This window comes from Triticum dicoccoides, chromosome 4A (genome assembly GCF_002162155.2).
Source record: "Triticum dicoccoides isolate Atlit2015 ecotype Zavitan chromosome 4A, WEW_v2.0, whole genome shotgun sequence".
Classification (NCBI taxonomy): domain Eukaryota; kingdom Viridiplantae; phylum Streptophyta; class Magnoliopsida; order Poales; family Poaceae; genus Triticum; species Triticum dicoccoides.
The window spans coordinates 156,389,499-156,461,587 of NC_041386.1; positions in this window are offsets into that span (position 1 = coordinate 156,389,499).

Consider the following 72,089-nt stretch of genomic DNA (forward strand, 5'->3'; position numbering starts at 1 on the left):
TGCATCTTTGATAGCTCTCAAATTTTCAGATATTAATATCATTTTGGGTATGGACTGGATGTCAGCTCATCATGCCAAAATTGATTGCTTCTCTAGGACTGTTCAACTCACTCATCCTTCGGGGAAGATAGTCAATGTCTTGACCCGATTAGCCAAGCGACAATTATATTCTCTTAACGCCAGCCCTTTGCCAGACCTTGAGGACGTTCCGGTAGTCCGTGACTTCCCGGATGTCTTCCCAGAGGAATTGTCAGGTGTTCCACCTGACAGGGATGTTGAGTTCGTAATAGACCTCATTCCAAGAACCGTTCCGATTGCTAGAAGACCCTATAAGATGGCACCACTAGAACTAGCCGAGCTTAAGAAACAACTCGATGAGTCCTTGAAAAAGGGTTTCATCCGACCTAGTTCATCTCCATGGGCTTGCCCCGTCCTCTTCGTCAAGAAGAAGGATGGTACGGACCGGATGGTTGTAGATTACCGACCGGTCAATTTGGTCACAATCAAGAACAAATATCCGCTCCCTAGGATCAGCGACCTGTATGATCAGCTCGCTGGATCCTCAGTCTTCTCCAAAATGGATTTGAGGTTGGGCTACCATCAAATCAAAATCAGAAATGGGGACATTCCTAAAACGGCCTTTGTTACTCGTTATGGCCAATACGAGTACACCGTCATGTCCTTCGGTTTAACCAACGCTCCAGCCACCTTTTCTCGGTTAATGAACTCAATCTTCATGGAGTATTTGGATAAATTCGTCGTAGTTTATCTCGATGATATACTCATCTACTCCAAGAACGAGGAAGAACATGCCGAACATCTAAGGCTAGTGTTGAAGAAACTTCGAGAGCACCGCCTTTATGCCAAGTTTTCCAAATGTGAATTTTGGTTATCAGAAGTGACCTATCTGGGTCATGTAATATCTGGTAAAGGTATTGCTGTTAACCCTGAGCGAGTTCAAGCCGTCCTTAATTGGACTCCACCTGAATCGGTCAAGCAAGTTCGGAGTTTTCTGGGCTTAGCGAGCTATTGCCGTCGCTTTGTCGAAAACTTCTCCAAAGTTGCTAAACCTCTAACCGAACTCCTCAAGAAAGATAAGAAGTTCGAATGGACTTCACAATGTGAGCACAGCTTTCAGGAACTGAAAAGACGCCTGACTTCTGCTCCCGTACTGGTACCACCAGACTTCTCCAAGGACTTTGTTATCTACTGCGACGCCTCGCGACAAGGACTAGGTTGCATTCTCATGCAAGATCGACACGTAATTGCTTACGCTTCACGGCAATTGCACCCACATGAGGAGAATTATCCTACTCATGATCTAGAGCTTGCAGCCGTAGTCTATGCACTTAAGACCTGGCGACATTACCTCCTCGGTAACCATTGTGAAATATTCACTGATCACCAAAGTCTGAAGTACATTTTCACCCAACCGGATTTGAATCTCAGGCAAAGACGTTGGGTTGACTTGATCACAGATTTTGACTTAGGAATAACTTACACCCCAGGGAAAGCCAACGTCATGGCTGATGCGCTAAGTCGTAAATCTTATTGTAACAACCTAATGTTACAACAAAGTCAACCGCTTCTCCATGAGGAATTTCAGAAGCTTAACCTTCACATTGTTCCTCAAGGTTTTCTTTCCACCTTGGTGGCGAAACCTACCCTTACGGACCAGATCGTCAAGACACAGAAGGTAGATCCGGGAATCTCCCGCATCAAGAGAAACATCAAGAAAGGAATTGCGAATTGTTTCTCCATTAATGATCAAGGGGTCGTATACTTCGGGAATCGACTAGTGGTTCCCAAAGTGCGAAACCTGAGGCGATTGATCCTTAAGGAGGCTCATGAATCTCCTCTCACCATTCATCCCGGTAGTACTAAGATGTATCAGGACCTATGCCAGAGGTTCTGGTGGACTAGGATGAAGAGAGAAATTGCTCAGTATATTGCTAATTGCGACGTCTGTCGTCGTGTAAAAGAAGAGCATCAACGGCCTGCTGGCACCCTTCAACCCTTAGCTATTCCTGAATGGAAATGGGATAAAATTGGTATGGATTTCATTACCGGTTTTCCCAGGACCAAGAGAGGGAATAATGCTATTTTCGTCGTTGTCGATCGTCTTTCCAAAGTAGCCCATTTGCTACCTGTTCGTGAGAGTATAACCGCTAGTCAGCTGGCAGACTTATACATCTCCCGAATAGTGTCTCTCCATGGTGTTCCTTTGGAAATTAACTCGGATCGAGGAAGTATTTTCACCTCTCGATTTTGGGAAAGTTTCCAAAATGCTATGGGAACCCGTCTCTCCTTTAGCACCGCTTTCCACCCTCAGTCGAGTGGTCAAGTGGAACGCGTCAACCAGATTCTAGAAGACATGCTTCGAGCCTCTGTTATCTCATTCGGAATGGATTGGGAGAAGTGCCTTCCATTTGCCGAATTCGCTTACAACAACAGCTATCAATCTAGCTTGGGTAAAGCCCCTTTTGAATTTCTCTATGGACGACGGTGTCGAACACCCCTTAACTGGTCAGAGACCGGGGAAAGACAATTCTTTGGCCCGGATATGATTCAGGAAGCAGAAGAACAAGTTCGCATCGTCCGTGAAAAGTTGAAAACCGCCCAATCTCGTCAAAAGAGTCAATATGACCGAAAACATAAGGCTATGACTTTCGAGGTTGACGAGAAGGCTTATCTTCGGGTTACCCCTCTGAAGGGAACCCATCGTTTCGGTATCAAAGGCAAATTGGCTCCTCGTTACATTGGACCTTTTCGCATTCTCGCTAAACGAGGAGAAGTTGCCTACCAGTTGGAAATACCTCCGCACCTCTCCAGAGTCCACGATGTCTTCCACGTTTCTCAACTCAGGTGTTGCTTCTCGGATCCTATCCGTGGAGTGGACCACGAAACGCTTGATCTCGAAGATAATCTTACATATCGAGAGTACCCCATTCGTATCCTTGATCAGGCCGAGCGTACCACTCGACGTCATAATATCAAGTTTCTCAAAGTACAATGGTCGCACCATTCTGAGGATGAAGCAACTTGGGAAAGGGAGGATCGTCTTCGACTTGAGTATCCTGCCTTCTTTCCGGAGGAACCCAAATCTCGGGACGAGATTCTTTTGAGTGGGGGTGAGTTGTCACATCCTAGTTAGCCATGCATTAGAGTGTTGCGTCATGTTTACTCTTTCATCAGAAACCTGAAATGGGGATGACAGAACCCCCAGTCCCCTCTGAAACCAATTAGGGTTTACTAAAAACTTTTTGAATGAACCTGAAATGCCCTTCTAAAATGCCCATCATTTTTGTCTTGGTTCAGAACCTCTGCCAAAAGTGGTGCACATTTTCCTAGGCCAGCTTAGGGTTTTTGAATTAAATCATAAATATTTGAATTTGGGCATTTAAAATTATATAGAATATTTAAATGCTCAAATATCTCCAAACTAAAATGTTTCATGTTGGAAATAATCCAACTATGGACTAGGAGTAGTTTGGTGATTTTAGGAGTAGCCTAAGTATTTTATTTAATTCAACAAAGTTGCAGAAGTATTAAAAAAACAGAAAACAGAAAGAAATGGAAAAAACTTACCTGGCGCCTGCTCCCGGCCCACCTGCCGGCCCAGCCCAGCGCCGCTCCAGCGAGCTGCTTGCCGGCCAGGCAGGCAGGCAGGTGCCCGACGGCGACCGCAGCGCGCGCCACGCACCTGCTCGCCGCCTCCCCGCTCCCCGCGCCCGGTGACGTCGTGGATCGGCCTCCCTCGCTCCCCCGAACCCCCCAGACACCCCCTCCTCTCTCCAGCTCCTCCCCCTCGCGCTCCCCCGCCATGACCGACGCCACCATCGCCGTGCCTTCGTCGTAGCCGTGCTCCCCGCCGCCCGTGCGTCCTCTCATCGTGTCATGGAGCTCCGCCGCTGTCCACTCCATCGAGCAAGCCGAGCCCCGAGCGCTCGCAACGCCCGAGTCCACCGCAACGACCTCGCCCGAACCGCCGTCGCCGGAGATCCCCTTCAACGCCGTCGCCGCTCCGGTCCATCTCCGGCGCACCAAGGGCTTCGTCGCACTCACTGTGAGCTTAGCCATCTTCCCCTTCCTTCCGTTCTTGCTCCCGAGCCGTGTAGCGACCTCCCGGAGCTCAACCGCACCCACCGCCGTGGAGCTCGTCGCCGACGTGCTCCCGGTCATCCTCCGGCCACTCCCCGGTGTCCATCATGCTCACCGTGTCACTTAGCACCTAGCTAGCCACTCCCCGAGCCTCACCGACCCCTCTAGCGTCAAGTTCGTCTTCGGCCGAACCCCGGTGGCCGCCAAAGTCGTCGCCGACGCCAACTCCGGCCACCCCAACTCCAACGGACTCCACCAAGAGCTGCGGCTTGTCCTCAGCTCCACTCCGGTGGTCTCCGCGACCCATTTGGTGGCCGAAACGGCCAAAACCACTTCCGCCGCCGCGTCGGGCTCGCCGGCGGCTAAACGCCGGTGCAGCCGACCCGGGTTTGACCATGGGTGGGCCCTGGTTGACTCCCCTGAGTCAATGACAGGTGGGGCCCAGCCCTGTTAATTAAACAGGTTTAGTTTTAATTAAACTTTAATTAATTTAATCACCCTGACATGCGGGACCCACTGTCAGGTTTGACCCGGACGTGTTCCGTTGACCTGCTGACGTCACACTGACGTCAGGCTGACGCAATAATTGATTTTCTGGAATTAATCTAATATAGGAAATTCCAGAATATAGTTTAAACTTCAAAAATTCATAACTTTTATTCTGTAACTCCAAATCAGACAAATTATATATGAAAAATGATCAGAAAAATCCAATCTATCCATCTGTACTATCTTCATGCATGATTAAACAAGTTAACTTGATGTTTAATGCAGAACAAGGAAAACACTTTAAAGGGCCATGTTTGAGTTTGAAATTTGAATCTTTGATTCAAATTGGTTCAAACCCTTCTGGTCTTAGCTGCATTAGCCCAACACACTCATATTGCTATGTTTCATGCATACATCATATTGTTGCACATTGTTTGGTGATGGTTGTGTATCGGTGTTCTTTGCGGCAGGATCTGCCTCCGAGGAGTATCGTGATTACCCTAACGAAGAACCGTATCAGTGCACCGAACCATCAGGCAAGCAACCAACCATTTGATCATATCGATACAATCCCATGTTCTCGCTCCTGCTCTCTTTTACTGCATTAAGACAACGCGTTTCAAACTGCTGTGTGCTACGGTAGTTGAACCCACTTCCTCTGCATGACCTGTCATTGCCACAGTAACTAGATGAAACCCACTAGCATGTGTAGGAGTTGATTGAGCCATATGTATGTGTTGTTCCTACCTTGCTATGCCTGCTATGCTTAGAGTCATGTCAGGTCTGGTTCATCTGGGTGATGGGCTAGAGTGAAATGATTATGTCGGTAATAAGAGTGGTGTGGTGAACACGATTTGGTAAAGGTATCGATGAGAGGCCATGTAGGAGTACATGGTGGGCTGTTTCATTGAAGCCGACCTTAAGCACTGAGATCTGTATGTGTGATTTAAGAATCAGCTACTACCATGCATTGGGCCCGAAACCAATGGACCCTCTCGGCTTCTTATTCACCCTAGTTCTCCGTCCAGGAGTTGCAAGTAGTTTATGGTGTTTGTAGCCTACTGGAGGCCGTGGACAGCGCTGACCGTAGGGGTGGGCTGTGATGCGGTAGGTACGTGGCCGGGTGTACCGAATACCCGTTAGGTATCTCGGGAACCCTGTTCACATCGTTCGGGGCCGTATGGGAAACCTCGGCCGGACTCCCTGCGGATGGAACCTGGATAGGCGATAAACCTGGACTGGAGGCTTAGGTGGTTAGGTAGGTCGTGGCCGACACCCACGTTGGGCTTCCGCTTGAAGGTTGCCGAGTACATGTCGTGTAAACGACGGTAAGTGGTGAGAGCGTGTATGAAGAAGTACACCCCTGCAGGGTTATCATGATCTATTCGAATAGCCGCGTCCGCGGTAAAGGACTACTTGGTTGCCTATACAGTTCATAGACAAGTAAATGGAAACTACTAAAAACCTCAAGATAAGGGTGAGTGCCGAGGATGGCCCTTCCGTAGGAAGACGGAGGTGGATCCTCGGTAGTGTATTGAATTGGTGAGTAGTGGACTCGTGTGCGCAAAGCCATTTCGAGTTGGAGTCTCGTAGGTTAGCCTAGCCAAGAGTCAAAGCTGGCTTGCTGCAACAACTCCACCAACCCTTCTTGATAATATGCATGTATGTAAGATCTGATGTAAGTCTTGCTGAGTACCTTTGTACTCATGTTGCTATAATTTACATTTTTACAGAAGACGCTGCAACCCCTTCTGATGGGTTCTACATAGACGTTGACATCAATGAGTAGGCTAAGGCCCAGGTGGTGATCCTGAGCTTGTGAAGGACCTCGTAGTATAGCTAGGCTTTCCAAGCCTCTTTTATTTTACTAGTTGTCCGTACTCAGACAAGTTACTTCCGCTGCTGGTTTGTATGACTGTATGACTTGAATGCTGGGTCGTGTGACCCGTACCTTTGTGTATGTTATGAATGGCTCTCTGAGCCTTAAATAAAGTACTTGTGTCATAGAGTCATGTTGTGATGCCTTGTTGTATTTGCACATATCGAGCATATTGTGTGTATGTTTGAAATGCTTGGTATGTGTGGGATCTGACTATCTAGTTGTTTATCCTTAGTAGCCTCTCTTACCGGGAAATGTCTCCTAGTGTTACCACTGAGCCATGGTAGCTTGCTACTGCTCGGGAACACTTAGGCTGGCCGGCATGTGTCCTTCTTCGTTCCTGTGTCTGTCCCTTCGGGGAAATGTCACGCATTGAGTACCGGAGTCCTGTTAGCCCGCTACAGCCCGGTTTACCAGAGTCCTGCTAGCCCAGTGCTACAGCCCGGACCCACTTGCTGATGACCGACACGTTCGTTGCTGGGTCATGGATGCCTGTCCCTGTAAGTCTGTGCCACTTTGGGTTTACGACTAGTCATGTCAGCCCGGGCTCTTTATCATATGGATGCCAGCGACATTATCATATACGTGAGCCAAAAGGCGCAAACGGTCCCGGGCAAAGGTAAGGCGACACCCGTGGGGATACCGTGCGTGAGGCCGCAAAGTGATATGAGGTGTTACAAGCTAGATCGATGTGACATCGAGTCGGGGTCCTGACAGGTTGGATGAACAGGACCCTGTGGAGGGCTGGATGAACAGGACCACCCCGTGGAGGGCAGGATGAACAGTAGATGGTGGAGGGCAGGATGAACGGTAGCTGTGGAGGGGTGGTTGAAAAAGAGCCCGTGGAGAGGGCTGGTTGAACAGTAGCCGGTGGAGTAGCGCGCGGTGGAGACTGGATGAACAGGAGCCCGTGGATGAACAGTCGCAGGTGGAGGCTGGAGGAGGTCGACGGTGGATGAACAGTAGCTCGTGGAGGCTGGAGGGGGTCGATGGTGGAGATGAACAGTATCCCGTGGATTCCTGTTTTGCGGTACGCCACACCCCTCCTGATGAACAGGACCCCTGTTTCGACCGTAGCGCTCCAACACAAGTCCGTTTTGTCCGTTTTGCGGTATGCCACACCCCTCCCGATCAACAGGACCCCCGTTTCGACCGTAGGAGGTCCGTTTCCTCTATTTTGCGGTATGCTAGACCCCTCCTGATGAATAGGATCCCGTTTCGAACATGGCCGGTCGAACACAAGGCAGTTTCCTCCGTTTTGCGGTACGCCAGGCCTCGTTTCCATCGCCTATTCCGTCCAAGCCCTCCCGATGAACACGACCACGCATTCCGTTCCGACCCAATCGGTTGGCTCCCACGCGTTCGGTTGCCTCCCCATGAACACGACGCATTTTGTTGCCTCCCCATGAACACGCCGATGACGCTATTTCTCCGTTCTGACCCAGCCATGTACACGAGCCCTGGCCATACGTATGCGCGAGTAGGCGTTCGAGACCCCGCCCGTATGTACATATACGTGGCCGTATTTTCTTTCTTGCACCCTGGCCGCTGTACGTACATGTACATGCTACCTGCGCGCCTCTACTACGACACATGCGCGCCTCTACTACGACACGTGTGCGCCTCTACATCGACCAGTATGTACGTACACGTTCGCGACCAGAATGACAACGCTACGTACGCTTCGACCAGGTGGGTCCCGACTGTTAGGCACTTCCTTGCCTGCGAAGATGTAGCTGGTGGGTCCCAGCAGTCAGGGGGCGAATCGTTTTTTTTGCTCGGACGCACTTCCTTGCATGCAAAGATGTAGCTGGTGGGTCCCAGCAGTCAGGGGGAAATGTTTTTTCGTGAAATACAGTGGCCCGTCCGGTGGGTCCCAGCTGTCAGGTGGAGGAATCATTATTTTCTGCGTAATAAGGAGGCACTTCCTTGCTGCGGCCATGGACCCAGCTGTCAGCCTCTCCATGTACAATCCACGTCCGATGGAAGTCGTTCCTTGACCACGTTGACCACGCCACGCCGAGAGCACCAGGGCGGTGGACGACGGCGAGGCCTAGGAAGGTGACGACACGGAGGCAGGGAAGACTCGGCAGTTGTTTCCCACGCGGAGGGGAGTACGACTGTACGAGGGTTTACTAGTTCGTCTGCCATCGCCGGAGAATAACAACAGGTGTGGGTGAGTAGAGGGATGGCTAGGCCAGCGATGGGAGTACGGTCGGGCGGTGAGGCCTGCGCGGCAGCACAACCGGCCGCGAGGAGGAGGGAGCAGGCAGTCCCGCCGGCGCTTGTTTGAGCCGCTGGAGCAGGAAGAGCAGAGATTGAAGAAGCACGACGGCCGTTGGATGGACATCCAACAGTCAGTGCTTGTGCATCAACGTTTTTTTTAGGAAAGCCTCAAATCTGTGGAAAACAGCATACAACCCATCTGCCATTATTTCTAATAATTTACAGCCCATTTGCTAATTCTTAAGGTTTTTTTGGAGCCCATATTCTTTTTGTTAGCATTACACCCCATATTGTGGAAACAGTTAAAAAATTATACGAAATTTTGCATATTTCGGTGCGGTCCGAACTGTTTTTAATCCCGAAATTTCGACTCACATTCAAACTGATTTTAAAAATAAATGTATATCAATATAAAATCCAACAAATTCTCCACGCATAAAAATTAATGTATTTTAAAATCTTGAAATGAAAAAAAAGATATTTGAAACTAATTGCCGGTTTGATGTGTTTTTAAAATGTACAACCCATTTCTCATTACTGATGGGCCATTTTCTCGGCCAGCCGAATGAAAGCTCTCCTCGTCTTGAAAGATTTGCAGCCCAACAGGCCTGACAAAGCGACTTACTTGGCAAATCACAAAAAAACTGGGATGTGGCCGTGGACCCAGCTGTCAGCCTCTCCACGTACAATACTCTTCCGATGGAAGTCGTTCCTTGACCATGTTGACCACGCCGCGCGGAGAGCACCACGGCGGTGGACGACGGCGAGGCCTAGGAAGGGGACGACGCGGCAGTGGAAGCGCGCGGAGAGGACTATGAGGGTTCACTGGTTCGGTTGCAGTGTGAGGCTGCCATCGCCGCAGGGCCTGGCCAACGGTGGGAATAGTAGGGGGCGGTGAGGCCTCTGCGGCAGCACAGCCGGCCAAGGGAGGCAGGAGCATGCGGCACGACCGGCGCTGCTTTGGGCGGCTAGAGCAAGAAGACCAGAGGTTGAAGAAGCACTATGGCCATTGGATGGACATCGTACGATCACTGGAGCTAGAATCGTTCATATTGACTAAGTTGACAAAGCCCTTCGTCCCCCTCAACTTAGTAGGCCCACAAGTCAGCCTCCCAGCAAGGTGGGTCCCAGCTAGCCGGGGGAGTATTCATGTTTTTTGTGCGTAATAAGGAGGAACTTCCGGTGGGTCCGAGCTGACAGCGGGGGGAACGTTTTTTCGCGAAATACGGTGGCCCGTCCGATGGGTCCCAGCAGTCAGGGGGAAATGATTTTTTTCACAAAATACTGGTGGCCCGTCCGGTGGGTCCCTGCTGTCAGGTGGAGGAATCATTATTTTCCGCGTAATAAGGAGGCACTTCCTTGCTGCCGCCATGGACCCAGCTGTCAGCCTGTCCACGTACAGTCCACATCCGATGGAAGTCGTTCCTTGACCACGTTGACCACGCCGCGCCGAGAGCACCAGGGCGGTGGACGACGGCGAGGCCTAGGAAGGGGACGACGTGGAGCCGGTGAAGACGCGGCAATGGATGCCCACGCGGAGAGGAGTATGAGGGTTCACTCGTTTGGCTGCGGTGTGAGGCTGCCGTCGCCGCAGGGCCTGGCCAACGGTGGGAATAGTAGGGGGCGGTGAGGCCTCCGCGGCAGCACAGTCGGCCACGAGAGGCAGGAGCAGGCGGCACGACCGGCGCTGCTTTGGGCGGCTAGAGCAAGAAGACCAGAGGTTGAAGAAGCACTACAGCTGTTGGATGGACATCTTACGGTCACTACAGCTAGAATCGTTTATATTGACTAAGTTGACAAAGCCCTTGGTACGTCAACTTAGTAGGCCCATAGGTCAGCTTCCGAAACGGTGCGCCCCAGATGTCAGGGGGAGGAATCATATTTTGGGCGGGTGAAGCTAGAATATTCGAGATTGAAGAAGAAGCACGGCATCTGTTGGATGGACATCCAACGGCCACTGCTGCTAGAACCGTGTGTTGACTATATGTTGACAAAGCCTTGCATACGTGTCAACTCTGTTTTTTTAGGGGACGCGTCAACTTAGTATGGCCAGAAGTGTGTGGCAGAGAACTGATAGCCCATTTGAGATTTGTAAGAACGTGTAGCCCATTTTTGAATTCTAATGGAATTTACTACAGGCCATTTACAGTTTGTTAAAAGTACAACCCATTTCAACCAACCGTTCAAACAGAATTCAACAAAATTTCCCACATTTTGACGGGATCCGACATATTTTTATCCCGAAATTTCTGGTCAGATTAAATACAATTTCAATATAAATTTATATTACTTAAAAATCCAACGAAACATTACGCTCACAACAATTAATGAAATTAAAATTTTCAATATCCAAAAATAATATTTTATAAAGTAATCACGTGTTTGGTGCATTTTTTATAGTTACTGCCCAATTTTTATAATTACATCCCATCTATTATTTCTTAAAGCCCATTTTCTTGTTAAGCCTAATGCATCCCTCCTAGGAAAGATTTGCAACCCAGCGGGGCGGAGAATAACAACTTGACCTTGCCTGGGTATTCCTAAAAAAAGTATAGCTGGGCTAGCCATTTTCAGCTTGAAAAAAATTAATATCTGGGCTGGATATCTAGCCTGGGCTAGACGGGCCACGGCCCGCCCAGTTAATACCTGCAGCGATGTTTTCGTTGTTGTTCAGAGGAGAAAAATTAATATCTGGGCTAAACATCAAAAAACTCTGCAGTGCTCACACCTCAAAAACACAAATACTACTCGAGCTGCTTGGTCCCAGCTGTCGGCCGCTTCTTGTGCAATTCTCTCATTTATTTACTACTACATAGGTTGACAATGGTGTGGGACCATAATGTCAGGAAACCAGGGGGAAGCAAAATAAATTACTCCAGCGAGCGCTTCCACCTCTGCCTCGTTGTCTCCCGTGGAAACCCCTTTCCTCCCTTTTTTTTGCTCGGGCAAGGACCAATGCATGCAGCACGTCCATGCAGTTATTAGGCAAGAAATAAAAGCGCTTTGCATGCTATGAATTACGATGGCCTGCATGGGTAGCTAATAAGGCATCCTCTTAACTATTGCGATTAAATGTTGTGTTTAGAAGAGAGAAATATTCTTCTTTTCCACAAATCTGCTTGCACCTAGGTCGTGATGCACCTTCTAATACGACTTATTCACCTAGACGGAGGGAGTATAGTTTTATACACATATATATATAATAAGGAGGCACTTGCGTACGTGAGGCTATGGACCTGGTGGGTCCCCATTGTCATCCTCTCCAAGTAAAGTCATCTCCTCGCCCACGCGCGCTTTCCGCCCGAAACAGTCAGCGCCGCCCGCCCCGCTTCTTGATGCAGGCGATTGCTCCGCCTTCAAACGACACAAGTGCCGTCCGTCCATCCATCTGGCGCCCATATTAATGATACGCAGTTGCCGAGGCGGCTACTCTGGCGCCACACGTCCGTCCCTCCGCTCGCCCACCATTGTTATATAAACTGTTGCGCCGGCCATAGCCGCAGTCATCCGCATTCGTTCCCTTTCTCCTGTCCACACCACTACTGCCCACCATGGCTTCCTCGCGCTCCTGCGCTCTTCGGGACGGGCGGACGACGGACCACAAGGAGATGGAAGCCATTGCTGCCGACCGGCTAGCCGGTAGGCAGACGGAGGACGACGACGTCCCAATGGAGAACATGGTAGTCGACGATCCGGCGCCAACCCCCTCCTCCACGCCATCCTCTCCGGTGCATTGCACCATGACCATCGGCGAGGCCCGTGCCCAATATATGGACAGTGTGAGGCAGATGCGTCATGAGCAGTTCCGGGAGGCGTAGGCCGACACCACCTACAACCACCATCTCCTCCAGGAGCACCTGCAGGCTAGGCGGAGTAGGAGTCGCTGCTTGACTCGTACCGCTCCGCCCGCAAGGGCCGCCTCGAGCGCTGGCGGTACCGCATGCGGGTGGCGGAGGCTGCGGCCGCCTACAAAGAGGCTAGCAAAGAGGGCGATGAAGCGGGCGAGGCACTGTTTGGCGAGACCGAAGATGAGGCAGAGGACAATGCCAGCTCCGATGAGTCCCCGCTCCGCTGGCGTCGACGAGGCCCTGCTCCGCCGAGGCCCCGCGGTGCCAACAACGAGGCAGAGGACACCACCAGCTCCGCCGAGGCCCCGCCCCGCCAACAATGAGGCAGAGGACATCGCCGGCTCAGCCGAGGCCCCACCCTGCCAGCAACGCGGGGGAGGATTTCCACCGCTCCGCTGAGGCGCCGCCCGCCGGCAACGAGATAGAGGACATCGCCGGCTCCGCCGAGGCCCCGCCCCGCTGCCAACAAGGCCGCGCCACATAGAAAACGAGGAAGAGTAGAACACGGTAGGTTGCTGCCACTCGGGTCCAAGTAAGGCCACCGCTGCTACCCTCCTGTTGATGCCAAGCTAGGCAGGTTGACCATTGACGGCCGATTAGCTTCTTGGCGGCGACGTGGAGTCAGGGAGTTCTGCTGGAGAATAATGTTGCTTCTACTTAACTACTGGTGTAGTTGGCTGACTGACACGTGGGCCCAACATGCCACATGTCAGTTATGCAACTGCACCTGCAGTTAAGTCACTGAAGCTTCTGTTCGGCTCAGCGGGACACAGGTGGGTAGATTCGGTTAATTAATTATACCTCCAGCGCACCCCTTTTTAGTTGAAGAATGTATGAAATGTAATGAAATCTGGCATGTTTATACCGTGTATGAATGAATTTATTTTGATTAGTTCGAATTCCTGTATCACTAGCATTGGATGAACATGCAAAACAATATGTACTAGCATTATTCCCAGGGTGATCACCTCGTTTGCAGCAGTTTCACATGTACTCCCTCCAGTCCTTTCTAGTCTACATACAAGTTTTTTCTACAGTCAAAGTATCTCTACTTTGACCAATCTTATACACAAAAGTATGCACTTTCACAATGTGCGAAGTAAAAAGGAACAGAAGGAGTACAAAGAGTTTGAGCAGCTTTTTAGCGTTTCTGTACATTGCAATCAAACACACAGGCCTGGCAATTCATAGAGAACATTCAAAACAATCGATGATTATGCATCTCAGCGACTCACATGTCAGAGGCAATATTTACTTCACAACTAAAGAATAAATTAAAAATTGATCGACGCTGCTGACAGCAAAGGGCGTCCCATTCGAAAATATCAAACGCATTTCTTGCTAAAATCAATGAGCAAAATTTGATAAGGTTGTCCCATTCCAAAATATCAAATGCCTACGATTGTGGAATGGGCAGGGTTTGCCATCAGTTCGGACATTGACATGGCACCTCGTGCTAAATAAACCAGCTGTTCTTTTTGTGCAGTTCCACCAAAATCAACCAAATTCGCGCGTAGCTTGTATGATTTCGCCCTTATATGTTGCAACGCCATGAACTTATCGGCACCTCCTTTCTTGTGGTGGAAATGAATGATTTGATGTATTCATGAACATTTTGTGCAGTTCCCATTGAAATCAAGCTGAGCACCCCTGTTTGCACAAATACAAAAAAGTGATTAGTATAGAGCAAACTGTACTATGAATTGACAGTTTCAACAGGCACATACATGGTCCATGTAGAGCACACTTTTAGAAAAATGGAACTCACCAGAAAGAATCCTAGAACAACATTATACTCGCACATCACAGCAAAAAAATGGAGATTTTATCAGTCCTTCTGAGCTGAAGTTAGTTTGGTACGTGGGGAGTAATGTAACCATCCTTCAACTGCTCCTTCTGATGATAAGATAGACAGGGCTTCTTCAACCTGGCATAATCGGAACTAGTCACTTCACGTACTCCATATTCTTCTTCAAAGGAAGATGATCCTGTTGTGCAAAGACAAGAGGACTACTAAATGCTAGCATCACTGTTTGCTCGAAAAAAGGAAAGGAAATATTTAAAACAACACAGATGAAGCACTTCTCAAGGACAATACCACTTTTTCATGACAGTATCTAAACAGTAGCACAACACCAATAGAGATGACAAAGCTCAATCATATGGATGAAATATGTGGGCAAGTACCAACCTTTGTCAGGAGGCTTATTGTGTAGAGCATACAGATGAAGCAATTCTCCGAAACCATCTGTTGCTATCTACGGTGGTGGCCATGCTTACTATATACTGCTCGATTAGTTTAATGTCTCCAACATCTTCTTGTGCAATTCCATTAAAATATATGGTATCTTCAAAGAAGACCCCAGTTTGCACAAGTAGAGATAATTACATATTACATTAAGAGTGGAATCAAATCAGTGGAAAAACAATTCCTCGTTCCAGCCATAGCAATAAATTAAGATGCAAAACTATATCATTACTTGTGTCATCACAGTTCCGGTGCTTCATTACAGCACCGGGAGTTGATTTTTGTTTTTCTTCCCCTTGTTCTCCCCCTTCATCACTTGGTTCAATACCAAAAAAGCTTCGCCTTCAATGTAAGATTTGGCATGTCAATTACAGAGCACAAGTATAGTACTAAACTTAATTTTCTGATGAAAGTGGAAAAATACAGGCCAGCAGTTGTGAAATATCCTTATCTTACCTCAATGGGATATTACGGTGCACATACAGATTGGAAGTCTTGTCTCCATTTGTGCAGTTCACTAAAATCAAGCAACATTATCGTACAAGTAGCACAACATATGAATGCACACTCCAGAACCATGTGAAAGAAGGCTAGTACTGACCTCTCATGATGCGGAATTCAAACAACTCACAAGAAGATCTGAACCAAATTCGCCTTAACGGATAGGAAGTAAGATATCCTCTTGTGCAGTTCCACTAAGATCAAGCAATCAAGCAAGGTTGTCGGTGTGACATTTTGGTTGAACTGCACAAAACACTCTTAAAACAAAAGTGTTTTGGGCAGTGCAACAAAAGGTCACAATGGCAACAAGGTGAAGCAGATAACCCTGTTTACACAGAGGTGCAAAGGCAACAATTAGTGGTCAATAACGGTGGATGACACAGAAGCCAACTAAAAGAAGCATCTACCTTATCTAAATGGGAAAGAAAGCAAGACAGTAGCATTTCTCAAACGGTGGCATTGATTAATATTAACATAGAGATTATATTAACAATAAAATTCGTTAAACATGTAATTTGCTTTTAACTGTGGCATTGCATCAATTTTCCAGCGGCATTATTAGAGGGTGTTTGTTTACAGGGACATTTTGGTGTAGGGACTAAAAAAACTCCGTGTCAGTCCCATATAAACCAAAGAGGAGGGACTTTTAGGGACTAAAAGTGGGCATTTGGGACTAAAGAAAGAAGACCCCGAGAGAGTCTTTTTGGGACTTTTTCCAACAGTTGCCCCTGCCATGCATCGCACCTTGTCTCTATTAGTTCATTACTAGGAGTAACATGGTCTTTTAGCATGTCATTTAATAACCTCTAGTCCATGTTTAGTCCATGGAACCCAGCAGGTAGGGACTAGGGAGTTTTTAGCCAAACAGGGCCTTAGATTAACAACAACTAATGAGTTGCACGGGACAGTGGACGCACCAGCACCATGTGCATCTACCGATGTACTGTGGTCATGCACAGTCTGTTGCAACAAAGAACAAACAACCAAGGAGCATATTTGTGTTGGTCCCAGTTTTGTTATCTTTAGACGCCTTTCCCTATGTGAGCGCAGCAAATCTAGTCCTGCTCAAACTCTACAGCCTTGTCCCTTCCTTTCCTTTTTGAACTAGTACTTTCGCCCCTTCCTTTCCTCTTTGAACCACGTCCTAGATTTATGCGATACAACTTTCCCCACTACTTTCCCCCATTCCTTTCCTCTTTGAACCACGTCCTAGATTTATGCGATACAACGTTCCCCACTACTTTCCCCCATTCCTTTCCTCTTTGAACCACGTCCTAGATTAATGCTATACAACTTTCCCCCTTCATTTCCTCTTTGAACCATGTCCTAGATTCATGTTATATACAACTTTTCCCACTACTTTCCCCCACTCCTTTCCTCTTTGAACCACGTCCTAGATTCATGGTATACATGCAGCTAGAGCAATGCATGTGGAGTAAGTAAATTATACCTTAAGGTTCTTGGGGCGTGGTTCGGTGGGCGACGGGACGGCGGCGAAGAAGAAGGGGTCGGAGGCCCTCCCGCGCCGCCGCTAGGTGGAAAGTGAACAGCTGCGCTGGTAGTCCCTCGCTGACGGCGACAACATTAAGCCTCCTTCCCTTCCCGGTGGACGGATCCTGCCGGCTCTTTGAGCAGCAGTGAGGGGAGAGAGAGGCCAACGAAGTCTTGTTTAGATCTGGATAGGGCGAGAGAGTGTGAAGAGAGCAACTACAAGCGCTGAGTCTCTAGCGGGGGAGGGCGACAGAGTGTGAAGAGAGCAACTACAAGCGCTGAGGCTCCAGCGTGTATATATACTGGAGAGAGTGTGTGTGAAGCGTGCAAACCCTAGAAAACATTTTGACCAGTCAAAGAATCCTCCTGGCACAAATTATGCTCAAGTGTAGTTATCGAACCCGAGACCTCAAGTTTGATGAGCGAACAGGCTAACCAGCTACACAACCCTCCCGTTATGTTCAACAAGAGGGAAATAACCTTTTATACATTCCTGCATTCGTGTGACAAGCATGCCATGTTTTTTTTGTGTGTGTGGGAGTCATTGGGATTTCAATCATAATCGTGTCATGTGGCTTTGGTGGTAAGACTATCCATAGTGATGCAGAAATAATGCAGCCTTAGTCACCTTACCTCTCTCCACGTAGTATGTTGGGTCCCACCAGTCAGAGGGTGAAACAAACAAATTAATAAGAAAAATTAAAAGCGCCAGCAGTGTATCTTACCTCACACATCTTGCTACTGCTCGGGAACACTGTCCAATTGATCCCTCTGTTCACTCACGTACTATTTTAAGTGAATCCTTATTATAACATGCACACAAATTTTGGGCACTTGTATTCGACTTAAGTCAGTGTGCCACCGTATCTCGTATACTTACTACTCCCTCCGTCTAGGTGTAATAAGTCACATTAGAAGGTGCAACGGGACCAAGGTACGTGTGTGTGTGTGTGTGTGTGTGTTTAACACCATGTGTGTGTTAGAGAGAGTGATAGATCGACCTACTCCTACAGAGTGATGTTGTGTAGTGTACGATTTTAGCTGCGAGAGTCGGTGCATCCTCTCGTTTTCCGGGTGTGTCCGGTAGGGACATGCAGACAGCTGCCACGCCCGCTCCTGACCAGCATGGCCCACCCAAAGCCCCTCCATCGCCCCCGCGCGCTTCCTGCCCGAAACGACCAGTGCCGCTCCAAAGAATCGGTGCCGCATTCATGCCCGGGCAGAGCGAACGCGACCTCTCACTGGCGCAAGAGTGATGGTTGCTTCATCCGTCCAACTTACTGCTGGGTCTATGTGATTTGATGGCTCATTGGTCTTTATTACTGAGGTGGTAGGACTCCTGGATGTCCCACGCTTTCGGCGAAAGGAGGTATACTACTAGTAGATTACAATTTTCTCCATTCTTACAGCGGAGGCATGCAAGAGCAGTGAAAACACGCAGGCTCAGTGATTACATGGCCCACCTCACACTATCACCGTGCGACACCTAACTCTTTACATAGTACTCCCTCCGTTCCTAAATATTACTAGATGAGTCCCCATGCGTTCGCGCGGAACAACGGTATATCTCTCTGCGCAAAATTATCGATTTCATAGAACAAAAGAACTCTATAACCGCATGACAAATGTGGTAGCCAAACTAAATAAACTCCCATCATCATTTAGATCATCCCACGTAAGGAAAAAGATCAGCCAACTCCTACTGCATAATGGGATTATATTTTTCTTTTTGACATGTTAATGGAACTTAAAAGCTCACTTACATGCATGCTACCGGTGCATGCTTGCATGCAGACATGTTGATGTGATTTAAAACCCAGTCACATGCATGTGGCTTAGTGCGGAGCCTCTCAACGTCAAGATCAGACGGCTATTATGGACTGATTTATTTCATCTAACGGCTACATCAATTTTGATGACGTGGCTCAAGGAGAGGATAGAGAATTCCTAGTGGTGGGGGCTAGCTATTACTAGTAGATATAAGTCTTTGTAGAGATTCCACTACATACGGAACAAAATGAATGAATCTACACTTAAAATGCATCTTTATACATCCGCATGTGGTTCATGGTGAAATCTCTACAAAGACTTATATTTAGGAACGGAGGAAGTACTAGTATAGTACGTACTGTAATTTATCAGCGAGATAAATTTGTACAATGCTATGAAGCTTCCAGCTTCTGTTACATGTATCTTGCGTCCAAGGTTGCCCGTTGCAACATTTCATCAAATACAAAGGAGACTAACATGCATGCTATTGCATCTCAATGATTGACAGATCATAGCAAATATGTACTCCCTCCGTTCCAAAATAAGTTTCTCAACTTTGTGCAAACTTTAGTACAAAGTTGTACTACTACTAAAGTTGACACTTATTTTGGAACAGAGGCAGCTAAAGAAAAAAACGATCCATGTAGTCCCTATCCCTTGAACTGTGAACCCTGACCAGGCTTCAATTTGCTGGCAATATTCGAGCTTCCTAATAGATGAAGTTTGCAACCTTTTGACCATCAGATCATTTTGTGCAGTTTCACCAAAATCGAGATGAGCATCCCTGTGGCAAAGAAATTGAACAAGCGTGATTAGAATAAGATTACTAGGACTAGTTGATGAGACATAAACTCATCACAAATACAGTATGTAGAAGCCAGTAGAGGTATGTGCGGGGCAAATAAGTAGAGAAATATCCACAGGGAGTGATGTGGGCAGCTGGAGCAGTGGTGCAAGCCGGCTGTAAAGGGAGTTGTACCTAAGGGACATAGCTCAACCTTGAGAAGGGCGGCGGGAGGCGGCAACTGCCCATGTCGCGGCAGTGAGCAAGGGACGAAGGAAACCTCACCGGCTTTGTGAGAGAGAACGGCAGGGACCCCTGATCGGGTCGTGCCGACAGTGGGTTTTCGCCGTCGGCGACGGCCACCGCATCTACACTAAGCATCCACCCCTTCCCCAAGCGGACGTGATCCGCCGGGATGTTAGAGATGTGGCCACAGTCATTTTGTGCGAGAGAGTGTGAAGAGAGCAACCCCAGCAAGCAACCGTGTAGGTTGGCCCGTCCTGACTATGTATATAGTGGAGTGGTTTCCTTTTCTCTCCATATGAACCTATCATATTGCGTACGTGCCACTGAAGAAAAAAACCTTTATTTATAAATGACGCGGCACCTACTACTCGTTCTCCTATAACCTTGCGCTTGGCATCTCCAAAATATTAACCTTGCGATTGGCTCTTCGCCTCTTCGGGAAGTCAAGCAATAATAGTAGTGCAGTATATATCGTTCTGGCTATATGAGACTGAATGAATTGCTGCATGTCCACCACGTGGGCGAGGGTCGAGGGGCGAGGGAGAGTGCTACATACGGAGCAAAATGAGTGAATCTACACTCTAAAATACGTCTATATACATCAGTGTTTGGAGTATGTACTAGTAGAGTTCATATTGAAATCTACTAAAGGACATATATATTCCAAACAATATGATATAATCTCTATAACCAAGGTAGTAGGGACGAGGAGTAAACGGAGGGAGTAGTAAATTTTTCTCCTCGTCCTGCGAGCCACCGCGTGCATGGGCGAGGGAGCGGGCGTAAGGCATAGTAAGCAAGCTTCACCTCATCCTGCGAGCCACTGCGCCCGTGGGCGGGGGAGACGGCGTACTAAGCAAGCTTCTCCTCGTTTTGCGAGTTGACGGGACACATCAAAAGTACTCCAGTGTATAGAGCCTTGCCTCTAAGGTAGGCCCCACATGATTTGCCTCTTTTTTAACATAACACGTCAAGTCGCAATTTGTTTGTTCACCCGTGGTAGACGATCCTCCCTCCACCAAGTGGACAACCAGTACACGTGCCAAATTACCACGTGGGCTGCCTTTTTCATACAGAAATGAGCTCCACCGTGTACCCGTGCGGGTGTGGTTGGGAAAGAGACGGTAGTACGTGCGCCGCGCATGCACCTCTTCTCTTCATGCACGTCCCCCACCTATGTGGGTGTGTGTGAGAGATACAAACCGCGTTCGTGAGTGTTTTTTCTTTTGTGGTGGGGGGTGGGGTGGGGGGTTGATTTCGTGAATTATTTGTGGGAATATGTGTCGATGACATCTCAAAAAAAATTTGCATGCAATGTGTGTGAAATGGAGGCCTATCCATATCATACATAGAGGGTCGGGCAATCCACGAGAAGAGAGGGAGGGGTCATAGCTATCGATAGAGTCGAATGGAGGATCAAGTGGGTGGGTGCGAGATCGATGAAGAGAGCCATCGAAATTGTGTGTGTGTACAAGTCAAAGATATTGGGCGACTGGCCTACCGGAACGTTAGAGGGCACACGTCAAGTTTGTGTGTGGCAGGGAGACATGACTATCGGAACCATACTATACATCAAACAATCTCACATTTTATTTGAATTTGTGATAATGTGTGGCGTTTGCAGCTTACAACTAAATATCAAACAATCAAAACAATACTATATATCGAACATTCTCACATTTTATTTGAATTTGTGGTAATGTGTGGTGTTTGCGACTCACATCTAAGTACTTGTAGGCGTAGGGGGCGGGGCACCATACATAATGTGATAAACACATTATACATATGAGACATGGTTTAGATTATGAAGATCGAGCTAGAGCTAGAAATGTAATGTGATTTGAAATCAAAATAAAGTGGATTCAAAAAATCTAGTTCGAGTTCATATAGTACACATAGTTCATATGTAACTCGAGACTAATCATGTGGTGTGCTGTGAAGATAATACACAAACGGTGGTTTAACTTGACAATAATGATGATTGTAGATCTTATTAAAATAGAGAAACGAATTCAAATGCTTTGACTTCACAACAATCATTACTGTAGATCTTATTCAAATAGAGAAACGAATTCAAATTTAGTTCATATTGAAGCGGTAGTATATACATTTGGAATGCACTAAAACATTCATTTGAGTAGTAGGTTGCATGCATTATACACGTAGTGAAATATTTTAATTGAACATAACATGAATTCAAAGTTTTGAATGACATTTGTAGGGTGCATTGATTTGGTACAGTACACGTTAGGCTTGTCCTGAAATTTCAACCCGCGCCTTATTAGCCCAAAATATTTAAGATATATCTTTGTCTCGTTGTGCTCCGACAACTCCCTCCATCTCAACCCGTACCTTGCTATTCCGAAATTACAACGCGCGTGAAAACTCCCACCTCCTGTGAAATCCCGACACACGAAATGCCCGTGGTACCCCTGAATCGAAAGAACCGCCTCAAATCGGTGGGGGTACTTTCGTAACTTACCCCACATTTCGGACAAGCGCGTCTCTAAGCCATGGTTCCCCACTGCCATCCCATCCGCCCACCCATTCGTACACAAAGGCTGCGAAAACCTACGACGAAACCCCACACCCTGCTCCGTCTGCCACCCAGCCGGAGCCTCTTCCCCGACGATGTCGTCCATAGCAACACCTCGACGTCCCTCATCCACCATACCAGATGAGGATCCGTCGTCAATCTCATCGTCCCGCCGGTTCAGCCACCCCATCCTCCACCTCCAAGGAACTGCCCCGACGTTCCCCTTGTCTTTCGCGCCACCTCCATTCCCACACCGCCGTCTTCACCTGCACCACCGGAAGAGCATCATCATCACCATTTCCTCGGATGAAGCTGCGGCCTAATCGGCGCCACCAAAGAGGTTGTACAGTAATCACCGCATTTTCTTCTTGATCCGATCTCTCGGTGCTGCCGGCGCTCGGTCTCGAGTCGACACAGCGTGGCTCCATCCACGGCGGCGTCGCCGGCCACTTCCTCCACAGCGTCGCTCCCTCGGTGGTGACGTCCACATTAGTAGGACCTGCTGCTGCTTTAGCTCTCGCTCGCGCTGCTGCTCTGCTCTTGCTCTCGGTCCCCTGCCTGGTCTGCTCTTGCTATTGCTCTTGCTCGCGCTTCTGCTCTTGCTCTTGCTCTTGCTTGTGATGCTGCTCCGATTTAGCTACACTTCACTCCGATGCCGTCGGGGTGAAGGAAGAACCAGCCGCAGCGGGGAGGGGGGCTCGCCGGAGAGGTACCCCACTATCTATCTTAGGGTTCAGGATGGGGGCGGTGGTCGCCGGTGGGGCGTTGGCGGGGCGGTGGCGTGGGGATCGCTGGAGAAAAAGCTCGGCACGGGGGGGCCTAGAGGGATGGCCGGGGCAGCGGCGGACCAGCAGTGGAGAGTGTTTTCGGGCGGGCGGGGCGGCACACCGCCGGCCGTGGGCGGTGGGGGGATGCTGTTTGGCCGGCTCAAGGGGTGGAGGTTGAAGATGAACCGCGGGCCCTTGATTTCGTATCCAACGGCTGCAAAATCGACTGACCAGAGATGAAAAAGTCAGTCGATCGACGTGTAGCCTCACCTTGCTAGCGCGTTCAGTTTCGACAGCAAAATTCAGTTTTGACAGTTAAGTTCAGTTTCGATAGTTAAGTTCAGTTTCGACAGTTAAATTCAGTTTCGACAGTTAAGTTCAGAGATGAGCGGCTGATGTATTTTACATCTAGCACTTTGTGTTTATGTATTTTACATCATGTATTGGAGATGCTATTAGAATTCCACTCAGGTTAACGTTGTTCGTTGTCTCTCTTGTCCTGCTTCAGCCTCGGTGTCGTACAACTCACAGGAGCTGCTCCAACGACAAAACCCTCCATCACAACGGAGCAGTACCTCGGGCTCCATCTCCAGACGCCTAAGATATTCTTCCCCTCCTCCGACAGCCAAGTCAGCCGGAGCATCCTCACCGGCCAACCCAATCACGCTGAGATCGACATGGCTTCGCCAAAGAGGTTGTACACTTGTTGCATCTCTTTTTTACTCTACATGTTATATATATTGTCCACTGAGCACACGGATTTGTTCCTTTAGTGTCTCCTTGAAAGAAAAAACGTAGGAATTTTAATTTTCACTTGTCCTCCTTTTCAAATTCCTATTCATGAAGCACAAGACAATGAGATAGTAGCATAATAGCATTATAACCGTACATTTTCTTGTGGTTTGACTTAATCTCACCATGCTTCTTTGCATCCTGTGATCTTCCAATTGTTGTGAATCAAACACCCAGATTGGCAGAAATCATGTGTTTTTAAATTCTCTGTTTTGCACGTGCATTCCTATCCTATTCCTATCTATTTCCTATCCCTACATTGTTGGAATCCTCCAATTCAAACAAGCCCTTACAGAATTACTTCTCTTACAGATAGTTGTCAAAGAAAACCTTGCATGGCTTGTCCCGCTCCTGCTGCGCCGTCGTCCACCCCAACTCAGCTGCTCCAACGACAGAAGGGTCCAGCACAGCAGGGATCCGGCCTCCAGACTGTCTTTCGCCGCCTCAGATCTTCTTCCCCGCCGCTGGCAGCCATGAAAATTGCACTACCTTCATCAACCGAGCAGATGACCTCGAGGACTACACGGGTCCGCAAGAGAGGTCGCACTCTTTCGTGTCTGCTTACGTTATGCATCGCTTAATATTACATGCTACTTTATCATCATGTTCACCAATTAGACTCTGAGTCAGCTCCAAACTAATGGTCAAACTTGAGTTTTTAAATGGTTGTGGGGCACATATCGGGGCCGCTATCAATAGTATCTATCTACTATCTGGTTAATCTTCGGTGTCTACTATGAGTTTCATGTTGGGTGGGAAACAAACAGTAAAGAAGCCATTATCTGTATTTTTTAACTGAAGCCATTATTTGCCTGCTATTATTGGTTTTGGGTCTATCCACAGGTTGCTACCGTCACTCTGAATTTTGCATGCACTCCTTACATAATCTCACTATGTTTTATTCCTATGCATGACAGTTATTGTAAACAATGGAACTGAACATGTAGAGCAAAAGAGACGAGTCTTGTGTGGCAATAAAATTTCATGCAGACGTTGCTCCATGGTAGGCGCAAAGGCAGCCCCCCCTCCACGCATTTCGGATTGTAATCGAGAGGAAGATATTTGTTCTGAGGGGGATTCAGAAGGAGAAGACAACTCCTATTTACCCCCTGAGGTCTTCGCTCTAACTTGGCATCCTAATGTTGGTTATATCATGCATATGGTGTCTTGCATTGCTTACTTTATACATCAAATATGTCATCTGCTTAGTTTAGACATCCTTTGTGCGAATGCCATCTGTTTAGTTTATTCATCGTTTATGTGAATTATGCAACACCATCTTGTTTAACCAGGCATCATATATGTGAATTTTGCAATGCCATCCTGCTTAGCCAATCATCTTATATGTAAATTATATCAGGCCATCCTTTTTTTCGTTACATATTACATTTGTCAACAATGTTATTACATTCAACTGCTCTTCGTGTGCATCAGCCATTTGACACGGTGATGGCAAGTGAAAACAAGGTCTTCAGAGCAGACTATGCTATCTGACGAAGCACATATCTCGCTGGTTACGGATAGCTCCTTAGAGGAGGATTCAGAGACAGATGACCAGTCCTATTCCCCCCCGAGGTGTATGCTCTAACTTGGCAGGGTTATGTTGCTCATATCGTGCGTATGGTGTCTCGCATTGCTATGTCATTTGATTAGTTTAGACATGCTTTGTGTGAATGCCACCTGTTCAGTGTCTAACTACCATATATGTGAATTATGCATTGCCATCTTGCTGCAAGACATTATATATGTGAATTATACAATGCTATCTTGTTACGAAGGCATTATATATGTGAATTATGCAATGCCATGTTGTTTAGCCAATCATCATGTATGTGAATTATATCATGCTATCATTTTTTTGTGTTATGTGTTCCATTTGTCGACAAGGTTTGTATATTCAACTACTCTTCCTGTGCATCAGCCATTTGAAGCGGTGATGGAAGTATCTGGAGTGAAAACAAGGTATTCAGAGCAGACAATGCTACCTACTGAAGCAGACATCTTGCTGGTTACAAAGAGCTCCTCAGAGGAGGATTCAGAGACTGATGACCAGTCCTATTTTTCCCCTGAGGTCTATGCTCAAACTTGGCAGGATTATATTACCCATGTCATGCATGTTGTCTTGCATTGCTTAGTTTTTACATCATATATGGATTTCCATCTGCTTACTTGCTTACTATATAAATCATATATTTGAATTATATCATGCCATCATGTTTACATAGTACATACACATCATCTATCTGAATTATGGCATGGCAACCCATTTAATAAAGACATCATATAGTTATATCATCTCATCTTGTTTAGTGTTTACAGTCATCATATTTTGAATGATGGCATTCTATCCGTGAATGTATGTGAATTATGGCATGCCAACCTATTTAATAAACACATTATATAGTTATGTCATGTCATCCTGTTTACATAATCTCATATTTTGAAATATGTCTTTCCATATTTTTAGTTAGCCATCATAATGTGAAATTGTGTCATGCTATCCTGTTTAGTTAGCCATCATATATGTGAAATTGTGTCATGCTATCCTGTTTGGTTAGACAACATAAATATGAATTATTTCATGCCCTCTTTTATTCCCCACTATCCATTGCACCTGTCTATCATACAATGTCTACACTTTCAATTACTTTTCTTGTTTACCAGCCATATGAATTGGAGAGCGTGATGGCAGTATCTAAGGGAGTAACAACACGGTCTTCAGAAAAGATAGTGCTACCAGTTGACGCAGATAGAACCACTGTTGTACTTGCCCAAGGACCAGATCCACCACACATAACCCGGACTCTCGCAGATTGTACCCCTACCCAATTGGACAGAGAACCAGCTACACCCCTTCTAACCCCAACCCCGACAGATAGTAACCCGGTTCCAGTTGACACAGCACCGTCTCCACCACAGAGCACCCAAACACGAGCAGTTAGTAAGGGAACTGCAGTGCCCAAAGCACGAGGACCACCACTCTGAATCCCAACTCAACGCTTAAAGGAGAAGAATATTTGTTCTCAGGTCAGGTTATGTAGCTATGGTTCATACTCCTTTGCTCTTGCATTACTGTATTTACTCATACCAACTATTTTCAAATTTGAAGGATGGAATTGAAACTCCAATGGTGCAACAGGTATGTTTTAAACCTGTTTCTTTAACTGGTTTGTTGTTGTAACATGCTCTATGTTGATTTCAGTTTCAATTGAATAAATAGTTATGTTCTCATGTCATGCACATTACAAGTGTTGTTATTGCTCTATAGTTACCCACACTTATATTCTGTCTATTCTGCTTTGTCTTGAACAAATATTATTTGAACTGTGTCTCTATCTTGATTTGGCAACAAAAACTAGAATGATATAGACCATAAAGTGACCAAGGTACATAGATATATGTTTGTTTCATGTTGTTATCCTGTCCACTTTACTACTGAACTCATTTACCAAAATGAGTTTCATATACAACATGGTAAACATATGATGTGTCTGCTTGTTTCTCTTTTAGAATGCGGACAAAATATTGCAGAACAGTACCACATTATCCAATGGTAAAGGAAGTAATGCAGATAAGGTTCAAGATAGTGAGACATCCTTGTTGGTCTCCAAGAAAGCTAATAAAAACTATCTTGATGACAGTGAGGGAACCCAAAAGTACTATCTTGATGTAGTGTTCGAGTTACTGGCCACTACTGCTGGCACAAGCTCTTCGAACTCGCTGCCTAAATCAGTTCGTCTTCTTGACTCTCAACTTCAAGTTGAAAGACATCGATCAGATGTGCTGCGGCAGGAAGCTGAAGGACTGAGGAAGTCCCTGCAGAATTCAGATGCATATTTTCTGATGCAACAACAAGCGTTGGAGGATTTAAGCGCCAAACTAGAGAAAGTTAATAAGATTGCTAAGCATCTTGCCTGCATTATGGGTACCCAGGATATTGTTTCTTGAGATCTTCTGAAGTGGTTTCAGTTCTGGATTTTTTTTTGCTGCGGCGTTTATTTGCGCTGGTCGCCAACTTTGACAACCAGTGTATATGATATGCTGCTTTGTTCCCTATATTTGCACTGGTGGCGAACTTTGATGCCCAGTGGATGTAATATGTGTAATAGCCGTCATAGCCTAGCGTTAGTTGCTTGCTTATTTATTTCCTTGTTGTCTTGTTTATTCGTTTGCTTGTAGTCATTGTAGTTCTTTTTCCGCGGTTAGCTAGTGGCTGCAATAACCTATTTTTTTAAACTAGGCCACAATAACCATGGGCTAATATTTACTGTAGTGACACTGGGCCTCCTACTGGCCGTAGAAATAGTGGGCCTTCTACGGGCCGTAGAAACAATGGGCCTTCTATGGGCCGTAGAAATAATGGGCCTTCTGCGGGCCATATTATCAATGGGCCTTATATGGGTCGTATAATCGATTGGCCAAACATGGGCCAAACAGACCGCATTATGGCCGTAAACGGGCTAGAGTTGGAATCGTACATTCATGGGCCGACCATAACTGGCCATCGTTAATAGGTCGTATTTGATGACGCTATGAAATCGGCCCAACGTATTAATGGACCACAAACGGGCCGACTGTAACCACGGGCTGAATTTGGCCCACAGGCAGAAAATGACAGTAACGGGCCGTAAGTAAACGAATGCTGGAAATGAGCCCAAGAATAAATGGGCTCTGAGAAGGCCGAAAGATAACATGGGCTAGAAACGGCCCAACGGAATAACGGGCCATTAATGGGTATAAAGTGATACACTGTTCATTACGGGCCAGTTTCACCACGGGCCGTTAATGGGTGTAAAGTGATACAATGTTCATTATGGGCTAGTTTCACCACGGGCCGTTAGTAGGCCAAGAGTTACATAGGGCCTCATATGGGCCGAAAGGCGTCATGGGCCATACATGGGCCAGAAGTGAAAACGGGCTGAAATCATATTGGATGGCCCAGATGATGCTACCGGGCCTAATTCGGATAGGGCTTAATGGGCCTTGGGTTAGCGGGCTGTAAATGGACTATAATCGAACAGGCCGTTAACAGGCTTTCCATGGGCCGGCCCGCCAGCTTTTGACCAAGTCAAATGGGCCGGCCTTTTCACAGGAATGCGCCTCTATTGGGCCGTGCCACATGTCGACATATCATAGGCGCCTTCCGTCCAATGAGTGGTTGACATCTGTCCCAACGATGAGCCGACACATGTTTCCTCCAGCCAATGATGATTTTACACGTGGAAAATCCCCATTAGTCAGGGCTGTTAACGGGTTATCGGATCCAAAACCCGACCCGATAGCTTAACGGTGTTCCGTTACGGTGGATGCCATGTGTCGGTCACCCTTGATGAAAGCACTTCTATGACGCGCGATTTACCGTCATGGAAGTGGACACTTCCGTGATGATAATTTTGGTAATGTCATGGAACACTTCTACGACAGCACAGGTATGACTATCTTGATTCTGTCATAAATTTGTCATGGATGTACATGCATGACAGAAAACACGACCTACTGTGACAAACATGTATCATCACGGAAGTGTATTTTTTTGTAGTGTTGCTCCTCTACTACCGCTACTTGATGGGTGATCGGCGGAGTTTTAATTTCTCTCTGGTCGGGTTTAAGCCCAATCGATCATAGTCCATGGCGACCCCCAAGGCGGCGATGCGATCTAGGAGCTTGTTTAAAGATAGCAGCTCCGCTAGATCCATCTGCTTGGAGTACTTAGAGTCAATCTGACGAGGATTTTTGATGACTCGAGAAGTCATCGTCGGCTTAATGGCCGAATGGGCGGTCATAATGAAGCCGCCCAGCCGAAGGGTTTGGCCTGGGGGCAATGCTCCTCTGCAGGTGACGTTGTCCTTGAGAACAAGGCGAGCCATCGATCCTATCTTTTGACGGAACAATGGAACTCTCAATGAAAGCACCAATGTCGGTGTCAAAACCGGCGGATCTCGGGTAGGGGGTCCCAAACTATGCATCTAGGATCGATGGTAACAGGAGCGGGGGACACAATGTTTACCCAGGTTCGGGCCCTCTCTATGGAGGTAATACCCTACTTCCTGCTTGATTGATCTTGATTAATATGAGTATTACAAGAGTTGATCTACCACGAGATCGTAATGGCTAAACCCTATCAGTCTAGTCAGGCTATGATTATTCGGAGGGTGTCTACAGACCTAGCCCTCCGGTTTATATAGACACGGGAGGGATCTAGGGTTACACAAGGTCGGTTACACAGAAAGGAATCTTCATATTTGGTCGCCAAGCTTGCCCTCCACACCAAGAAGAGTCCCATCCGGACACGGGCAGGGTCTTCGGTCTTCGTATCTTCACAGCCCATTAGTCTGGCCCATATCCAATAGGTCGGACGCCCGAGGACCCCTTAGTCCAGGACTCCCTCAATGGGCTCCACAGGGACTCTGACGACGAGTCCGAGTGGGAGAGCGTCGAGTCCACAGCCGAAGTCCGTATGTCTGGCACCGAGCCGCATGGCCCCCTAGGGTAGATCGGCCCCCGTGATGGGCACGTGGGCATTTTGCAGAGACACAACAACGACGACCAGGGGGTTGATCGCTCTCCCCACCATGAGCCTTACATTCCCTAGGCTCTCACTCAGGAGCAGCATGACGAGCTCCATTGAAAGAACGAGCAGGCCCTACACACTTCCATTACTAGGACGACTCCCGAGGTCCTGGCCATGGATTCGTCGCACTTGGCCACTTTGGCCGAGCGAGACCACCTAGAGCAGTTGCAGAAGGATCTGGATGACCTTGCTCTCCATCAGCCCAGTTCCAGTCGGCATAAGCGTCGGTTGTTCCTGAGTGATCAACCTCGAAGGTACCAGGTGCTCAACATCCCATTGCAAAACCTGGCAGTGGCTACCAGGATCGCTGATTCTATTCAGCCCTCCAGCTCAGCGGCCGGGGAGGTGATCCACCAAATCCAAGTTCTCCTGAAGACAACTTTGTTGCAGAACATGACAGTGTCACGGTCCCGTGACCGCATCCATAGCGCATCGGTTCATGCCAAGACTGTTCAATTGGCCCATAGTCCACTCGGCTCAGGGAGGCTCTGGGCGTCACCCCCCTCGAAGATCAGTACGAAGATTGAAGGCGTGACCGAGTCACTTCTTCCCGGTGACACGACGATTATGACCGCACTCAGATGCCCCCCTCTGTGGAACATCTCATATGGGTGCCAGCCCTATGATGATAGTCATTTGCGCGGGGACGATCAAAGGCCGAGTCCACTACACCATCCAGAAGACCTTCAAGACCCACGGTTCAATGCGAGATCCATTCTTGCTCAGAATCTGGTCGACAGGGGTCGGGCCCTATGGGAAGGTCTCGACACGGACGTTCCGAGTGGTTCTGCACCTTCCGGCAAAGAGTGCTTCAACCTATACATTCGGGCTGACACATCCCCAACAACTTCAGGCTGGCGACGGGTATCAGCAAGTTCACTGGCGAGTCGAAGCCAAAAATTTGGCTGGAAGATTACCAAGTGGGGGTTAACACGATGGAGAATCTCACTGAGCACCAGGCAATATGCGCCTTCAAGGCCGGCGTCAGGTATCGAGAGCTGACCCTAAAGTTCGGCCGAACTAAGATCCTGACTCTCAATCGGGCAATGGAAATAGCCAGTCAGTACGCCAATGGCAAGGAGGAAGATCGGCTGAGGAGCAGCAAAGGCCGAGCTAGAGACGCTCATCAGTCGGACAACAACAAGAGGAAGAAGCCGAAGCGGAAGGCCTAGGCAGCTAGCAATGCCAAGGTCGTAGCTTTGGCCGGCCAAAGCAAAGGCGAAGGCTAGCCAAAGCAGAAAAAGGAGTGGGCAAGCAAGAAGAAATCTGCCCCGAAAAGTGATATTCTTGGTCAGCCCTGCCAGATTCATACGAAGAAAGACGGAAGACGACAATCTGATTCTGCCGAAGCACACCACTCGGGAGTGTCAGCTGCTCAAGCCAGAGATGCGACAGGATTCCTTAGGCAACAAGGATGAGGACGACGATGATGATGGGGGCAAGAACGCCTCCGGGTACCCCAACATCGAGAAGGTCCTAATGATCTTTGTTGTCATCGAAAGCAAGAGCTGACTAAAGGTTATTAACCGGAAAGTCGGTATGGCATTTCCAATTGTCACTAAATACCTTGACCAGGACAAGACGCCCATCACCTTCGATCAGTCAGATCACTCGGCCCACATACCGACCCCTGGGCGGCAGGCTCTAGAGGCCCACCCAGCTGTAGGAGGCGTCTGACCGCGTAAGGTCCTCATGGACAGCGGCAGCGGGCTGAATATCATTTACGCCGATACCTTGGAGGTGATGGGCATCCTGATGCCCGACTGAGCAAGAGCAGTGATACGTCTCCAATGTTTCTATAATTTATGAAGTATTCATGCCATGTTTATTATAATTTTGTATATTTTTGTGCACTTTTATATTATTTTTATGGACTAACTTATTAATCTAGTGCCAAGTGTCAGTTCTTGTTTTTTGCATGTTTATTGTTTCATGGAAATACCATACCAAATGAAGTCCAAACGCGATAAAAATTTACGAAGATTTTTTATGGAATATATGTGATATTTGGGAGGAAGAATGAATGCAAGAGGGTGCTCGAGGACCCCACAAGGCGCCAGCGTGCGGCCTACCCCCTGGTCGCACCCTACCGCCTTGTGGGCACCTTGTAGGTTGATTGATGCCCTTTTTTCGCCGCAAAAAATATAATTTCCAGATAAAAATCCCCTCAAAATTTCAAGCCAATCAGAGTTACCGATCTTTGGGAATATAAGAAATGGTTTTTGGCCAGAAGCAGAAGCGCTGAAACAGAAGGAAACAGAGAGAGAGAGAGAGAGAGAGAGAGAGAGAGAGAGAGAGAGAGAGATCCAATATCGGAGGGTCTCTTGCCCCTCCGGGTACCATGGAGGCCAAGGACCAGAGGGAGAAACTCTCCCCATCTAGGGGGGAGGCCATGGAGGAGCATGCTGGAGGAGGAGCCTCTCTTTCCCTATCTCTCCGTGGTGCCGGACTGCCGCCGAGGGAACCATCGCCGTGGTGATCGTCTTCATCAACATCACCTCCCTCATCTCTTTTCAGTGGTCCACTCTCCCACACCCTACTGTACTCTCCTACTTGAACATGGTGGTTTATGCCACGTATTATTATCCAATGATGTGTTGCCATCCTATGATGTTTGAGTAGATTTCTTTTGTCCTTTGGGTTGTTCGATGATCTTAATTGGTTTGAGTTGTATGTTTTATTTTGGTGCTTTACTATGGTGCCTTCCATGCCGCGCACATGTGGGGGGTTCCCGCTGTAGGGTGTTGTAATACGTTCGTGATTCGCTTATAGTGGGTGGCTAGAGTGACAAAAGCTTACACCCGAGTAAGGGGGTTGTTGTGTATGGGAGTAAAGGGGACTTGATACTTAATGCTATGGTTGGGTTTACCTTAATGATTTCTAGTAGTTCCGGATGCTTACTAGAGGTCCAACCATAAGTTCATATGATCCAAGTACGGAAAGCATGTTAGGTCATGCCTCTCCCTCAAATAAAATTGCGATAATGATTACCGGTATTGTTATCAATTGCCTAGGACAATTCCGCACACCATACCATCATTATTCCACACTCGCTACTTGTAATATAATCTAATATATTCCAACTTGATTTAGTCAACACCTGTATTTATATTTTAGCTCTCCGATATCATGCAAAGTTATCCTCTTTATACCCACAACGTAGTTTTATTTCTCGTTTCTAGATGAAAGCAAACGCTCGGTGTACGTAGGGTTGTATCAGTGGCAGATAGGACATGAGATAATATTGATATTACCTTTAGCTCCTTCTGGGTTTGACATTCCATACTTATCACTTCCATCTTTGGAAATTGCTACGATGATTCCTTGCACTTAGGGATTATCAAGCTCTTTTCTGGTGCCGTTACCGGGGAGCAATAGCGTGGGGTTAATATTTTTGTGTATGCTCACTACTATAGGATGCTGCTAACACGACACTACGATCAGAGACCCTTTGACGAAACTGTGTGCGATGCATTAATTGGAAATGGTGATGTAAAAAACCGTCAAAAAAGGTGCAAAACATTTGCGATGGATGATGCATCAAACACGGTTCAGATTTTAGTTGCGTGTGCGATGAGGGGCATATAGTTGATCTTTACGAACTGTTTGCGATGAGATAGAACAATAGAAACGGGCGGCCAAATCAAGGTGTGTGCGATGTTACGACATACAGTTCACTCTGATGAACCATTTGCGATGATTGAGATGAACACAAACAATTCGGCGTAACAAGATGTGTGTGATACCGAGCAAACAAGTCGGTAATCAGAATTGTGTGCGATCATTATAGACAGCCCATACGGTCTTTTTTTATGAATTGTGTGCTCATTAGGGCACACAGTTCACCAAACCAACCTATGGGCGATAATGTAGAAGATCTCTGTCGAATACATATTACTAACTGTCTGTGATGAGATTGACAAGATAAACAGAGATATATACAGTCTGCTTAATTTAGTCCTTGTTGTTGTTGTTGTTGTTGTTGGATGGCCCCGCGACATCGTCTTGGCGAGGACGCTTCTTGCTGCTGATCGTTGGCTTATCATCATCGCCGTCGTCGTCATCGTCATTGCTGTCGTCGTCCTCCTCCCCCTCGTTCGACCATTCCTCCTCATCATCATTGACGTCCTCTTCTTCGTCCTCCAATGGCTCCTTGTCCGTCTGGTTGTCGTCTGACGACTCTGGAGGCGGCGGCCCTTCCATGAACCGGATATAATCGAGGTCTGGGCTCGACGCCGGACTCATGGAAGACGAGCGGGATGATTCCAATGTTGACCTATCATCGGGCGCCAGACTGCTGGCCGAACTATCATCCTCGCTGTCGCTCGAAATGGCTGCAGAGTGTGTGCCAATGTGTAGCGCGGCCTGCCGGGGACGATGAAGATGGTGGACACTTAAGTGTGCGGGGTATGCAGAGAAGAGGAACTGCCAATTGAAGTGGGGTTTTTTTCTTGCATGGGGGGGGGGGAATTGAAGCGGTGGTTGACGCATTATCTAACCGCTGATATAATCAACCACAATTATTTGTACCCAGTCGCTCCAAATTCCCGGGGTTGTGCGGGACTCCTATTGGCTATTTGGTTGGTTTCCTTTTTCAGGACAAAAACAAGGAACGAGTTTTGGGATTATGCATCGGTACCGGTACGAACAGAGTAGGACAATTGGCAAGCAATACATTGAGCTCTTCTTATTGATAAAGCCAGTAATAATCAAACTAGAAAGGAAAAGAAAAATTTCTGCATGAATCTCCGCATAATATCAATGACATAGGACCTAGATGTGCATTACTTAGAGCGCATCTAGATGTGCTTTAGCAATACTGTCAAACAAAACCCCTAATCATCATTGCAAACAGCGATAGAACATGGCTAATGCGACAACCACAACTACACATGCTAGTTCCTTCTTGTCTCTTTCTTTCATCTGTTGCCTGTGATTCATTCTTTCTTGCTTCATTGTACTGATTGTACTTTCCAGATCAGTCAGTTTCTTCTTCAGCTTTAAGCTATCTTCTTTGAGCTTGGTAATAGCACTCCGAGCCTTGCCATGCTATTCTTCATCCAGCCAGTTAACAAAGGCACAAGCCGCATATCCCTGCCAACGTTAAATAGTATTGGATGAGCGGTGGCATTAACTAAAGTGAAATGATGAACTTAATTAGCACTAACCTCTAAGGGGCAACTGAGAAACTGCCTGCCAATATCAAATCCCTCTATGCATACACATCGAGTGGGAGTGTACCCGTGCACACAACTCAGCTTTTGGTACTTCTCGGTGGCGCAAAACTCGGAGTCGAATTCGTGTTGCGGGAGTCTGGAGTCATGCTCCGGATCCAGTGGTAGATCGCTTTCCTTGGGGGTCATTCAAGACGGATTCAGCAAGGAGCTATACTTTGGACATGCTAAAATAGATCGGGATAGATTGGAACCTGACACGATGATTCTGATCCGTAGTACACCTGTCTTCTGATGACCTTAGGAAAGTGCTCGGCAGCGACAGCCGTCGTGGCAGTGATACGAGCAGGAGCAGCCGCACCGAAACCATCAGCACCACTCGTCCACATTCCCCCAATGTTAGCGTCACGCGAGGGAATTTGGAGGCTATGTAGGGATTTGGGGGAAATGGGGAAACTGTGGAGATAAGCTGACGGTCGGGAACTACTTATGGCACTATATGTTGTATATGGCACACTGTTTATAAATGTCGTTTGTGTGTTAGGTATTACAACGTCACACACGATTTCCGCACCAAATCGTGTGAGAAGACAACGTAGGTTAGACACGGTTGCTGTTACATAACTGTATGTGATGTACTATCATGTCCATATAATTGAGTTACAGTGAGATATCGTGTAAACAGCCGCTCTGCGGATATATCCGTCGAAAGAAACAGCCACTCTGCGTATAGAGATGGTGGCGACAGCCTAGGCAGCGGCTACCAGAGAAGAGGTCAATCCTCGGTCAATGGGTGATGGTGGCGTCATAGGAGGTCAATCCTCGGTCTGCGGGGGGAGATTGGAGGATCTCAACCATCGAGGTTGGCGGCGGCGTGATTCAAGCACATCCATCATGGTCGATGGCGGGATAGTGGAGGTCGAACTTCAGGCGGCAGCCGCACTAAGCTTTGCTCCTCGACCCTGCTGTCTTGGCGTGCCGCCGCATCGCGCTTGTCTGTCTGCTGGGTGGAGGTCGCCGCGTGGCTAATTAATTAAGGTATTCTTTTCATGAGTGGCTTAATTAAGGTATTCAATTCCTAAAGGTAGTGTTGTACTAGTACTATGCGTGTAAATTGACTGGCCATTAATTTTTGTCATTGCACGTCTGCATAACAACATGGAGCACCCTCAGTAATTATTAGAATAAAACCTTGTGATTTATGCACGCATCTTTGGCCAGTAGTTAATCCGTGTATTAATGTTGTTGTTTTATTTTTAATTACCATTCGTGTGCTACAGATGGCATGATCTTGATGGATGAAGAATTAGAAAACCGCAGATTTTATCAGTGGCGTGATAGAGTTCATGAATTTGGCTGAAAGTACAAAGAGGAGAATTGGTGATGAGGATTACATCCTATGTCCATGTACTGATTGTGCCAATACAGAGTCACATGAAGTTGCAGATGTCCAGATGCACTTAGTCTCTAGGGGATTCATGGATGGATATACACGTTGGACCAGACACGGTGAAGAGGAGGTCATGGATGAAGATACCCAGGGCAGCGGGATGCCAAACCCCGATCAGTGTCACATGGATGTTGAATCTAACATCGGGGCAGATGCGTCCAGCTACCAATGGAACACCGAAAAGCCGAAAAGCCCACTGGAAAACCAAGATGTCAATGCAAATGACGATGATCTTGATATGCCAGATTTTTCTGCTATGATTGCAGATTTCGAGGGCCCAAAAAAGGATATGATTGGGTACAAGGATCTACCAACCATTGATGCAGACTCCAAGAAAGAATTGTATCCATGTTGCAAAAAGAAATATTCTAGGTTGAGTTCCACCCTAGCGCTTCTCAGATTTAAAGCAGCAAACGGTCTATCAAACAAGGGCTTCACAGAGATGTTAGGTCCTTTCAAAGAAATTCTTTCGAAAGATAATGTGCTCCCCATAAGGACTAATGAAGCGAAGAAAATTGTTTGCCCATTGGAACTTGAAGTACAAAAGATACACGCTTGTGTGAATGATTGTATATTGTACCGTGGTGAGTACAAAGATTAGCGTGCATGTCCCACATCCAAGCATCTATGATACAAGCGCAGGAGATCAAAGGACAAGTACAAATTGGATGACAAGATCAAGACAGGAATCCCGTTCAAGGTTGTTTGGTACTTGCCTTTAATTCCAAGGTTGAGGCGTTTGTTTGCAAACCCTAGAGAGGCAAAGAGGTTGCGGTGGCATGATGATGAGAAAATTGTGGATAGGTTTATGAGGCACCCGAAAGATGGGGATTAGACAAAAAAAAGTTTGAAATTTTTTCCAAGGATCCTAGAAGTATAAGGCTCGGGGAGTGTACTGATGGGATGAATCCTTTTGGCGATATGAGCACCAATCACAGCACATGGCTGGTGCTTCTGTGCATATACAACCTAGCTCCTTTGTTGTGTATGAAGAAAAAATACATTATGATGTCAATGATTATCCAAGGACCGAAGAAACCTGGAAATGACATCGACATTTACTTTCAGCTACTGGTAGAAGAACTGCTAACAGTGTGGATAGATGCGCCTGCTATAAAATGTTATGATGCCTACAGAAAGGAGATTTTTGATCTACATGCGATGCTAGTGCACACCATTCAAGATATGCCGGCATTAGGCAACACATCGGGGCAGAAAAAAGGAGATGTAGGGTGTGTCACATGCATGGATAGGACAGCCAGTAGAAGACTTCCCAACTCGCGCAAAACAATGTATTTGCGTCATCGTAGGTTCTTGTAGAAAAATCACCCATACCGAAATATGAAAGCTGAATTTGATGGTATGGCAGAGGCAGGTGCGGGCCCAAGACCCTATGACGGGGAGGTGGTCCACAACATGGCTAAAAAAATTAATGTTGTGCTTGGCAAGAACCACCCTTTGACGGTGAAACAAACACCCAAGGATCAAGTGTTTAAGAAGAAATCGGTGTTCTAGAAATTACCTTACCGGGAGATTCTACGTGTACGCCACTGCATCGATGTCATGCACGTAGAGAAGAATGTATGTGAAAGCATCCTTGGTACTCTGCTCAAGATTAAAGGTAAAAGGAAGGATGGTGACGGTTCACGACTCGATATGCTTGCTGGTCAATCAAAACGCAAGAGTGAAGCAGAAGATGATGAAAAATTCATCAAAGCTCGCCAGAGTTACAATTTCAGTACAAAAGAAGCAACACAATTCTTCACCTATTTGTTTTCAGTTAAGACACCCTCTTCCTACTGCGCAAACATCAGAAGTCTCGTGGATGTGAGCTCAGGTAAAATGAAGTTGGGACACATGAAGTCACATGATTGCCACGTAATTTGACACAAATCCTCCCGGTGGCCATCAGGAATCTGATGGACAAAGATATAAGAAACAGACTCATTGACCTCTATGATTTCTTCAACCAACTATGGCAGAAAGTTGTAAATCCTGAAGAGTTGGATCATATGCAAGATGATATTGCAAGAATATTGTCCAACCTAGAGATGTTTTTCCCACCGTCATTCTTTGATGTCATGGTCCATCTCACTGTGCACTTTGTCGATGAGATAAAGTATTGTGGTCCTGTGTTTCTTCGCAACATGTATCCCTTCGAGCGGTTCATGGGAATACTGAAGCGCTTTTGTCAGAACCGAAACCATCTAGAGGCAAGCATCCTACAAGGTTATACCGCGGAGGAGGTGGTTGGGGTTTGCACGGAATACATGAAACAAATACCTATAGGTTTGCCCCTCTCTCGCCACGAGGGAAGGCTGGAAGGTAAGCCGGTCCTTGCTGGCACGCAAATGGCTGCACCTAGAGAGTTGGCAGAGAAAGCCCATTTGACGGTATTGCTTAACAACCCAGTTCTCATCGCTTATGCCAAAGAACACTTGGCGGAGATACGCCAAAGATTCCTACCAATGGTGCCTTCATCAGATGTGGAGATGAAGGAGCACACTAAGAGCTATGCCGAATGGCTGAAGAATTGTTTGGCACAAGGATCCATCAATGACATTGCTACGTGGTTGGCACAAAAGCCATCACCTACGGTGTTGACGTACCAAGCATATGACATAAATGGATACACGTTCTACACTGAGGAACATGATCAGAAGACCTCATATCAGAACAACTCTGTTCGAATAGAATGCATGACTGTAAATGAAGCTGGTAAAAGGGTATACTGTGGAACCATCAAAGAGATTTGGGAGCTTGACTATGTGAAAGTTAAGGTGGCATTATTCAAGTGCGCATGGATCCCTCTTGGTCAGGTAAGGATTGATGAGTACAGCAAGACCTGAGTTAACAGGACAATGATGGCATATCACGCGGACCCATTCATTCTTGCCAGCGATGCTACCCAAATTTTCTTTGTGGAAGACCCCTTGCATTAGAACGGCCATTTAGCGATGCATGGGAAGAGAAGGGTACTGGGTGTCAACGATGTTGCCGATGAGGAAGATACGATGAATTTGACGAGTTGCTAGCCAAGGGATCATGCACCCGTGTAAGAGAGCAGCGTAAAATCATCAAAAACCCAAGTTCATTCGGGGTCAACTTAATGATCCCAGTTCCCCCATGTACATAGGAATTAAGCCGCAAGACTAGTCTTTATGCCTATCCTGCAACTTAATTCGTTCAATTTAGAACTGTCGCGTGTATTGAATTTGTGAGTTATGCCTGGTTTTCTGTTGATGTAAGAACCGTTAATATGTTGACCTTGATATGCTGTCAGCTCAGGCAATGAATATGAACTGTTTTTTTGTTGTTGTTGTTATTATTATTATATCTGTAACATCCCAAATTTTCAATTTGGAATGTTATACACAAGATCATCATTGCATATCATATTTATTGCATTTTGGTAGATCCTAGAAATTTCATGCAACTCAAGGACCCTCGGAGAGAGTTGGGGATTTCGTTATTTTCATATTTGAGTTATCTCAAATTTGGAAAATAGGATCATTCGATTTTATTTATTTTATCTTCAATTATTTCTATTATAAAAATTATGAGAGAGGGAATAAAATGACTTTCCCAAAATAAAGAAATATTGAGGATTTAATAATAAAAAAATCAAATAAGATTTTATTTGGTTTATTTGCTATTTTATTTGAATTTAGGAAAAATGTGCGTTTTTCAAAGTTGCATTTAGGCCCCAAATAAATGTTCATCCTGTGCGGATTGATTTTAGAAGCCGGGGAAAATTTATTTCGGGATTTTTGGAGTCCGTTTAGTATTTCTTTCGTTAGTTTTTCTGCGCGGAATTATTTAAAAAAAATCCGAACCGACTCCGGGCCGTACCCAAGCGGGACTCCACCCGAGGGGCCTTTTTAAGCCGACCCCGCCAAGCCGCCGAAGCCCACCAGCCGAAACCCTAGCGCCTCGCCGCCGCCCCGCGCCGCCTCGCCGCCGCCGCCTCGCCCCGCACCGCCCCTCCCTGCCCCGCCCCGCACAGCGCCGCCGCGCCGCCGCCTCGCCACCACGCCGCCGCCCCACTGCCCGAGGTAGCCACCTCGCCACCACGTTTTTTAGATCCGCTTTTTTATTAGAACAGTTTTTTTACGGTTTAGTTATTTAGCGAGCGTTCGCTCGTTCGTTCGTTTTAACGAATGTGTTCGTCGGTTAGATCCAGATAACGAACGTTCGTTCGTTAATATGTTCGTCGTTTTTCTTTTTCTCGGATTTTCCGCGATTATTTCTGATCGCGATTTCTGATCCGATTTTCGTTTTAGTATAACTTTTCGCTCGTATATCGGAATCATGCGATTCAAGCGCTTGGAGTTTCGTCTCGAAATCCTCTTTCCGATTAACCAACTTAAACAAGTTTTTGCTTTTGTAAAAATTGCCTTAGATCCAGAATAGTAAATGAAGCATGTTTCTTTTGTTGTTTGTCTTTCGTTGCTTCATTCGATTTGATTCTTTTTGCCAACCGGAGTTCTTAATTTGAACTTTCTGGTTAGATCTCTTATTTGAGTTTTACCTGTGCATTAGTTGAGTACTTATTGTGTGTTTGTTTGTTTGCGATAGAGTACCCGGAATGCGCCGCTTGTTACTTCGAATCATTAGGTTTCCAGGATCATCAGCAAGGCAAGTAACACTTTGATCATACCTCCTACTACCCAGTTTTATTGCATTAGATCAATCCTCACACAGTGCATGATTAGGATCTAATTAAATTGTGGGTTTGGGAAGTAGTTGAGGTAGAACCTATTACCTGTTTATTATCAAACCTTTGGGAGTTACTCTACGTTTGCTTATTATTGCTATGCTATGCTAGTAGACGTGGATTGGGTGAGTGTATCCATGACAGATGTGAGCTTTGTTAATTAATGGTTTATTTAAGGTGGCAACCTAAACACACATCTGGGTGGATTGAGGCACCTGGGTATTCCAGCGATTGCCTGTTTTCTTTTGGACCGCCACCCAGGCTCAAAGGGATCATGAGATTATTCATACTAGAAACTTCCGTGTGCAGCCACAAGCTATTATGGGCTCTAGCATAGTTGACTAAGTCATGCAAACTCTTACAGTGGTAGACTAGCAGATGTAGGGGATGTAGGTTGGTACGGTCTACCCGTTCGTAAGGTGCTAGCACTTCTGAAAGACTATGTCTCGGTCATCCGTTTCTCAAACACCATGTAGTGCGAGAAAACCAACGGAGGAGATCGAGTCTTGTGGGGAAAAGTGCGCAAACCTCTGCAGAGTGTATAAACTAATCATGGTTAGTCGTGTCCCCAGTTATGGACATCTTGAGTATCTAGTACCTGGATTATCATGTGAATCTCAACATGTTACTATAAAATTAATTTTGATGGGTTTGTTTAATGATGGTGCTTAATTGGGATTGAGAATGCTGTCAACCATTCTCAATGTTTAACAACCACCATGATAGTTAAACAAATTTATTCCTTTGCAGTAGGGAAAAATTGGCTTTACGCAAAACTTTAACCATAGAGCTTTCCACCAGCCAAATATGCATATAAAATAGCCGTTTCATTCCATTACTCTCTATGTGTTACATTGCCAGCATACTCCATGTGCTGACCCGTTTTCGGGCTGCAACATTAATGTTGCAGACTTTTCAGACGACGATTAAGGAGTTTTAGGTCGTGGTTCTATACTCAGTGATGCCGTTGGAGTTGATGGACTCACTTATCTTCCAAGCCTTCCGTTGTTATCGTTATTAAATGGCCTTAAGCCATATTTATTGTAATAAGTTCTCTTTTGAGACACTCGATGTAATAAGTGTGTGATTGCTACTCTGCTATAAATCCTTCAAGTACTGTGTGGTGCCAGCATTACTGATCCAGGGATGACACCGGAGCACAGAGATTGGACCGTTTGAGGTCTGGTCGCTACAAGATGGTATCAGAACACACGCTGACTGTAGGACACGACCACTAAGCTAAAAACCTAGATCACTACTCACTCTCTTCTCTTTTGACCTCTCATCTTTTCTACTCTTTTAGGACGGCGGATGCAAGGAACAAGTTCACTCAACCGGATGAAGATACACCCTTTGGACGTCACTTGAAGGAAGTCACTAGATACCTGAACATAGGATTACCAAGCTTCACTGGAACCTACAACGCCACTCTACCTGAAGAAGAGCGCTGGATGATTCAAGTTCAAGTTCCAGGAAGGATGTTCATGCCAGTCACTGAGCCCATAGAGTTTTCTTTCGATGCACCAACTTGGAATCTAGGAAAGAGCATGGCAGCTCACATCGCCATGGGACGCATTGGAGAAGTCTACCACAATGATCTCAAGGATACTATCTACCAGATTTGTGAGCGCCGAGATGAGCACTGGGAGATGATCAGCACCAGAAAGGATAGATCAATTGCAGCTTTTATCCAGGAGTTAAACCAGCACATTCGACGTCAGTAGAACCAGATGTGCGCCGACATGATAGACCTGAAGAAGGCAAAGACAAGAATCAAGGAACTGGAGGAAGAACTCAAGGCTACACGTGAAGATTTTGAAGAAGAAATTGAAGTATTAGTGGAAAAGAATGACGATCTGATCAAGAAGATTGGAATATTCATGGGAGACCCTACACCGGTAGAAGAAGACGAAGAACCCAAGGAGATTTGCCTGAAAGACTACATCATCATCAACGACACTGACTCGGATCCAGATGATAGCGATGACGACTATGTTGATGAAGCTGGAGCAGATATCATGGAGTCTGCAACCGAAGAATATTTCTAGTAGACCACCCCAACAGTAGAAGTAGTCCACCATGTAAATATAGTAGTCCGAGCACTTTTGCGATAGTTAGATCGATTGTATGCCCTTGTTTGATTGATTGAATGAAGTGAATTGTTTGCTTTTGCCTCATATGCATATGGATAGTGTTTTCTCTTTAGGCCCCCTCTATTCTTAAATCTCATCTTTTCTAAACCCTCGGATGCCTCCGAGACGTGACCCCGGATTTACCTTTCCATCGGAGCTCACTCAGTTGATCCAGCAGCAGAACACATTGATGCAGTTGCTAGTCCAGAATCAGAACCAGGGGAACAACAACAACAACAACCCACCACCACCACCACCACCTGTTGATCACTTAGCCCGTTTTCTTAGGCTGAATCGGCCGGTGTTTTCCAGTAGCACCGAGCCGATAGTAGCAGATGATTGGCTCCGCAAGACAGCTAGAGAGTTGACCACAGCAGGATGCACGGATGCAGAAAAGGTGAAGTTTGCCGCACATCAGCTTGAAGGACCCGCAGCATCATGGTGGGAGAATTTCACAGCCACTTTCCCTGTCGACACTGTCACGTGGGACCAGTTTCAGCAGGCTTTTCGTACTGCCCATGTTTCAGCAGGAGCTATGGCCATGAAGAAGTGAGAGTTTCGCAACTTGCGCCAATGAGGATGGACAGTTGGCCAGTATGTGGAGGACTTTAGTAAATTAGCATGTTATGCCCCAGATGACGTTGCTACGGATGCAGCAAAGCAGGAGAAGTTTCTGGAAGGACTGAATGATGAGTTGAGCATGCAGTTGATGGTAGAAACCTTCAACAACTACCAGGAGTTGGTAGATCGTGCTCTTATGATTGAAGGGAAGCAGCAACAAATTGAGAATCGCAAGAGGAAGTATGCACAAGGAAAGTACAATTCAGGAGCTCAACAGAAGCCACAATTTACCCCTAGGTCGGAAGGACATTTTCAACATACCCATGGAGGAGGAAGCTCGCACAATCACAATGGCCCCAAGAATGGTAATGGGAATGGAGGAAGCAACGGCCAGAACCGCACCAACCCATCAACCCCAGCCAAGAAAGACCTAAGCCAAGTCACTTGTTTTAAGTGCCAGAAGACCGGACATTATGCCAATGAATGTCTTGAATCCCAGAATGGAAATGGCAATGGAAGCTCTGGGAAGAAGCTGAACCCTTTCAATAGGAGACAGGTGAACCACGTTAACATGGAGGAGGTTGAAGAGCAGCCGGATGCAGTAATCGGTAAGTTTTTGGTTAAGTCATTTACTGCACTCGTTCTTTTTGATACTGGTGCATCGCATTCATACATATCAAGGGGATTTGTGGATAAGTATAAACTGCCAACCCAAGCCCTTAGGTCACCCATGTTAGTAACCTCGCCTGGAGCAGAATATATGGCTAGTCTATGGTGTGATCGGTTACCATTAAGGATTGGTAACTATGTTTTTCCCTCAGACCTAATAGTGTTGGAATCCCAAGGATTGGATGTGATATTAGGCATGGATTGGTTGTCAAAGTATGAAGGGAATATTGAATGTGCCAGTAAGTCAATTTTACTTACCACCCCGGAAGAGAGAAGGATCAAGTATGTATCCCAACATGTGCCAAAGAGGACTCAAGTAAATTGTTTAACCGGAGTTGTGCAGGAGGAAGTACCAATAGTGAAGGATTCCCCTGATGTATTTCTAGAAGAGTTGCCAGGCATGCCACCGGATAGAGATATTGAGTTTTTGATTGAGCTTTTGCCAGGCACAGGGCCAATATCAAAGAGATCATATAGGATGCCTGCAAAGGATTTGGTGGAAATTAAGAAGCAAATTAAGGAGTTACTGGATAAAGAATACATTCACCCAAGTTCTTCACCTTGGGGATCGCCAGTACTTCTAGTGGAGAAGAAGGATGGATCGTTAAGGATGGTTGTCGATTATCGAGGATTGAATGAAGTAACCATCAAGAACAAGTACCCACTACCGATGATCAATGATTTGTTTGATCGATTGCAAGGAGCTAAGGTATTTTCCAAGATCGATCTACGATCAGGATACCACCAGTTGAAGATTCGGGAACAGGATATACCCAAGACGGCTTTTACCACCAGGTATGGGTTGTACGAGTATACTGTTATGTCATTTGGTCTGACTAACGCACCTGCATATTTTATGAACATGATGAACAAAGTGTTTATGGAGTTCTTGGATAAGTTCGTCGTAGTGTTCACTGATGATATCCTGGTTTACTCGAAGAATGAAGAGGAGCATAAGGAACATTTGCGTTTGGTTCTTGGAAAGCTCAGAGAACATCAATTATATGCCAAGTTTAGCAAATGTGAGTTTTGGTTGAAGGAAGTTGGATTTCTCGGACACGTTATATCCGGAGAAGGTATAGCAGTAGATCCCACTAAAATTGATACCGTGACCAAGTGGGAAGCACCAACCACCGTGGGAGAGATCCGGAGTTTTCTTGGACTCGCAGGATACTACCAAAGGTTTATTGAGAATTTCTCAAAGATTGCGAAGCCTATGACGGAGTTGTTGAAGAAGGATACCAAGTTCATATGGACTGAGGAATGTGAGGCTAGTTTTCAGGAGTTGAAGAAACGTTTGGTTACCTCACCAGTGTTAATTTTACCGGATCACACCAAGGATTATGAGGTGTATTGTGATGCTTCACATCGAGGACTTGGAGCAGTGCTTATGCAGGAAGGAAGAGTTGTTTCATATGCCTCACGACAGCTTAAGCCTCATGAGTTGAATTATGCTACGCATGATTTGGAGTTAGCAGCCGTAGTGCATGCATTGAAGACTTGGAGACATTTTTTGATTGGAAACCATTGCGAGGTGTACACGGATCATAAGAGTTTGAAGTATATTTTCACACAGAAGGAGTTGAACCTCAGACAAAGGAGATGGTTGGAGCTCATCAAAGATTATGATATGAAATTGCATTATCACCCCGGAAAGGCTAACGTAGCAGCTGACGCATTAAGCTGTAAGAGCCATGTCAACACCCTAATGACGGGAGATTTACCAAGGGAGTTAGCCAAAAATCTTCGAGAGCTATGTTTGGAAATAGTTCCAAGAGGCTATGTAGCAGCATTGGAGATTCAGTCTACTTTGATGGATAAGATCAGAGAAGCTCAAAGGACTGACAAGGAGATTGCTTCTATTAAGGAGAAAATGAGCAAAGGAAAAGCCAAGGGATTTCGTGAGGATGAGCACGATACCCTATGGTTTGAAGACCGTGTTTATGTGCCAAATGATCCGGAGATCAGGAAGTTAATTTTACAAGAGGCCCATGATTCACCATATTCGATTCACCCAGGAAATACCAAGATGTATTTGGATTTGAAGGATATTTTCTGGTGGACCGGAATGAAGAAGGATATTGCGGAGTATGTAGCAGTTTGTGATGTATGTTAGAGAGTGAAGGCAGAGCATCAGAAGCCAGCATGATTGCTACAACCATTGCCGATACCCGAATGGAAGTGGGATAAGCTAGGCATGGATTTTATTACAGGATTGCCCAGAACACGTTCAGGCTATGACTCGATATGGGTTGTAGTCGATCGTTTGACAAAGGTAGCTCATTTCATTCCAGTGAAGACTACCTATACCAGTGCAAAGTTGGCAAAGATATAGATGAACAGGATCGTATGTCTGCATGGAGTTCCAAGGAGCATTGTATCAGACAAAGGAACCCAGTTTACCTCAAAGTTCTGGAATCAGTTGCATGAGACTTTGGGAACCAGACTGGAGTTTAGCACAGCTTTCCACCCGCAGACAGATGGATAGACCGAGAGAGTCAATCAGATTTTGGAGGATATGCTAAGAGCTTGTGCGCTAGATTATGGATCTAGTTGGGATGAGAATTTGCCATATGCAGAGTTCTCTTACAACAACAGCTATCAAACCAGTTTGAAGATGGCCCCTTTCGAAGCCTTGTACGGAAGGAGGTGCAGGACTCCTTTGTCTTGGGATGAAGTTGGAGACCGCCAGTTGTTTGGACCGGATCTGATATAAAGGAGTCTGAATAGCAAGTGAAATTGATTCGCGATAGACTCAAGGTAGCTCAGTCCAGGCAGAAGAGTTATGCAGACTCTAAACGCAAGGAGACAGTTTACAAAGTCGGAGACCGAGTTTATCTTCGAGTATCTCCAATTCGAGGAGTTAAGCGCTTTGGAGTTAAGGGAAAACTAGCGCCACGTTTTGTAGGCCCATACAAAGTTTTGGAACATATGGGAGAAGTAGCCTACAAGTTGGAATTACCCGAAGGACTGTCAGGAGTTCACGACGTGTTTCATGTATCCCAGTTGAAGAAGTGCCATGCTGAGATGGTTGACATACTGCTAAGAGATACGGTACCACTGGAAGCAATTCAGTTGGATAGTGATTTGACCTATGAGGAGAAACCTGTTAAGATTCTAGAGTATGTCAGTCGAGTCACCCGCAGCAAGGTTATCAAGTTTTGTAAGGTTCAGTGGAGCCACCACACGGAGGATGAAGCCACCTGGGAACGAGAGGAAGATTTGCTGAAAGACCACCCTCACCTATTTTCTAGCCAACCCGAATCTCGACGGCGAGATTCATCTTAAGGGGGGTAGGTTCGTAACATCCCAAAATTTCAATTTGGAATGTTATACACTAGATCATCATTGCATATCATATTTATTGCATTTTGGTTGATCCTAGAAATTTCACGCCACTCAAGGACCCTCGAAGAGAGTTGGGGATTTCGTTATTTTCATATTTGAGTTATCTCTAATTTTGAAAATAGGATCATTTGATTTTATTTATTTTATCTTCAATTATTTCTATTATAAAAATTATGAGAGAGGGAATAAAATAACTTTCCCAAAATAAAGAAATATTGAGGATTTAATAAAAAATCAAATAAGATTTTATTTGGTTTATTTGCTATTTTATTTGAATTTAGGAAAAATATGAGTTTTTCAAAATTGCATTTAGGCCCCCAAATAAATGTTCATCCTGTGCGGCTTCATTTTAGAAGCCGGGGAAAATTTATTTCAGGATTTTTGGAGTCCGTTTAGTATTTCTTTCGTTAGTTTTTCTGCGCGGAATTATTTAAAAAAATCCGAACCGACTCCGGGCCGTACCCGAGTGGGACTCCGCCCGGGGGGCCTTTTTAAGCCGACCCCGCCGAGCCGCCGAAGCCCACTAGCCCGCCCGCCGAAACCCTAGCACCTCGCCACCGCCCCGCGCCGCGCCGCCCCGCCCCGCCCCGCCTTGCGTCGCGTCGCGCCGCCCCTCCCCACCCCGCCCCGCGCCGCGCCGCCCCGCCGCCACCTCGCCGCCGCCCCGCTACCCGAGGTAGCCGCCGTCGCCGTCGGTTTTCCTCAGAAAACCGCCTGGTTTTTTTAGATCCGCTTTTCTTTTTTATTAGAACGGTTTTTTTACGGTTTAGTTATTTAGCGAGCGTTTGCTCGTTCGTTCATTTTAACGAATGTGTTCGTCGGTTAGATCCAGATAACGAACGTTCGTTCGTTAATCTGTTCGTCGTTTTTCTTTTTCTCGGATTTTCCGCGATTATTTCTGATCGTGATTTCTGATCCGATTTTTGTTTTAGTATAATTTTTCGCTCGTTTATCGGAATCAGGCGATTCAAGAGCCTAGAGTTTCATCTCGAAACCCTCTTTTCGATTAACCAACTTAAACAAGTTTTTGCTTCTACAGAAATTTCCTTAGATCCAGAATAGTAAACGAAGCCTGTTTCTTTTGTTGTTTGTCTTTCGTTGCTTCGTTCGATTTGATTCTTTTTGCCAACCGGAGTTCTTAAGTTGAACTTTCTGGTTAGATCTCTTATTTGAGTTTTACCTGTGCATTAGTTGAGTACTTATTGTGTGTTTGTTTGTTTGTGATAGAGTACCCGGAGTGCGCCGCTTGTTACTTCGAATCGTTAGGTTTCCCGGATCATCAGCAAGGCAAGTAACACTTTGATCATACCTCCTACTACCCAGTTTTATTGCATTAGATCAATTCTCACACAGTGCATGGTGAGGATCTAATTAAATTGTGGGTTTGGGAAGTAGTTGAGGTAGAACCTATTACCTGTTTATTATCAAACCTTTGGGAGTTACTCTACGTTTGCTTATTATTGCTATGCTATGCTAGTAGACGTGGATTGGGTGAGTGTATACATGACAGGTGTGAGCTTTGTTAATTAATGGTTTATTTAAGGTGGCAACCTAAACACACATCTGGGTGGATTAAGGCACCTGGGTATTCTAGCAATTGCATGTTTTCTTTTGGACCGCCACCCAGGCTCAAAGGGATCATGAGATTATTCATACTAGAAACTTCCGTGTGCAGCCACAAGCTATTATGGGCTCTAGCATAGTTGACTAAGTCGTGCGAACTCTTATAGTGGTAGACTAGCAGATGTAGGGGATGTAGGTTGGCACGGTCTACCCGTTCGTAAGGTGCTAGCGCTTCTGAAAGACTATCTCTCGGACATCCATTTCTCAAACACCATGCAGTGCGAGAAAACCAACGGAGGAGATCGAGTCTTGTGGGAAAAAGTGTGCAAACCTCTGCAGAGTGTATAAACTAATCATGGTTAGCCGTGTCCCCGACTATGGACATCTTGAGTATCTAGTACCTGGATTATCATGTGAATCTCAACATGTTCCTATAAAATTAATTTTGATGGGTTTGTTTAATGATGATGCTTAATTGGGATTGAGAATGCTGTCAACCATTCTCAGTGTTTAACAACCACCATGATAGTTAAACAAATTTATTCCTTTGCAGGGAAAAATTGGCTTTACACAAAACTGTAACCATAGAGCTTTCCACCAGCCAAATATGCATATAGAATAGCCGTTTCATTCCATTACTCTATATGTGTTACATTGCCAGCATATTCCATGTGTTGTCCCGTTTTCGGGCTGCAACATTAATGTCGTAGACTTTTCAGACGATGATTAAGGAGTTTTAGGTTGTGGTTCTATACTCGGTGATGCCGTTGGAGTTGATGGACTCACTTATCTTCCAAGCCTTCCGCTGTTATCGTTATTAGATGGCCTTAAGCCATATTTATTGTAATAAGTTCTCTTTTGAGACACTCGATGTAATAAGTGTGTGATTGCTACTCTGCTATAAATCCTTCAAGTACTGTGTGGTGTGAGCATTACTGATCCAGGGATGACACCGGAGCACAGAGATTGGACCGTTTGAGGTTTGGTCGCTACAATATCATAGAGGTAGCACACTCAATCGATCTCGCTACAGTATGTGTGAACAAAGATATGCAATATGGTTTGCGAATAGCACATGGTTCGTTGATGAAAGTCGTGTGCCGACCAAACCCCGCCACCCTGCCCATGATCTGAGTCGTGCTTTTTGATTAGCCAGAACCCAAACCCCACGGATCGTACGTCCGCACCGTTGGATGCTCCCAGATCGAACGACGATCCTCATCCCTTTCGGCAACACATGTAGTTCCGATTGTAATTTTATTTTTATGCACAAAATGCACGTTAATCTCAAAAAATGTCTTAAACATAGCAAACGATACCTGAAATGCGTTAGAAAATCAAACCCATGGTATAATGGTGATTGCGTACCGTGGAAATTTTTATGAGGCCAAACGATGAAGTCACCGGCCACAGGAGTTTGAATTGACACATCTCCTTTTGGAAAACCATGATCCTTCATGTGAGATGCTCCGGTTTGGAAGGAGCGGTCATCAAAACTTGTGCCAAACTTTACCAATTTTTTTCCACGGGATCACGAGAGCACGCCACGGGCACCCGTCGATTTTGATGATGTCCGAACTCCATCTGAATTTCCTGTAATTGAAATACCAACTGCACCTAGGCCAGTGGCCGCACCTCGCGACTGAAATGTTTGAAACTTCTCCCCGCTTCTCGAACAAACGCATGCAAACTCACAAAGTGACGCACAAATTATATGTACACCTTCTTTGCTAGGCTGATAGTAAGGTGGTATCATAGCTAGTATCATGCATGCCAACTGGGCAATTTTGATGAGCTGTCATAGAATTAATTAAATGAAGAAAGAGAGGGTTAAGTATCATATCATGAAACCGTATCATAATAAATGCTATGCTACTATGTGTCATGCATGACAATATAAATAAAGTACTACATATGATACTAGCTACTCTATGATACTATGCATTAGAGCAAGTACACAATAGAGTGACATAAGACTAGCCACAATGGGTAGTAACATAGAATGTTACTAGCTAGTCTATGTTACTACCTCTATAGTGGGGAGTAACATATGTGTAGTAACATGCAACACTTCATTTATTAGGCTGTAGACTCATCTTGCCTTGAGATGTGTGATGTTACTCATACTACTAGTAACTAGCTATGTTACCACTTTCCTCTCTTTCTTCATTTATTGCTTGCCATATCATCTATTTTATCTAGATACGTGTGATGTTACTACCTATGTTACTCCCGCCGTGGGTAGTCTAAGCAGGCTATAAGGAATAGAATAATATATATATGTGTGCTTATTAGTTGGAGGAAAGAGAAGAGAAGCAGGCTCTTGGTTAGTAGAGCCAGCTGCAACACGAGACCCAAGACACTTTGTGAGGATGTAAGGTGGGCCAACTATTGATAAACTAGTATGTATTTAAAACTTATTATTGTACATGCCTGCTAAGAGGTTGGCTGTATATGACATGGCAACTTCTTATAGCCAACCCTTGGCTGTATTATTAACCATGCTCTTAGCGAGGTAGCTAGTATATCATAGACGACTAGCTAGTATCAGACTAGCCACAGTGGGAGTAATACTTCAGCAGTAACATCGACTCCAACTCAGCAAACTTGCTTATGTGGCAATAAGTTAATGAGGAGAGAGATAGTTTCAGTAACTTAGCTAGTTAATGTAACATCACATGTCCCAATGCAATATGAGTCTATAACCTAATAAATGAAGCTTTGCATGACACTAACACTTATGTTACTACCCACTATGAAGGTAGTAACACAGTCTAAGGATATGTGTATGTTACTAGTGTATGTTACTCTCCATTGTGGCTAGTCTCATACTCCCTCCTTTCCGGTTTAGGCTGGTTGTAATGGTAGTATCATAAGCGGTATCATGCATGCCAACTAGACTTTCTGGATGATGTGGCACACAATTAAATGAGGAAAGAGAGGATGTGGTATCATATCATGATACTGATACGTCTCCAACGTATCTATAATTTTTGATTGTTCCATGCTATTATATTATCTGTTTTGGATGTTAATGGGCTTTATTTTACACTTTTATATTATTTTTGGGACTAACCTATTAACCGGAGGCCCAACCCAAATTGTTGTTTTTTTTTTGCCTATTTCAGTGTTTCGTAGAAAAGGAATATCAAACGGAGTCCAAACGGAATGAAACCTTCGGGAGCGTGATTTTTGGAACAAACGTGATCCAGAGGACTTGGAGTGGACGTCAAGAAACTAACGAGGCGGCCATGAGGCAGGGGGCGCGCCTACCCCCTGGACACGCCCTCCCCCCTCGTGGGCCCCTCGTGGCTCAACCGACCTACTTCTTCTTCCTATATATGTTCACATACCCCGAAAACATCCAGGAGCACCACGAAACCCTATTTCCACCGCCGCAACCTTTGTACCCAAGAGATCCCATCTTGGGGCCTTTTCCGGAGCTCCGCCGGAGGGGGCATTGATCACGAAGGGCCTCTACATCAACTCCATGGCCCCTCCGATGATGTGTGAGTAGTTTACCTTAGACCTTCGGGTCCATATAGTTATTAGCTAGATGGCTTCTTCTCTCTCTTTGGATCTCAATACAAAGTTCTCCTCGATTCTCTTGGAGATCTATTCAATGTAATCTTCTTTTGCGGTGTGTTTGTCGAGATCCGATGAATTGTGGGTTTATGATCAAGTCTATCTATGAACAATATGTGAATCTTCTCTAAATTATTTTATGTATGATTGGTTATCTTTTCAAGTCTCTTTGAATTATCAGTTTGGTTTGGCATACTAGATTGATCTTTCTTGCAATGGGAGAAGTGCTTAGCTTTGGGTTCAATCTTGCGGTGCTCGATCCCAGTGACAGAAAGGGAAACAACACGTATTGTATTGTTGCCACCGAGGATAAAAAGATGGGGTTTATATCATATTGCATGATTTTATCCCTCTACATCATGTCATCTTGCTTAAGGCGTTACTCTATTCTTATGAACTTAACTAGCAAAAGAGCCCATGCGTTGCAACGGGAGAGAAAACATAATACACGCTCTTAACTCAACAACCATCACTCAAGACCACAATAGGTCCATCTCCTTTATTTTTGTGAAGCATCATATTTTTGTTGCTGCTTATCCTTCTTCTCACCCTCGCCGGAGATGGTCTCGGTGTTCACACAAAACAACAAAAAATGTGTGTTGAATATGGTTAATCCTAAGGCGTCTCTCTCTCCCTCTCTCCTCCATCTCCCTCTATCTCTCCCTCTCTCTCTCACTCGCTTTCTCTCACTCTCGCGATGAGAAATCTGTTGTTTTCCCCTGCGACATTTTTCAGAGGTATGCATGTGTAGTTATCGATGTTTTCTTTTTCGTATATGGTGTTTATTTGCAATATGGATCGCCGCCGGTATGAAAAAAAATGAATCTTACACTATAAATTATAAATTTGCTTCCATAATAATATTTTAAAAATATTTGAAAGGTGAAATTAACATCATATTTAGATTCCACAAATTTTTCTAATAAAATTTCGTATATAATATGTTAAAATCGAAGTTACGGTTTAAAAGATACATATAATTTAGAAAATCATTTGGTTTGACTCAAATATATTCTGAAATAATATTTAAAATACTTAACAAGTAAAATTAATCTCATATTCATATTCTACATATTTTTCTAATCAAATTTTATGTTCAAATCGGAGTTACGGTTTAAAAGATATGGATGATTTTAAAAAGCATTTGTTTGACTTAAATATCACGTAAAACATCAGGAGGGTTTTGAAAAATGTAAAATAACGGTTCGGGTGTGACTTAAATCTGGACGGCGGGTTGATTTCAAAAAAAACATGGACTTTTGTGTAAAATACGAAAATAATGATTCGTTTTAACTTAAAACAGGACTGCAGGTTGAATTCTCTGAAATAGAGGGACTTTTCTAAAAAAATCCATGACGGACGAAAGAAACCCAATTTGCTTCATTATTAGGTAAAGATACTCTAGATGCATGCTGGATAGCGGTCGATGTGTGGAGTAATAGTAGTAGATGCAGGCATGAGTCGGTCTACTTGTCACGGACGTGATGCCTATATACATGATCATACCTAGATATTCTCATAACTATGCTCAATTCTATCAATTGCTCGACAGTAATTTGTTCACCCACCGTAATACTTAAGCTATCTTGAGAGAAGCCACTAGTGAAACCTATGGCCCCCGGGTCTATTTTCCATCTTACAAGTTTCCAATCTATTTTATTTTGCAATATTTACTTTCAATATATATCATAAAAATACCAAAAATATTTAACTTATTATTATTATCTCTACCAGATCTCACTCTCGCAAGTGGCCGTGAAGGGATTGATAACCCTTTATCGCGTTGGTTGCAAGGTTCTTATTTATTTGTGTAGGTACGAGGTGACTCCCGCGTGGTCTCCTACTGGATTGATACCTTGGTTCTCAAAAACTAAGGGAAATACTTACCCTGCTTTGCTGCATCACCCTTTCCTCTTCAAGGGAAAACCAACGCATGCTCAAGAGGTAGCAAGAAGGATTTCTGGCGCCGTTGCCGGGGAGATCTACGCCAAGTCAAGACATACCAAGTACCCATCACAACTCTTATCCTTCGCATTACATTATTTGCCATTTGCCTCTCGTTTTCCTCTCCCCCACTTCACCCTTGCCATTTTATTTGCCTCTTTGCCATTTTCCCTTCTTCCCATATGTATCTTTGTTTGTGTTTCCATGTGCCTTCTATTTGCTTGCATCTTTGCTTGCTAAAAACCTATTGATATGGATCCACTTAAAGTGTTCTACTTGGATCATCTTCGATCCTTATGCGCTCGTGCTGAAACCCCAACTAGCCTAGTTGATGGGAAATCTTTAGATGAGCATGCTCATTTTGTGCGTCACTGTTTGTCTGAAAAAGGGAGACTCTTATGGGATCAAATAAATAGATTGCTATGTTATGCTTGGAATCTTTGTGAAAGTTGTGATCTTACTTGTTTCTCTAAGAACCCTAAAAAACACCTCCCCTATCTATGTGAGTTTAATGATAATGAAATCTTATCTTATTATGCAAAGGGTGTTTATAGTTACTACGATATCGAACAAATTGAAGAATTTGTTGCTTTTAAGGGTGCTTATAAAGTTGCTTCTTTGATTTAAAAGTATGATATTACTCTCTATGAATCTGAAAATTTTGACATACCTAAATATTGCTATGAAAACTATGCTCATAATGTCTATGTCAAAGAATTTATTGAAAGAATGACCGTTGCTTCGGAAGAAAATAATGATATGCATGAATCTATAGATAATTATGATTCTGATGATTTGGTTGAAATATCCCTTGATGAACATGATGCTTGCTATTATTGTGGCCATGATACCAATATTTATGAAGATGAGTTTTCTATAGTTCCTTATGTTAAACATGAGATCGTTGCTATTGCACCCATACTTGATAGTTCCTTCGATGAAAATCATGATTGCAATGATATTATTATAAATTCTATTAATGTCAATTGTGTTAATGATATGCAAAACCCTAAGCTTGGGGATGCTAGTTTTGCTATGTCCACTACTTGTTGCAATGATCATGATTGGGGTGATTCTTCTTACGATCTTGAAAATTTATTTACTCTCCATGATGAATATGAGATTGATAATATTGTTTGCAATATTAATGAAAGTGGGTTTGGAAGAGTGTCAACTTTATATCCCACAAATTTGGATAATGTTCAATCTTATGAAATTTTTGATAAAAGTGGGTTTGGAGAGGTCATGACTTTAGTTAATGTTAATCCCACTATTTTGGAAGAGTGTCAACTTTGCATGCATGTGGATCGTGTTGAAAATATTTGATGTGATAGTTATTTTGTTGAATTTTATTATGATCCCACATGTAGTTATTATGAGAGAGGAAAATATGGTTGTATAAATTTTCATGTTACTAAATTACCTCTCGTTATGTTGAGATTGCTATTGTTTCTTTCCGCTTCCTTGCATATGCTAGTTTTTGCTTGCCTTGATAATTTGTTTGCCTATAAGATGCCTATGCATAGTAAGTATGTTAGACTTAGATGTGTTTGTCACATGTTTCATGATGCTCTCTTTGTGTTTCAATTCTTGTCTTTCATGTGAGCATCGTTGAAATTTTATGCCTAGATAGGGGCGTTAAACGATAGCGCTTGTTGGGAGGCAACCCAATTTTATTTTTATTCCTTGATTTTTGTTCCTGTTTAGTAATAAATAATTTATCTAGCCTCTATTTTGGTTGTGTTTTTTGTGTTTAATTAGTGTTTGTGCCAAGTAGAACCGTTGGGAAGACTTGGGGAAAGTCTTTTTGATCTTGCTGTAAAAAACAGAAACTTTAGTGCTCACGAGAATTGCTCCCATTTTTTACTGGAGAGAGCTATTTAGTTAATTCTTTTTGCAAATGATTAATAGCTAAATTACTCACGTCCAGAAATTTATTTTAGAATTGTTAGGGTTCCATAAGTATACTAAACCTTCAGATTACTACAGACTGTTCTGTTTTTGACAGATTCTGTTTTTTGTGTGTTGTTTGCTTATTTTGATGAATCTATGGCTAGTAATAGAGTTTATGAACCATAGAAAAGTTGGAATAAATTAGGTTTAACACCAATATAAATAAAGAATGAGTTCATTACAGTACCTTTAAGTGGTGGTTTGTTTTCTTTTACTAACGGAGCTCACGAAGATTTTCTTTTAAGTTTTGTGTTGTGAAGTTTTCAGGTTTTGGGTAAAGATTTGATGGATTATGGAACAACGAGTGGCAAGAGCCTAAGCTTGGGTATGCCCAAGGCACCCCAAGTTAAAATCCAAGGACAACCAAAATCCTAAGCTTGGGGATGCCCCGGAAGGCATCCCCTCTTTTGTCTTCGTCCATCGGTAACTTTACTTGGAGTTATATTTTTATTCGCCACATGATATGTGTTTTGCTTGGAGCGTCTTGTATGATTTGAGTCTTTGCTTTTTAGTTTACCACAATCATCCTCGCTGTACACACCTTTTGGGAGAGACACACATGAATTAGAATTTATTAGAATACTCTATGTGCTTCACTTATATCTTTTGAGTTGGATAATTTTTACTTTAGTGCTTCGCTTATATCTTTTAGAGCACGGTGGTGGTTCTATTTTATAGAAATAACTGATCTATAATGCTTCACTTATATCATTTTGAGAGTCCTTTAGAACAGCATGGTAATTCACTTTGGTTATAAATTTTAAATGCTAAGAGAAGTTGGATGCTTGATAGATGGTTTTGAGATATAAATGTGGTAATATTAGAGGTGTGCTAGTTGAGTAATTGTGAAATTGATGAATACTTGTGTTGAAGTTGGCAAGTCCCGTAGCATGCACGTATGGTAAATGTTATGTGACAAATTTGAAGCATGGGGTGTTCTTTGATTGCTTTCCTTATGAATGGCGGTCGGGGACGAGCGATGGTCTTTTCCTACCAATCTATCCCCCTAGGAGCATGCATGTAGTGCTTGGTTTTGATGACTTGTAGATTTTTGCAATAAGTATGTGAGTTCTTTATGACTAATGTTGAGTCCATGGATTATACGCACTCTCACCCTTCCATCATTGCTAGCCTCTTTGGTACCGTGCATTGCCCTTTCTCACCTTGAGAGTTGGTGCAAACTTCGCCGGTGCATCCAAACCCCGTGATATGATACGCTCTATCACACATAAGCCTCTTTATATCTTCCTCAAAACAGCCACCATACCTACCTATTATGGCATTTCCATAGCCATTCCGAGATATATTGCCATGCAACTTTCCACCGTTCCATTTATCATGACACGCATCATCATTGTCATATTGCTTTGCATGATCATGTAGTTGACATCGTATTTGTGGCAAAGCCACCGTTCATGATTTTTCATACATGTCACTCTTGATTCATCACAATCCCGGTACACTGCCGGAGGCATTCACATAGAGTCATATTTTTTTCTAAGTATCAAGTTGTAATTCTTGAGTTGTAAGTAAAAAGAAGTGTGATGATCATCATTATTAGAACATTGTCCCAGTGAGGAAAGTATGATGGAGACTATGATTCCCCCACAAGTCGAGATGAGACTTCGGACGAAAAAAAGAGGCCAAAAGAAAAAAAAAGAGAAAGAAGGCCCAAATAAAAAAATGAGAGAAAAAGAGAGAAGGGACAATGTTACTATCCTTTTTCCACACTTGTGCTTCAAAGTAGCACCATGATCTTCATGATAGAGAGTCTCCTATGTTGTCACTTTCATATACTAGTGGGAATTTTACATTATAGAACTTGGCTTGTATATTCCAATGATGGGCTTCCTCAAAATTCCCTAGGTCTTCGTGAGCAAGCGAGTTGGATTCACACCCACTTAGTTTCTTTGATGAGCTTTCATATATTTATAGCTCTAGTGCATCTGTTGCATGGCAATCCCTACTCCTTGCATTGACATCAATCGGTGGTCATATCCATATCCCATTGATTAGCCGCATCAATGTGAGACTTTCTCCCTTTTGTCTTCTCACACAACCTCAATCATCATATTCTATTCCACCCATAGTGCTATGTCCATGGATCGCGCTCATATATTGCGTAAAAGTTGAAAGAGTTTGATAAGGCTAAGTATGAAACAATTGCTTTGCTTGTCATCGGAGTTGTGCATGATGAGAGCATTTTGTGTGACAAAAATGAAGCATGGCCAAACTATATGACTTTGTAGGGATAAGTTTTCTTTGGCTATGGTATTTTGATAAGACATAATTGCTTGATTAGCCTACTTGGAGTATTACTATTTTTATGTCAACAATAAACTTTTATCTTGAATCCTGCGGATCTGAACATTCATGCCACAATAGAGAAATATACATTGAAGAATATTCTAGAAAGCATTCCACATCAAAAATTCTGTTTTTATCATTTACCTACTCGAGGACGAGCAGGAATTATTGGGGATGCTTGATACGTCTCCAATGTATCTATAATTTTTGATTATTCCATGCTATTATATTATCTGTTTTGAATGTTAATGGGCTTTATTTTACACTTTTATATTATTTTTGGGACTAACGTATTAACCGGAGGCCCAACCCAAATTGCTGTTTTTTGCCTATTTCAGTGTTTCGTAGAAAAGGAATATCAAATGGAGTCCAAACGGAATGAAACCTTCGGGAGCGTGATTTTTGGAACAAACGTGATCCAGAGGACTTGGAGTGGACGTCAAGAAACGAACGAGGCGGCCACGAGGCAGGGGGCGCACCCTCCCCCCTCGTGGGCCCCTCGTGGCTCAACCGACCTACTTCTTCCTCCTATATATGTTCACATACCCTGAAAACATCCAGGAGCACCAAGAAACCCTATTTCCATCGCTGTAACCTTCTGTACCCAAGAGATCCCATCTTGGGGCCTTTTCTGGAGCTCCGCCGAAGGGGGCATTGATCATGGAGGGCCTCTACATCAACACCATGGCCCCTCCGATGATGTGTGAGTAGTTTACCTCATACCTTTGGGTCCATAATTATTAGCTAGATGGCTTCTTCTCTCTCTTTTGATCTCAATACAAAGTTCTCCTCAATTCTCTTGGAGATCTATTCGATGTAATCTTCTTTTGCGGTGTGTTTGTCGCGATCCGATGAATTGTGGGTTTATGATCAAGTCTATCTATGAACAATATTTGAATCTTCTCTGAATTCTTTTATGTATGATTGGTTATCTTTGCAAGTCTCTTCGAATTATCAGTTTGGTTTGGCCTACTAGATTGATCTTTCTTGCAATGGGAGAAGTTCTTAGCTTTGGGTTCAATCTTGCGGTGCTCGATCCCAGTGACAGAAAGGGAAATGACATGTATTGTATTGTTTCCATCGAGGATAAAAAGATGGGGTTTATATTATATTGCATGAGTTTATCCCTCTACATCATGTCATCTTGCTTAAGGGTTACTCTGTTCTTATGAACTTAATACTCTAGATGCATGCTGGATAGCGGTTGATGTGTGGAGTAATAGTAGTAGATGCAGGCAGGAGTCGGTCTACTTGTCACGGACGTGATGCCTATATACATGATCATACCTAGATATTCTCATAACTATGCTCAATTCTATCAATTGCTCGACAGTAATTTGTTCACCCACCATAATACTTAAGCTATCTTGAGAGAAGCCACTAGTGAAACCTATGGCCTCCGGGTCTATTTTCCATCATACAAGTTTCCAATCTATTTTATTTTGCAATCTTTTCTTTCAATATATACCATAAAAATACCAAAAATATTTATCTTATTATTATTATCTCTATCAGATCTCACTCTTGCAAGTGGCCGTGAAGGGATTAACAACCCATTTATCGCGTTGGTTGCGAGGTTATTTTTTGTTTGTGTAGGTACGAGGTGACTCGTGCGTGGTCTCCTACTGGATTGATACCTTGGTTCTGAAAAACTGAGGGAAATACTTACGCTGCTTTGCTGCATCACCCTTGCCTCTTCAAGGGAAAACCAATGCATGCTCAATAGGTAGCAGATACTGTGTCATATTAAATGTTGTACTACTACTTTGTGTGATGCATGAAAATTAATAAGGCAACCTAAGATACTAACTTATGATACTATGCATTACGGAAGTAGCTAGTACCATACACTATCATATGCATGATACTAGTATACTATGATACTCCCCATTACAACCAACCTTATAGGGCTCAATTCAAAAATCTCACCAACCAAGGTAGATGGTGAGTGGTGAAATACTTTTTGTAGTTTGGAAAAACACCCAATTAATGCTTTTGTTTTCCTCAAAAAATTATGTTTTCCAATGTATTAATTGCAATACATGCATGCATAAAGTACATGCATTGGTCAACTTTCTCTTAATACTTGCATGCAATGATTTAATGCACCTTGGAATCTGGACATGTGATGGGGAACAACCAAATTGAGCCTTATAAAATGGAAAAACTAAAATTTTGAGATAAGCCTATAAACCGGAAAGGAGGGAGTATATATGCATGATACTAGTATATAATCGGCAATACCTCTGTAATGCGCGCATGCATAGTATCATAAGTTAGTGTCTTAGGTTGCCTTAATAATTGTCATGCATGACACAAAGGAGTACAACATTTAATATGATATGGTATCATGATATGATACCACACCCTCTCTTTCCTCAATTAATTGTGTGCTACATCATCCAAAAAGTCTAGTTGGCATGCATCGTACCGCTTGATACTCCCATATTATGACCAACCTTATTAGGGTGGCCATAGTGGGGGTATCATAGCCGGTATCATGCACTTGGGAATAGAAAATATGATGATGTGGCAAAGAAGCAGTAACATAGGTAGATACCGTAACATATATATATATATATATATAATAAATGCTATACTACTTTGTGTCATGCATGGCCATAAATACGGTCATCTATGATATATACTACTCCATGATACTATATATGCACTATGAAGGTACATACGTAGTATCATACACTAGTATCATATGCATGATACTATATATATAGTATATGATACTCCCCACTATATAAGGCTGGCCATAGTGGTGGTATCATAGCCGACGATGTCATGCACTCAGAAATAGCAAGTATGTTGATGTGGCAAAGAATTAAATATATAAAGAGGGTTAGAGTAACATATAGGTAGATATTGTATCATGTTAAATGCGATGCTAATTTGTGTCATGAATGGCAATAAATATGATCTATATATAATAATGTACTCTATGTATTATACTATGCGCTAGTATCATACACTAGTATCATATATACTGTATATTCATGATACTAGTATATGACACTCTCCACTATACACGTGATTTCTTACCATGGAAAAAATTGGAGGCGAAACGATGAACTCATGTTTTCATTCGAACAAAAATATGATGTTAGATAATGTAAATGTTTTCAAAGAGCACATGGTTCACCCACAAAAGCCGTGTGTCCACTAAATCGTGGTCGATGCACCCCCACACCCCTCTGCCACGCACGCGATCTGAGTCGTGCCTTCTGATTGGCCAGAACCCAAACCCCACGGATTGTACGTCTGCACCGTTGGATTCTCCTTGATCAAACGGCGATCCTCATCCCTTTCGACAACACATGTAAATGTTTTCAAATAGCCCCTTCCGAAAAATGTTTTCAAAGAGCACACGGTTCACACACGAAAGACGTGTGCCTACCAATCCGTGGCCGATGCCCCCCTTGCTGCGCGCCGATCTGAGTCGTGTGTTCTGATTGGCCAGAACCCAAACCCCACGGATCATACGTCTGCACCGTTGGATGCTCCCAGATCGAATGGCAATCCTCGTCCCTTTCGACAGGAAATGTAGTCTGGTTAGGAATTGATTTATATGCCAACATGCATGGTAAATGCCAAAAAAAGTCTTACATATAGCACACGAGACCCAAAATGCACCAGAAAATCAAACCCGTGGTAAAATTGTGATTGGTTTATGTGGGAAAATTTAGAGGCGAAATGATGAACTCACGTCTTCATTTAAAAATTAGTACATCTTCATTTCAAATGAAATTATTCTATTTGTGCACACGAGCGCTAAGAGGCAACCGTTTGCATAGGCCTTTCCACGCGCGCGGCGACCAGGGATATTTTTCACCCTTTTCACCTAGTCCGCCAACACCCGGAGTCCCCAACACCCCCCCACCGTCTGCCCGCATTGCACTCAACTAGTCCACCCAATCTCCTTCGCCAGCTCCCCCTCCCCTAGATCCATGGCAGAACCCTCTCTGGTGCCGCCGTGCTCACCCCGGCCATGTGCCCGCTCTTCGGCGTCAAGCCTACCTCCACTGCCGTTCCCAACACATGGCGGCCCCGCGCCTCGCTGTCTTCGTTTGCTTGCCAGCCACCCTCGAGCATATTGATGCAGTAACCCGCGCCTCTCCTGTGGTCCGGCCGAGTTTGCATTAAGAGGCCTGTTAGTTACTGCTCTCCATCACGGTGAGGCATATTTCCTCGCAATCCCTCTTCCAATTTCATTCTGTATGTTCCCAATTTGTCTATAAAATAACGGAGAGCGTATGTATGTTCATTATCTACCTTCCTTACTACATATAAGTTGCATTTGTTCCAATAAGTTACTGCCTATTTACAGATCGCGGGCGCCCGAGTCACATAAACTTAACAAATTAGTTGTACATTTTCTAAATTATTGCATGGCATGTTTAGAAAGCTTGATACCAAGTTGTTAGTTTTATGCTTATCCTCCTTTCCTAAGATGCCGAGTAGCAGCGACATCACTCATTCAGGCCATGTATCTTCATCTGATTCGGACAACCCTAGGTCTTTAGCAGATCGTGAGGGATCAAGTAGTCTTGAACGGGATAGAGCTGCAGTAATTACCCTTCCGGTCAGGACACTGAGGAATGCTCCAAGGAAGCCCACACACCAGCCTAAAGGTGTATATGAAGTAACCGAGATTGATTTAAAGTCTTGGGCTCCAACTAAACCAGATAAAGCACGCATGAGGTTCAGGAGTGTGCGTGGATTTGTTGGCAGGGCAAGGCTCAACATTAATCTGCTGGGGTTTCAGAAGGCTGGCACAGAAACACGGTGAAGGATAGTCCAGGAGATCATGGATCACATCAACGTTCCAGAGCAATGGAGAATGCAGGTGGAACACGCTGCACTGAAGAAGTCCAGGGATGCTTGGAGAAACTAGAAGCACGTGTTGTACAAGAAGTACTTGAGTGAAGGCAAGGACCCAATCCCCGCATACCCCCAAATTACAAAGGCAGACTGGGCAGAATTCAAAAGGGTCAGGGCAACTAATGAGTTTGCTGAGAAGAGTTTCAAGCAATCGGAACTTCAGAAGAAGAACATACACCCCCACCGTATGGGTGTGGCAGGATACTACGACATGAAACTGATATGGGAACAGGAGGACAAAGAAGCAGTAGCGGCAGGTGAGAATCCGACCTTTAGTGAAATCAGGGGCGAATGCACCAGAGACTACTTGCGGGCACATGCAAAGAGGCGTGATGACCGAACTAATTACTTTGAAAATGCACGTGACACCAAACTCTAGGAAGTGATGTTAGAGGCTTCCAAGATCCCTGGAAGGTTCTACAGGAACTTAGGGCCATGTGACATTCTGTCCATTGCTCTGGACACAAAAGAGCCCCCTGGTCGTGCAAGGGGTATAGGTGTTAATGTCTCGCACAAGAGGGCTTTCACACTCAGCGAAGAAAAGAGGCTCAGCATGAAAAAAAATGACGAGTGAAATGAAGCAGAATGCATTGTATGAAAGGTTGACGAAGGAGATTTATCCGGCTGTTCGAAAGGATGTTGAGGAGTCAATGATGATGAAGAAAATTCTAACACTGACAGATAGCTGGCAGATGGGAGGGGGCGGGCATGGAGGATGCTGGTTATTGCGCGACAACACTGCACAAGAGTAGTTGTGCATCAGCTGACCCTAGCGACATTGAGACTGCAGCTGCTCGTGATGATGCTATATCTGATCTATTTGGAATGTAAGACGGACTAAAGGGCGTGCTTACACATTATGAAGGTACATTAAAATGTGCAACATCCTGGGTTTGCCCACTCTTCTTGGAAGATGGCCTCTTCTTGGACAATGTGCCATTGAAGCCGGGCTGTGTGAAGTGCTACGTGACTGAAGTAAAGCCCGGATTCAATGAATTTTCCCTGAAGAATGTCCTAGGAGACTTCAATGAGCAAAGGACCTTGGGAGAAACACTGTTACATCACATCCAGTGGCCACGAAAGGAAATAGAGTTCATCGATGAGGTTCCTGGAGCCCCACCAAGAGCAACCATTGTCGCCCCTCAACTAGTGACACTCTCCTTGCCACAACAGCTCTCACGGGCTGATGCATCAACCTGTGATCAGCCGGCCTGACTTTGTGTGGCAAGGCCTACAACTGTTGATGACGCACCACCGGTTCAGATGCCGGCCGCTGAAGCAGCGGGGGGAGACCCAGCTGCAGCACATGCTCAGCAGACCAACCTGGTGGAACACACTGCTAAGCCGTCTAATGCTTCAGAACTGCCTGCTAAGCAGTTTGTAGGTCCAGAACCGACTACTCATCAGTCCATCAGCCGCGGGCGCGTGATCAGCATACCAATTCGTCAGCACTTCCTGCTCAGCAAACCAACGCATTGGCACGGCCTCCTCAGCACACCGACAAGTTGGCACCACCTGCGTAGAAACCCGACATAGCTTCAACACATGGTCAGCAGTCCGATGCCTCTGCTCCTACAACCCAGCAGTCCGTCACAGCAGCACCACCAGCTCAGCGGTCCGGCATAGATAAACTGTTTGCTCGACAGTCTACCTCGCAGCCAACCAGACATTCTGCTAGAAATGCTTCAAGTACCAAGAAGGAAGTGGCCAAAAAGGCTACACCCACGAGGAAGCGCAGCGGGAGAGTGAAGAGGAAAGAGAACAATTGCCTCTTACTTAAAGCACTCATTGCCCAGAACCAAATTAACAGCAGCTTGTTTGAATCAGGGAGTAATATTATTTCTAACGCCATGGATGATGAAGAAGTAGAATTTTTGCTTGCTAAAAGTAAAGCAGTTGTACTTCAAGCACGCAAGTACGTCCATGGCCAGCCATTTCTTGTTGGTGAATACTCTGATGAGTGCAACTCTAGTTGCCGTGAGTTACATGAATATTGCATGGATCAAATGTGAGAAGGTCATCATGGTTTGCTAGTCCAATACAACGGAGATCATTTCCGACACGATGCTGGTTCCATCAATGTGAGTTTCGAGGAGTTACATCCCTTCTTCAACTTCAACGTGCTCGATGCCACTCTTGTTAGATGCCTGATTTTGTAAGTACTTAACAAACTCTGATCAACTTCTCCATACAAAGTTGTAAATGATAAACAACTAACTCCATTTTATTCCTCTCAGGGGATTGAACACGAGAGACGAAAAAGGGAGAGTGTGTATTTCATAGATCCTGCATTAGCAAATGGCACGACATTAGATGGTAAGGACCGACGGGACTGGGCCGTTAACACGGTCGTCCATATATTCGAAAACACGTCCCATGCACAATCATTTCTTTGGCCATATCATGAACGGTAAGTCAAGTAAACAACCATGCATACACTGATTGTCTTTCAGATTTCGACATCATTCGTAACTTCATGGCTTTCTTAATATGTAGCAATCATTGTATATTGGTATTCATTGTTCCAAACAAGAACATAGTTTACTACATCGATTCTCTTAGAGAGTCAACAAACGCTCAGGATCTGATGCATGTTCAACAATTCTTGGATAGGTATTGAATTCTATGATGTTGAAATTAATTTGCATTCATATCTGGTTCAATAATTGATATTGTCAAAATTCATCATCATTTGCAGTGTGCTCACATTGTGGAAAACTAAACCAGGAAACCTGTTCAAGACGGAACAACCTCTGCAGCACGAGATCGTTTCTCCGGTAACACATCGAAATCCGTTATTTTCGGAAAATTTATCCAACAGTCTGCAAATACCTTTCCTTATGCTAGTCAAATGTTCAAGCTTCTAAATAAACCTCTTTCTATTTTGTCCAGAGAAAAAATAATACATCTAACATCGGTTAGGTTGTTCCTAACAGGACAAATACATGACTAATTTGGTACAAAAAATTTCAGTGTCCTCAGGAAGAAGCAGGGACCAACCTTTGTGGATACTATGTTTGCAGACACATGATTTCCATCTGCAAATCTGCTAATAGTTGTGACGATCCTCGCAAATTAGTACAAGTAAGTCTATCTTAACTAATATCTTCTACTCCACTCATATGGCACATTCTAATCTTAAAAATATTGCAGCTCATCTTAAAACCGATGACCTCTGAACCGCTCCCGGGTGGTGAATTGCTGATGGTTCGGAGATTTATCAGCGACTTCTTCCTGGATCACTACATCAATCCCACTGGTGATAATGAAGATTTCAGCATGCGTTCTCCTGAAACTTTGAGTAAGAGTTAGCCGCTAAACATATAACACATGGATCCATTGTTTTCCATCTGATGAGGTCTTCGCATTTCATACACTATGATTAATTATGTAATGCATATATGTGTGGACAAATCATTGGAATTTAGCTACCATATGTTCAATTGCAATTGTTGCGAAATCTGATGAATGTTCTTCCTGTGGACACTATTTGTTCAATTGAATATTGTGGCAAATTTGCTTTTTGCGTGCCGATTCAAAATGGGATTTTTTTGTTTATTTTTTCAATTGAATATTGTGGCGAATTTGCTTTTTGCGTGCCTATTCAAACTGGGATATTTTTTTTAACCTGGCAATTGCTCCGCACACGGTTCAACTAAATGAGTGCGTGTGATCCACATCGGAAAGCATACGTCAATTGTAGCGGAACCGTCAGTGATACACAGCAGATCACAAACGATTTGCAGTGCTACTATGTGTGCGTAGGATCTCCGGAACCATTTGTGATATCACGTTATCGCACACGAGAACTGGGAGTAAACCATGCCCAATGCAAAATACAATCCCGGTCATAATTTTTTCAGGAAACGTGTGGGGTCCCAAACGAAAAGCACACGTCACTCTTGCGGCAACCGTCGGTGATACCCAACAAATCACAAACGGTCTGCAGCACTTGTATGTGTGCGAAGGGGCTCCTGAACCGTTTGTGATAGAACATTATCACAGATGGTAATTGTTGGCAAACGTGTGCGATAGAGTCTAGCATGGCAGACGGGTTACGCAGAAAACTCGTGTGCGATGGGGCACAAATCGCACACAGTTCATATGTTAGCCCGTGTGCCTTACATACTATTTCCCAAACGGTTCGTTACGACAGATCTTATGGTTTCACTGCGTCATTAGAAACGCTTAATCACAGATACCACACGTGCGAAAAAATTTAGTGTGTGCTGCATCGCACACGATTACATTTTGGAAGGCCTCTGGATCACTGCTCCATATCCCGGACGGTTTTTGGGTCGTGTGGGAAGGACACCCTATCGCACACACTCACTTGGCGACGGTTCCAAATGCCGTTGTGGAAAGGGGTTAAAAACCGTTTGTTTAGGACCGAAGCGCACCAGTAGCTTGCTTGCTTTCTTCACTAAGTAGATTTTGTTTTTCCCTTTTGTTTTTTCTTGCTTTCTTTCTTTAGTTGTGGGTGCAACAAACAAAAAATAAATAAAATATAAAATACAAAAAAAATTCACTTGCCTCATATGCCTAGCTTAATGGCTTTAAAGAAAATGTTTCATAGGAAACAACCAGGAAGTTTTAGGGATTATTTTTCTCCTTTGTGTAACATATACTTTGCTATGTGTGCCATTATGTTTTCGAAAACAAAAAAGTATAAAGGGGAACCTAAAAACTTTTTCAAAAAGAGAAGCAATTGGAAGGTTGTGCATTGGAGAAGTGAGAGTCGACCTTGAACAGTTGTGTTCTTGATAATGGAAACAATGTAGAATGTTTCATGGAAGTTTATCATAAAAATAATTATCCCCTATATATACAACTGTACCATAAGAATAATGTGCCAAGATTTACCTTTAGGATGTTTAAATTGCTTGCTTGGTGTGTGCAGTGCAAAAACAGAAACTTTTGTTGTAGTATTTGAATTTACATTTTTTTTCAGTGGAACATGCAAAAATTCTGAAATTTTTACGTAGTACTACTATGAAAATTGTTTATTTTTCCTAGTTTTTCAGAATTTTTTCAGTTACAGAAGTATATGTATCATATGCATCTTTACACATTGTCATGTTTTCACAGATTGCTGTTATAGTTTCTTTATTTGCTTTTTTTAATCTTGTTGAGCCCCATTGACTTGGAAGCCATATAATTGGGATAGCATACAGTGGGTAATGTTTTATTATAATTGAACAGTAATGTTACAGCAGGACATGATGGGATTTGATATTATATGTACTAACCCCTCTAATAAAAAGTTTGGTTAAGTTTTGTGTGGATGAAGTGTTCGAAGATTGAGGAGGTATCAATATGAGAAGAATAAGGAGAGGAAAAAAATTCAATCTTGGGGATACCCAAGGAACCCCAAGTAAATATCAAAGGAGACTCAACACTGGAATGCGTCGGTGCTATACAAACGGTTTTTAACCCCTTTCCGCGACAGCATTCGGAACCATCACCAAGTGAGTGTGGGCGATAGCGGGGTCCTTCCCACATGACCTAGAAATCGTCGGGGATAGGCCCCCCTGGGACACAGGGTTGGGCCGTGTGTGATCGGGCGAGGCATCAAAACCCAATCATTTCTGTAGGTATGTACATCCCACATGGTGAATCCCGGAAAAACATTTCCGTAGGTATGTATATCACACACTGTCAATTCAAGGAATACATTTCCGTACATATATGTACATCCCACACAGTCAATCCAGGGAAAATGTTTCCGTGTGTATGTACATCCCAAACAGTTTTATGTGTAGGCTCATGTGTGAAAGGTGTAACGATCACACACGCTCTGCCTTGGTTAACTGTTTGCTTTTATGAACTACATCACACACGATTTGATGTATAAAACTATGTGGCATTGGGCTATCCATCACAAGCGCTTTTACTGCCAGAACCGTTTGCAAAGTTCCATGACCGTCTATTCTCTTTTTACATCGCACACGCTGTTTTCTTTCTAACCGTGTGCACATTATGTTATTAGCTCATGTATATTTTTATTTTTGCCTGTAATTTATTATTCGAATTGGAAATTTTGAAATATGAAATGTGCAATTCAAATTCTCAGCAAAATGGTTCAACAACGAATCCATAAATAAAATTGCCAGTACAATATGTTCAGTAATTACAGGATTAGGCAACAATTAACTATGACGAACCACAATATTTAAAGGTGGTAAAGGTGCAGAGACAAGTGTAAATCATTTTGACTGCCGACGGTGTTGAAGAAGTGGAATGCCCATAATGTGCCTTCGTGCATGCCATAGGCACGAACCACTTTTGTGCAACCCCTTGTGACGATCGCCCGCCCATCCTTCACCGCCTTCAGGAAGACTTCTAGAGCATTATCATGGTAGCATGAATTATATGCTTTAACCTTAGTTGCCTCCACTCCGGTCATGTAGTTTGCAAGGTAATCATCAGTAAATAGCTTCAGAAACCACTGAAAAGAGAAAAATATCAGATACTGAGGTCTAATAGAGTAACTTGTTGTGGGCGGGGGAAAATACAACACATTACTTACCATCCTAAATTCACTGTTGTCTTGGACAAAGTGTAAATAAAGAGCTTAATTCCAATCACCCATTTCTTTCGCCTAACAATCCTTCTTGGTTTCCTCACTTGACGTTTGTTCATGAATATCTCATTGCCCCATACGCAAAAGGGATCGAAGCATGGATTAGTAGCGCTCATATATGTACCTACAAGCAACCAGTAAATGTTAGAAGCTAAACTGAGATTGCACAAATGATGTAAAATACAACTACCTATGTTCCTAAGTACAAGTTTTTTTTTGAGATTTCAATATGAACTACATACGGATGTATATACAACTATAGATATAGTTTAGATTAGAATCTAGATTCACTCATTTTGCTCCTTATGTAGTCTATATTGGAATCTCTAAAAATACTTATATTTAGGAATAGATGGTGTACAAGACATGGGATGCAGCTAACCTCGACGGCAAACAACAGCATCGCCCATTGTAGCCCTGCCTAAGTACATGGAAAGCCAATGTTAACTACAACATGGTTAACATCCACCAAAAATAGCAAATGGTAACAAAACGACAGCATCTGTAGTGATATATTCATTGGAAAGAGTAGCACAGTAGCAAAGGGACGGATTAAAAAATGGATACAACTATTAATTGCAACAGGCTTAACAACATCCTAATTCATGGTTGGTAAGTTTGTAACCATTGAAATACAACTCTTTAAAAATTGATACAACTGTTAATTGCAGTAGTCTTAATTACCATTGAAACTGGTACTGATAAAAATGCAATTGGCAGAGTTAAACATCACAGGGCAGGTGCTGCCAGAGCAGATAATGGCCCAGTTGTCTATAAAAAGGTAGGGAAAATAGCTAAAATGTGTTAGACATGTTTACTACAACATGCTTAATACTTCGACCGTACAAACATAGCCATTAATTGCAACTGGTATTGGTAAGATTGAATTGGTGAGTACATACTTGGTAAGTCCTAAGAGGTGGTTGATGTGGCACTTCATCTTGGCCAGAGCCCGCCCAAAGTC